Source organism: Pseudophryne corroboree, chromosome 1 (genome assembly GCF_028390025.1).
Source record: "Pseudophryne corroboree isolate aPseCor3 chromosome 1, aPseCor3.hap2, whole genome shotgun sequence".
NCBI lineage: Eukaryota > Metazoa > Chordata > Amphibia > Anura > Myobatrachidae > Pseudophryne > Pseudophryne corroboree.
The window spans coordinates 528,556,538-528,628,626 of NC_086444.1; positions in this window are offsets into that span (position 1 = coordinate 528,556,538).

Consider the following 72,089-nt stretch of genomic DNA (forward strand, 5'->3'; position numbering starts at 1 on the left):
CTTGCAGAGCTAGGTTAACCCATCAGGACTGGTTCAATGCGATTATGTGCAAAATGGTTTAGTTGTCTCCTAAGCCTCTTAAGTAACCTAGGCAGGCACAGGTTCTGGTGAACCGTCATGGGCTACTTTGCACAGACAATATCCAATGTAGCTGAGCCGATAATGCCAGCTCCTATACCAACGATAGGTTATCCGATTAACTAGAGATGTGCGGGTTCGGGTTTTACTCGGTTTTACTCTGATTTACTCGGTTCTCTAAACGGCATCTTATTGGCTATCCAAAACACAAGACATCTTTGAGCCAATAAGATGCCATTTTGAGAACCGAGAAAATCTGAGCAAAACCAAGTAAAACTGAACCCGCTCATCTCTACTATTAACCCTTACATGCAACTTTAATTCTGAGGTTATCCACCTAGGGAATGGCAGCCTCTTAACAAAGGCTGATAGTAAGTAAATCACATAGACATGATACAACATCTTCACAGTCTACACATGTTTAGCTGAGGACTCATTGCACTTTGGAAGGTCTCAGCTCAGTGGACATACCTGAGATAATTAGTGCTATGTAAGCCATCCTATCCTCAGAAGCAGCAGAGCCTGTGTTAGAAACTGTGTTTAAACGTCCCAAAACAGCTGATGGAAATTATGTTGTGTTATGCCCAATAGGAAGTTAAAATTTCAGGAAATGGAATTCCAATTATCCTCATCCAGCTGGGGACTGTTTAAAAAATAAGGGTGGCTCCCAAAGTTGATTCGCGGATCTAGATTGCTGCAAAAATCGACATCATTTTTGTTTTCAACATTAATAAATTATGTCATGGATAGGCGACTCGATGGTTTTCATTAGACCAGCCTTGGCTTCAGCTCAGATAGCAAAAGCTGTGACAGCCTGGGCTGATGTATTGAAAGGGGATCTTTCAATGGCATCTAGAAAACAAGAATTCCATATTGCATATCAAACAGGCAGCGATAAGCGGACTTGGATATGGGTACTATTGCCTCTCAGACAGCAGCTGCAGCAGCAGCTCACAGAGCGGTTTGGCTTTGTATATGGTAAGATGACTCAGAATCCAGGGAGGTTCTGGAGTCTTATCTTAGTTACTGGAAATATTCTTTTTGGTAAAGAATTATCAGTATTTGGAATCAGACTCCAAGAAAGTGAAGTTCTTTTCACATAAAGATTGAAGCCTAATTTCCAGCTTTCCAGTCCTTTTGGAATCAAGGAAAAACAAAAGGAAAGGGTAAAAGGCAAACAGTCCCAATCCAACATGTCTGGTAGGACTAAAAGGTATTGGGCTACCAGGAGATTGGTTTTCAAATCTGAAGATAACCCTTTAGACTAATGGTGAGGGACTCCACCTGGGGTGACTCAGGGTGGGAGGCTGATTTCTTCAGTTTGCACAGAGCTGGCAGAAGTCTACTACAGATGTCTGGGTGCAAAAAGTGGTATCTCACGGTATGATCTACAGTCACACCACACTGGACATGCCCAATCTTATCTGATCTTGGAAGCTAAGCAGTGTTGTTCCTGGTTAGTACTTGGATGGTAAACCACCTGGTTATACCAAATGCTGTAGGTGTTTTCTAGAAACACCCTCATTAAAAATTGTACCAGCCCGTCTTCAGTGGAAACGAAGATTAGGGCTTTGCAAGAGGCAGTTCAGGTGCTTCAGTCAGGAGTGATAATATAGTTCCTCCTGCACAATAAGAACAAGGTTTAATTCCAACCTGTTTCTAGTCCAGAAGCCAAATGGGTCATTCCGGGCCATACTTAATCTCAAAGCACTGAACAAGTACTTTTGGGTGCCTCCGGTTTCATATGGAGACTTTACGTTCCATTATTTTTGCCATAGAGCAGGAGGATTTAGGGTATTCCAGAATATTCAAGATGGCTAGCCACATATTCCTATAGCACTGTTCCATCAGTGCTATGTTAGGTTGCTATCCTCCAGCCTCCATTTCAGGCCCTCCCATTGGGCTGACCCCAGGTCCCAGAGTATTCGTCAAGTGATGACATCTTATCTCTGTTAGCAGGAGATAAGTATTTTATAAAAACCCATACGTCGACGTCTTAATAATCCTGGCACAGTCTCCGGATTTGTTCACTGTCATCTGTAATAGACAACAGCTTGTTACAGAGATATGGTTGGCTCATAAATTGGGCAAAGTCGTCTCTGGGTCCGTCACATTGGATGACTCACTTGGGGGCTGTGTTTGAATTGGGTATTCAGAGAGTAATTAACCTCTGAACAAAGTATCCAAAATTCACTTAAGGATTCAGAAAATGCTACACAGTCAAACGATATCCATCTACGCGGTAATGCGTGTGATGGGTTTGATAGTGTAGACACTGGGCATGATATAGTATACTTAGTTCTATTAGATACATCTGCAATGTCTGATCATTTTCAAGTAGAGAGGTTTTTCATCAGACAATAAAAGCATAGATTATGGTCTGAGGTCAATAGCTTGATGGTTAGTGGACATCCTATCCTTGACAAAGGAAGCTTCTTTAAATACCAAATGGCAACTCTGACAACGGACACCAGCCTGTGGGGCTGGTGTGAAGTGTCAGAAAGGAGTTGCATCCAGGGGCAGTGGACCAAGGAAGAAATGTTGCCTGCCAATAAATATATTGGAACCTCGGGCCATATATATATGATATTTATTCAGGCAAAGAATATACTTCTGATGAATCCAGATCGAATCTGTTTGGACATGCAATGGCAGTGGTGTGCCTCAACCATCAGGGAGGATCTTGCAGCCAAAGCATAATGAAGAAAGTAAGTCGCACTTTAAGGTGGACAGAACATCGTTATCCAGCCTTGTCCGCAGTACTTATTCCGGCAGTCCTAAACTTGGAAGCAGATTTTCTCAGTCAACTCGCCATTCAGGTAAACGTATGGACTTATACCCCAAGGTCTTAAAAACTCTGGTAGATAATGGGGGTTACTGGAGATGCATCTCATTCCCTCCTGTCCGAATAACAAAGGTTTCCCATATGTGTCAAGAACAAATCCCAGAGCAATCTTGTGGATGACTTGTCAACTTTCAACTGGTTCATGTGTTTTCACCAATTGGTTTGTGATACAAGGTGATACAAAAGGTAAGACAAGGTAAGAGTGCCGTGATACTAATAGCTCCAACTTGGCCCAGAAGACATTGGTACACAGATCTGCAGAGGATGTCGATGGATGCTCCATTTGTACTCCTTCAACGGCCAGATCTACCGTCTCAGGGTCTTGGTTATCGCAAACACCTGGATGGACTGTATTTGACGAAGTGACTCTCGAGACTTCCATCCTGAAGGCAAGAGGACTCTCACAACAGGTCATTCTAATTATGCTCAGAGCAAGGAAAATTTCCTCAGCTCGCATTTATCCTTCCACAACTCCGGAATCGTGGGAGATGGCAGCAGTTCTCATGAACAAACACGGCGTCCCTTTTAGAGGTTTCCAGAAGGTGAAAAGTCCCTTAAACGCGTTTTCCGACCCAATGGTCCTTCATCAGAAGGATCCATCATTCCAGACTGGACTAAAACGGTGACCCTAAAGAGGACATTACAGCTTGGTGATATGCTCGTTGTTTTTTTATTCTTGTGAGTGCAATTGTTTATTAAAATTTGTTTTTAAATAAGACAATATTGCACGATATATGTCCTTTTTAAGTTCTAGTTTTGAAGGAGAATCAGTTACTCTGAGGATGACGTACCCTATGAGGGTGATACGCAATCAATAATCAGTACAATTGTGAGTGGGACCAATAAAAACATCTTTGGACCTTAATTCTGCCTCTCTGTATTGCACAATTGTGTGTATTTCTTTGTTTCTTAGAGTCCCCTTGGGGAAATATTTATCATCATGTGTATGTGAAGAAAGTCTAAGAGCTATATTGGTTGGTAGCGCTGTGTGACATCACTTTTTTCATATCTTAAAGGTGTATACCAAACATAGGTTAGCGCTAATAAGCGCATATGTACAATACGACCTATATACTAAATAATAACGTAGTAAAGTGGTAATGACATTATTAAATCACTCAATGGCCAATATAATAGATCAAGAATATCAACTGTTATAGATGTCTCATGTTTAGGAATTGAATGAAGCAAATGTTATGAACAAATCAGTTGAAGACTGAGTAATACCAGTTAATTTTGGAAATTAATCAATATGCACACTGCACTATGGTCTAATACCAAAGATACAACCACACTCCATAGTGAATATATGGTAAATAGAACCAGTGCGATAACCAACATAAGGCCTAATTCAGACCTGATCACTCGCTAGGGTTTTTTTGCACTGCTGCGAGCAGATAGTCCCCGCCCATAGGGGAGTGTATTTTCGCTTTGCAAGTGTGCGATCACATGTGCAGCCTGGTGGTACAAAAAAGTTTTGTGCAGTTTCTAAGTAGCCCAAAACTTACTCAGCCACTGCAATCACTTCAGCCTGTCCGAGGCCAGAATTGACGCCAGACACCCGCCCTGCAAACGCCTGGACACGCCTGCATTTTTCCAGACACTCCCAGAAAATGGTCAGTTGACACCCACAAACGCCTTCTTCCTGTCAATCTCCTTGTGATTGGCTGTGCGAATGGATTCTTCGTACAATCCATTGCTGGGCAACGATCCGCTTTGTACCTGTATGATGCACCTGCGCATTGCGGTTCATACACATACGCAGTTCTGACCTGATTGCAGCGCAGTGAAAAAACCTAGCGTGCGATCAGGTCTGAATGACCCCCATATTACCTTAGCATGATTAATCCAGATAAATAATCAGAGAGTGATATATATGCATATAATTATTGGCTTTGATAGGACAATTTTATTGTTTTCAATAATTCAGGGTGTATTATAATGCAGTGGTGTGCACACTGCCAACACCCAGAGACAATTATTTAAACAAAAGCAATAATAGGGAACATCCTAGCAACAGTAAATTAATAGAAAAACTATAGACAACCCAGTGGATACAATTGTACCTAATTTCTAACTAGAAGAAGTTACTGTAGCAATAGATAAGTCTTACTTAAGTAACATTTGGACACACTACTTTAAGAGGAACAGAGATTAATGAAAATAATGGTTCAGCATTTTTATTCACCTTTAATCACTACAAAAAACTTTTTTCACTTATACTATATTTCGCCTGCTGTTTTAACATAAAGAGATTAAAAGTTAATTTAAAAAAAACCCAACTGTTTGCCATCTACCCAATGGATATATGACTTGAAGTAATTCTATTAGTCTGCGAGCACTTATAACAAGGCATACTTTCCTCGTCTCGAGTTTTACTACGTGTATACCAAACCGACATATAGAAATACGCTATTGGTAGCTTCTAGTCATCACCCGGTTGCTTTAAAGAAGGGACTACCACTGTCTCAGATGATGCGGGCTGCCCGGATTACTAGTATGCCAGAAAAAGTTCCAGGAGAGATAGATAAGATTATAATTACATTTCTATCTAGAGGTTATGACAAAATATTATTGCTTGTCCAGAAGGACAGGGTCCTCAATATGTCTAGAACTGAACTATTGAATCCTAGGAAGAAGAATCAAGATAAGATCTTGCCTTTGAGCTGTGATTATACAGTAGCTTGCCCCATTATTAAAAGAGCAGCCAAGGCTTTGTTTTCTATTGTAGGTTTAGACAAAGATCTACCTATGTTTAAAAATAAAAGACCGGTTGCTGCTTTCAAATGGGGTAGTAATTTGAGAGATAGACTGGTGCATACAGATATTTCTGGCTGTAATCTCCCTAGGATACCTAAAGTATATATTAAGCCCCCAGGTTGCTACTCTTGTAGTGATTTCAATATCTTATCCCGTGTAAAAAGTTCAAACACTCACATGTAAACAAGAAGTATGACATAAGATATGTGCTTACTTGTAACCCTCCTTTGTGGTGTACGTGGTGGTTTGCTCATGTGGATTATACTATGTGGGGCAAACCACACGTAAATTTAAGGAGCATATCGATCAGCAATATGGTTGTCCCTATGTGGTAAGAATATAAAGCAACCAGTTCCTCGTCGCTTCAAAGAATGTTAGCAACCATTGGAATCTATTAGATATTTCATTATAGACCATGTTCCGGAATCTTTGAGGGGAGGAGACAGGGTGAAATCACTTCTAATTAAGAAATCTCTATGGATATTAAGACTAGGGGCCTAATTCAGACCCGATCGCTCGCTAGCAGTTTTTTGCAGCGCTGCAATCAGATAGTCGCCGCCTACAGGGGAGTGTATTTTAGCTGAGCAAGTGTGCGAACGCATGTGCAGCCGAGCAGTACAAAAAGATCTTTTGCAGTTTCTGAGTAGCCCAGGACTTACTCAGCCGCTGCGATCACTTCAACCTGTCCGGTCTCGGAATTGAGGTCAGACACCCGCCCTGCAAACGCTTGGAACGCCTGCATTTATCCAACCACTCCCAGAAAACGGTCAGTTGACACCCACAAATGCCTTCTTTCTGTCAATCTCCTTGCGATTGGCAGTGCAAATGGGTTCTTCATTAAACTCATCGCACAGCAACGATCCGCTTTGTACCTGAGCGGCATGCCTGCGCATTGCGGTGAATACGCATGCGCAGTTCTGACCTGATCGCAGCGCAGCGAAAAAAGCTAGCGTGCGATCAAGTCTGAATTACCCCCAAGGGACCACTAAACCAGGGGGTTTGAATGATAAGATTAATTGGAATTCCATGATCTGAGGGTATCCTTTGAAATAATGTATATATTTTTTTGGCTCTTAAGTGATATGTTGGTGTTTCCTGTATTCTGTGTAACAGTTGCTACTTTTTGCCCACTTAGCACCAGTTTGATGTTATTTTTTGTACCGTGATATACTGATATGTTTCATGGGATGTGGTTCTGGCTGTGTCCGCAATACTGTAACTTAATTGCTATATATATATGTGAATGTTTCTAAACATTTATAACTTAGTATTATATGTGAATGATATGTTTTTAGAATGTATGGTGTCTGTTCACTCCATGCCTTAATGTTGCTGTTCCGGTAGACAGGGCCGCCATCAAGGGGGTGCCCTGTGCACAGTTGTCCCGGGCCCGGTCACTCTGACAGAGTGGAGGGCCCGGGCTGCTCAAACAGCCATCCGTCGATATTCCCGGCGGGTGGGGGGCCCCTGCCTATTTTTTCAGTCCCGGGACCCACAATTTCTGGTTGCAGCCCTGCCGGTAGATGTGTTGGCAGAGAGATACAGAATGATCAGCACAGGTGAAATGCAAAGCGGGACTGCTGGAACGCAAGTTTGCGATTGCCAGGGTGACTGTCACGGCTCCCTCCAGAAGTGCGTCATTGTGAGCTGTTTCTGGCTGGTGGGTCTCGGAGCCCGGCAGGCGTGGTGCATTAACAGACCTCTGCAGGGGGTTTATAAGGTGATCAGTATTTTATGTTTGTCAAATTTTTATTTTGTGTTTCTGAGGACAGGGTGGTGGCCCCGAAAGTAGTGGTAGGTGCCCATGCTTAGAGGTGCATCCAGTCTCCAGAGGGAGTATAGCCAGCCTCCACATTGGTTTGCATAACCATTAGAGAGTGCATGGTCTGGGCCCCTAGATAAATATTTGTATAGTAAATACTGCTAGTGCATGCATGACAATGTACCACATTAATAGCAGCAATGCACTGTAGAAAATACCCCATAGTCCTGTACAGTATAATGTATAATTCAAGTCCACAGTCTGGAACCTGATACCTATAGGAGGAGGTGGGCCCCCAGACAACGGGGCTTACCGGGGGTTTCCCCTGTGCACCTGTGGGCCAGTCCAACTGTGGTTACGCCCCTGGGAAAAGGACCCACATACACTAGACACCATGTATAACAAGGGGATACACATGATATGCACAATGTATGACATAGCGGACACACTAAATTAGTTTTTTTCAACAGTATTTACTAGAGAGGACCCAATTCATAATCTCAATAATGAGAATATCCCACTGATAGGTACTTATTTAAGCGAGGAAATAGTCTGTGACCGATTAAAACATTTAAAGATTAATAAGTCACCAGGTCCCGATGGTATTCACCCAAGGGTTCTAATGGAGCTCCACTCTGAACTTGCAAAACCGCTGTTTTTGATCTTTAAGGATTCAGTAATATCAGGTATGGTTCCCAAAGACTGGCATATAGCGGAAGTAGTGCCTATATTCAAAAAGGGAAGTAAAGCTGAACCAGGTAATTATAGACCAGTTAGTCTTACATCTATAGTGGGGAAAGTATTGGAAGGTATTCTAAGAGATAGTATTCAGAAGTTCCTTGAAGTCAATAAGGTTATTAAAAGGAATCAACATGGGTTTATGACAGATCCTGTCAAACCAATTTACTTGGCTTTTATGAAACAGTAAGCTCAAACCTAGATCAGGGTAAAGAGGTGGATGTAATCTTTTTAGATTTTGCCAAAGCATTCGACACTGTACCGCACATGAGACTTATCTACAAGCTACAAAAATCAGGGCTAGGAAGCACAATATGCACTTGGGTCAAAAACTGGTTAGATAATAGGGAGCAGCGCGTTGTGGTTAATGGATCTTTTTCAACTTGGACTGAAGTGCTAAGTGGTGTGCCGCAAGGCTCAGTATTAGGACCGCTATTGTTCAATATTTTCATTAACGACCTAACAGAAGGTTTAGAGAGCATGGTGTCAATTTTTGCAGATGATACCAAATTGTGTAAAGTTATAAATGCGGAGGGGGATGCTGAGTCGCTTCAGAATGACTTAGTTAAATTAGAAGCTTGGGCAGCGAAATGGAGAATGTGCTTCAATACAGACAAGTGTAAGGTAATGCACTGTGGTAACCAGAACAAAAATAACACCTACCTACTAAATGGGGTAAAATTAGGGGATTCTGTACTGGAAAAGGACTTAGGTGTCCTCATAGATAGCAAACTAAGCAGTAGTACCCAAAGTAGGAATGCAGCAAAGAAGGCTAATAAGATATTAGCATGCATAAAATGGGGGATTGATGCTAGGGACGAGAGTATTATACTCCCATTATATAAATCACTTGTGAGGCCACACCTTGAATACTGTGTACAATTCTGGGCACCTTACTACAAAAAGGATATCCTGGAGCTAGAAAAGGTTCAAAGGCGGGCGACCAAACTAATTAAGGGTATGGAGACGCTGGAATACGAGGAAAGGCTTGCAAGACTAGGCATGTTTACACTGGAAAAGAGGAGATTAAGAGGAGACATGATCAACATTTACAAATATATAAGGGGACATTATACAGATCTTGCGCAGGACCTGTTTTTGGTTAGATCAACACAGAGAACTTGTGGACACTCGCTCAGGTTAGAGGAGAGGAGATTCCGCACAATACGGCGTAAAGGCTTTTTTTACGGTAAGGACGATACGTGTTTGGAATTCCCTGCCTGAGGGAGTTGTAATGGCAGACTAGGTCAACACCTTTAAGAATGGGTTAGATAAATTCCTAATGGATAAGGATATCCAGGGTTACGGGGCATAGTCATGCACTATGGTTATTATAAAAAAGAGGGGTAAAACGTAACGGCAGTCATCAACTTCAGTCAAAATTTTCTACAAAATAATCATGCATAGGAGACCACAAATTGGTTGAACTCGATGGACAATTGTCTTTTTTCAACCTTAGATACTATGTTACTATGACAGAGATTCACACATACAGTAATACACCATGTATGACAGGTGGTTACACACTATACAGTACATCAAATACCATATATCAAGCTGCTAGTGTGCGGCATAGTGTGAGCCCCCCACTCTGAACTTTTGAGTGGTGGGCCAAGGTGCTAAATTATGCTTGGGCCTCCTCTTCTGCTCCATCCCAAGTTCATAATATGCTACAATGCAGTGGGTAACAGGGAGAGGCATCAGCTATAGGGATAGGCAGAGGGTGACAGAGAGATGCAGTGGGTGACAGAGAGAAGCAGAGTGACAGAGAGACAGCGGGTGACAGGGAGAGGTAGAGGGTGACAGGGAAAGGCATAGAGTGACAGAGAGAGATAGTGGGAGAGGTAGAGGGTGACAGCACTGGGCCAATCTTCAGATTGCTCAAAATGGTTCGGCAGCGGTGGGCTCCTTAGGTCCTGGGAGCCTCTGCTGTGCCAATGGTAGTTCCGCCCCTGCCTCCCCACATATACTGTATGTGAGACCATCATGATAATACACAAAAGTTGTCCAGGACCTGGAAGCTGAGTGCTGTATGGCTCTCAAGGCTACAACACAAACACCACCTTGGCAATAAACAAGATGAAGGTATTCTGGTTTGGAGTAATCCTATCAATGTGCAAAAGAATATGTTTGTTGGCTTTAAGAAGAAAAAAAACATACTGTAGTGTAAAACTTTCCCAGATATGGTATTCCACAGTCAAACAATAGCAATAGTGGGACCTGTTCTGAAGTGTATCCTAGAAAGAACTCTGGAAGCGATGACAACTAAGACACAAATTCTAATACCCACATCCAGTTAATTAGAAATAGACTTGTAAGAACATTAATTCCAATCAAACAAACTGAAATGTTATATTCCTCTTATAATTAAGAGTTCTACAAAACCCTCATGAAGTCTAGAAAGAAAGACCAATTAGACCAGTTAGACTACCTTCTTTGTCTCCTAGGTTACCCTAAGGCAAAGTTCCCATACCAACTAGTTGCCAGTCCGCACCATTTAGATTACACAGATTTAGCTATGGCAAACCTATTGACCATTGCTTATATATGCACATTGCCATCCATGTAGGGATGGGTTTGGAGACATAAACAGGTACTTTTAAACTCTTCTGAGTTAAAGAGAACAAGCTCTCATATGAAATAGGAAATATTGTCTATTTTCAATGTGTAATGCATATATTATATTGTGATATATATGTATAGCTTCAGTTTTATCACATAGTTAATGGGCTTTAACAGATTAGGCAACAATTTACACTTGTCACCCCAGGTACTATTGGTTTACTTTAATTATATACAGTATACTGCCAATTGCTGCACAGCACCCCACTTTGCAAAAACACCACAGAGGGTTGAAATTATTTAGAGCAAGTGCTGTGCTTAAAAAATGTTTGTTCCCATCCAGTCAGAAGTCTCAAGCTTGGTACTTGGTCTGTCTAAATGTTTCCCAGACTCAGACACTATGCTTTACTTATTGTCCCTAGGGGACCCTAGCGCTGTCATAGAATCTAGAACGCAGATCTCTGGGAAAATGGCGCCGCACCATTGGCCCGTGTGCACTGCACACACTGCACCCATTATAAATACGCAAGTGACAGTAAGCAATTAATCTGTGATTATTATTTAACTTGACTAAAAATTACCATCTTCAAATATGAACTAGACCAGTGTTATTTAACTCAAGTCCTCAAATACCCCCAATAGGTCATGTTTTGTGGATGTTTGTAATCATGCACTGGTGAGTTAATTTATTTTGCTGGATCAATAATTATCCCACCTGTTCCCACTGGCTGAAATCATCAAAATATGACCTGTTGGGGAAACTTTAGAGGTCGAGCTTAGAACCACTGCACAAACTATTTTCTCCTTCCTCTCTACTCCATGGTCATATTCAGTAATCATGGAGATTTGGGCCCTCATTCCGAGTTGTTCGCTCGCTAGCTGCTTTTAGCAGCCATGCAAACGGTAAGGCTCTGCCCTCTGGGAGTGTATTTTAGCTTAGCAGAAGTGCGAACGAAAGGATCGCACAACGGCTACAAAATAATTTTGTGCAGCTTCAGAGTAGCTCCAGACCTACTCCTAGCTTGCGATCACTGCAGACTATTTAGTTCCTGTTTTGATGTCACGAACACGCCCTGCGTTCGGCCATCCATGCCTACATTTCACCAGCCAACGCCTGTGTTTTTATCTGGCACGCCTGCGTTTTTTTCACTCACTCCCTGAAAACGGTCAGTTGACACCCAGAAACACCCACTTCCTGTCAATCACTCTGCGGTCAGCAGTGCGACTGAAAAGCTTCGCTAGGCCTTGTGTGAAACTACATTGTTCGTTGTAAGAGTACGACGCGCATGCGCATTGCGCCGCATACGCATGTGCAGAACTGCCATTTTTTTGCCTGATCGCTGCGCTGCGAACGAAAGCAGCTAGCGATCAATTCGGAATGACCACCATGGTTGTTTCCTATTTGATGAATATATGGATATACTGTATTCTGGTGGGTAAGATTGCAACCCATAGTGTCCCTATGGAGTAATGGTCATCCAATCCGAATTTTCTGTGCAATCAGCAGACTGAAGCTGTGATTTATCCTCAGTATTTGGTATGACATCACCATTGTCCGTATCTTTTCTTGAACATCTTATTTATTCCTGGTGCCTAAAACCAGGGGTACTGAGAGGGGAGTATGTGATGTACTAATTACCTGGGACTGGGGTTGTTCAAGGCACAAAGCAAGGTCTCAAGCCAGTTTTTGAGGGTGACATATGCTCCCCTTTACAGCGTGTGCATGGTATTTTCCAGTGATTTAGTCAGCGGGGGTGTGAACATGCCTCCTATATATGGCCTTTCCCCTCAGTATCAACTAGGAACGCCATATGTCTCATCAGGCCTGCCTAAGGCTGACATATTTAAAAGGTTCCATTTAGTATACTATCCTCCTGGTGTGTGCAGTTATATGCCAGTGCTTTTCAAGTCAACCTTTCTTTACTTTTAGTTATTTTATAAACACCATGATATTTATTGTGTGTAGACTGAAGCTGCAAGGTATTAGTGTGTGTTACAGAGCATAATCCCTTTTCATACAGGCACTCTTATATAAAACAGTTCAAGTGTCATCACCCAATAAGTAGGAGGTAGTGGTTGTCACTCACTTGAGGATACTGTAGTACACAATAACTGCTACCTTTACCCAGTGCCAGATTAAGGTCCACATGGGCCTGGAGCTGAAATTTACAAAGGGCCTAATTGTGTGCCACCACATGGGGTGTGGCAAGTGACGTGGGGGGCATGATCAGTGGTGTGTGGGTGTGGCCTTCCTTCAGTCACCTTAATTGGCATCCCCACTTTACTTATATCAACAGTGTAATGTGAAAGTTAACTAACAAATGGAAAGCCCCTGTAAATAGCAGTGCCGCTTATACACATAATGATGCCCACAGTAGCAGTGCCTTTATACACATAATAATTCTCCGCAGTAGCAGTGCCTCTTATAGACATAATAAATGTCCACGGTAGCAGTGCCACTTACATACATAATAACGTCCACAGTATTAGTGCCGCTTCTACTCAAAATACCCACAAGGTATCAGTGCCATTTATACACATAATAATGCCCACACAGTATCAGTGTCGCTTATACCCATAATAATGGCCACGGTAGCAGTGCCACTTATTGCCATAATAACGCCCACAGTTTCAGTGCCTCTTACACACTTAATAATGCCCGCGGTATCAGTGCTGCTTATAGACATAATAATGGCCACTGTAGCAGTGCTGTTTATACCCATAATAATGCCCACGGTATCAGTGCCTCTTTTACACATAATAATGCCCACAGTATCAGTGCTTCTTATACACACAATAATGCCCACTGTAACAGTGCCTCTTACACACATAATAATGAACACGGAAGCAGTGCCACTTATATACCTAATGCCCACGGTACCAGTACTGCTTATACCCATAATAATGCCTGCGGTATCAGTGCCACTTATACACATAAGAATGGCCATGGGATCAGTGCCTCTTATACACATAACAATGCCCACTGTAGCAGTGCCGCTTCTACCCATAATAAATGCCCACAGTAGCAGTGCTGCTTATTCCACATACAACTGACAGAAACGCAGTTCCGCTCTGTTCCGACCCACTTTAACCCCTAACAAAAAAAAAAAGGTAATAGGAATACCTAGGGAGCACAATAACAAATGTATTAAAAATGAATATTACATACACATTATGCACACATAATAACAATATATCATTAAAAAAATATTAAATGAACAATTGATCAAGACTCCTTTTATCTTCAAATGATTAAGGTTACCCAATAAGGGTTTATGGACAGAAATCCTTAATCGATAGTACCCAATCCTAAAAAGTGCCATAATACAGTTGTAGTTTCAATAGTTGTATTCCGTTAAAGTTATTTGTGCTTATTTATTCAAGCAATGTCAGTCTCTGGAGGGAGGGCGTCTGACTGTACGGTTCAAAAAGAGCACAGCGCTATGATCCACCTCCTAGATGTTAAAGTTATCCCCACAGCATCGTGGGTAAAGTACTTTGGCAGCATTGTTAGTTTGTGCAGCTGCTAACCTTCCCCATTCCCTATGTTGGTTAACAGCATCTTGGATATATAGTAACTTTGTACAGTAACTACAAATATTAAAGGTGGAGCATAGTGCTGGGACGTTTACATACAGAGCCCCGGCGACCTCCTTTTGTCAGCGTAAAAGTTTTTCCGTTACATCATTGCTGTGAGGATAAGTTTAACATCTGGGAGGTGGAGCATAGCGCCGTGCTCTTTTTTGGGTAAATGTATGACTTGGCAATGTGGGGGAGAAGCGGTATCAGCGCACATTATGTGCGCTATACCACTTCTCCCCCATGTATGATGGCTGTGGTGCGGCTATCTAAAAGATAGCAGGCCGATATGTACGGGCAATGTATGAACGGTCAGCATCGCTTACCATTCTGACACCTGCAGCTGTCAATTTTGACAGTTGCATGGTGGCGATACCCATACACTAAAGCAGGGATAGAGCTGTCCCTGCCTGTGGCGGGTGCCGGCTCCGGTCTGCGCTGGGGTTCTCACGTGAGTAGCGAGATCCTGCACATGCGGTAATGAGGAGAAGCAGGAAGTGTTATAGCGGCACGATGCGTGCGGCTATGATACAATTACCTATTTGAACTGTACAGTCAGACGCCCTCCTTCCAGAGACAGACATTGCTGGAATAAATAAGCACAACTAACTTTATCAGAATACAACTGTGGAAACTAAAATTCTATATGGCACTTTTTAGGATTGGATACCATCGATTAAGGATTTCTGTACATAAACCCTTATTGGGTAACCTTAATGATTTGAAGATAAAAGGAGTCTTGTTCAATTGTTCATTTAATATATTTTTAGTGATCTATTGTGATTATGTGAGCATAATGTGTATGTACAGTAATAGTCATTTTTAATAAATTTGTTATGGCACACCCTAGGTATTCCTATTGCCTTGTTTTGTTGTTACTTATCCTTGGCATCACAGTACTACCAATTTGGGAGCAGCATCACATGAGAATCATACATAGAATAATATAGCGATTGGCCAAACCGTTTTGGTGGCTTGATAAGCGCTAGGGATTCATTTGTTGTTTTACACACACACCACTGCCACATATACACACAAACACTACACACACCACCGCTACATACACACACATAGAGTACACACACCCACTACATTTACACACATACAGTACACACACACCCACAACCATATATACACAAAGACACACACAGTACACACTACACACACACCACCACCACATATAGACACTGTACACACTATACACACACACATACAGTCAACGACGGACTGGGGCCTTGATTCGGCCCTGGCTTCTGTGAACGCGCGCGCGTCACGGGGGGGGGGGGGGGGCGCGCCACATGACGTATGGGGGCGTGCAGCGAGTCATGGGGGTGTGGACTCGCGGCACGCCCCCGTTACAATGGCAATGGTTGCTGGGGGGCGGGGCGCGCCGCAGGTCTGGGAGCTTGGACTCGCGGCACTCCCCCATTTCCATGGAGACCATGGAACCAGAGAGACGGAGGCTGCGCTGCGCGCGGCCTTCCCGGCTCTCTGAGTGACCAACTCGGCCCACCTGCCCATCGGCCCTTCTGGCATGTGCCAGAAGTGCTAGATGGCCAGTCCGGCCATGCATACAGTACACACCCACACCCCCACCCCCACCGCATATACACACTCACATTACACACTACACACACATACAGTACATACACACCACATACACATACACACACAGTACACACTACACACACTTACAGTACACACTACACACACCACGACATATACACACAGGGTACAAACATCACCACATATGCACACGCAACACACACACACACACGCGCGCGCGCGCACACACACACACACACACACACACACACACACACACACACACACACACACAGAGCACACACCCACCCACCCACAACCATATATACACATACACACACATACACCACCACATATAGACACAGTACACACTACACACACACATACAGTACACACACACACCACCGCTGCATATACACATGCACAGCATACACTACATACACACACACGCCACTACATATATATACACAGTACACACACCGCCACATATACACACAGTACACACTACACACAATTACAGTACACACCCACCCACCACCACTACATATACACATGCAAAGTACACACTACATACACATACAGTACATGCACACACCACCACATATACACACAGTACACACTACATACACATACAGTACACACATACACTACACACACAGTACACACTAAATCAGACATACAGTACACACAAACACACATGCAGTACACACCATCACATACACACACAGTACACACACACACCACATGCACACAAACACTACACACACAGTACACGAACCAATCGATGCTGCTCATCTAGAAGCCATTATTCAATTTACAATTACCAGGCTTCATGCAGCAGCAGCTCCTCGTGTAGTCTGGGGGGCAGAGCTTGTGAGTGACAGGCTCAGGAGGACCCCAGAGAAGGAGAGACTGGAGGGGAGGGGCAGCCACCACACTGTCTGCACTGTTCTGTGACTCATCTTGGTGAGAGCGCTGGAGTCGGGGAGACGAGGCATGGGAGAGAGGAGGCCGCTGGCAGTCTGTGACTGGAAAAAGTTTTTTCCCTGTCAATGCTGTCAGTCTCCTGTGGCCTATTTGCAAAGGGGGCCTGGAGCTGCTGCTCCATCCTCCCCATTGTTAATCCGGCCATACCTTTACCATCTCCATCAAAAGAAATGTAATTTGTTTTATTTTGATCATATTGGCCTTCATTTAACACATTTATATACACAGCAACGGCTTAGGCTCCAATTGAATCAATTCAAGTCCTGGATTTGTGCCTCAGGTATCCCAGAAATCCTGGGATTGATCATTTTTCAATCCCGATTCCCGGGATTGAAAAAAAGGTCCGAGATTGGCCTCCCTAATCATGATAAATCAAAGAAAAGACTGTATATGACTATAATAAAAATAAGTAACACAGCGAGTGAAAAAATACTTCTTTTTAAAACAACAGATCACAACCCTTTTATTCTTAACAAATAACAAAAATATTGAACTAATAAAAAGTTCAAAAGGATGGTATTGTGAAGACTTTTTTTTACCAGTCAGCCAATCACAACAGGATTTCTATGTGGTGGCCAATCACTTGGAGCTTGTGATCTACTGAATGGTTATTGGCCATACCATTTGGCTTAGTTAAGAGTCATCGTGCGCTGAAGCTCCTTATGAATAGTCATGGTGGAGTTTAATAAAAATGAGACAGAAAAAAAGTATAGTAAAGGAGAGTAGAGGAGTTGGGGGATGCTTGTTTTTCCTAAACATTAATTATTATAAAAAGGAAAGTTTATCATAATCAACTTCTTCCTTTGGCCGTTTAAAAACCGTTTGGCTGGAAACGACGATAATGATGACTGCTTAATGCATGTGCATGACCGGTATAAACTGAGAAGAATTACAAGATTATCTCTACTCATGGGCACATCTGTGCACTAGATATCTCTATGGTTATGTGCAAATCTAAATCCAGCCAGGGCATTTTGCATGTGTAGCTTTTGTGCAATTTTATTTCCAACTCTAAATAAGGCCCTGTGCTTGTAGTTATAACAAACAGGTGATTACATCTCTGAATAGTTCATCATTAGATGCTCATGACAGATTCTTAGTTTCTCAACGATCAATCACTTGTGCTTTCGTCTAGAAAAATTGTAACTCAATGTATAAAAATATTATTATCTGAATATTGTAGTCAGAAAATATTCATGTTCAGTTATTTGAGGTTGTCTTGTTTCCATTGTACTGATATGGGAGCAGTGATGAGGGGGTGCAGGGCTGGTGTGGAGACTTGGGTGGGAAGTTGGGATTTTGTGGTTTGTTTCACTTTAAAACCAGTAAAACGTTTTTCAGGCATACTAAGAAAGACAAGCAATCTTTGAATGAGGTATAAAACAGATAGCCTTAAGCAGTAATCAGCTTACTAGCTGTGAACGATTATCAGCTTATTCACATCAGGAAAGAAAAACCCCACAGTAAAAGGTAAGTGGAAATCACTGCAAACACTGCATGAAAGATCACATTTAAAGCGTAAGCTGTAGTTGTTATGCAAATTATGCAGCATGAGTCTGTAAAAGCATCAAGAAATGCAAGCGCATATATAATCAGTTCTAAAACAGTAAGGGCAGTTGAGGACGTTAAATATTAGTGTCTATACTAGAGATGAGCGGGTTCGGTTCCTCGGAAACCGAACCCCCCCGAACTTCACCCATTTTACACGGGTCCGAGGCATACTCGGATTCTCCCGTATGGCTCGGTTAACCCGAGCGCGCCCGAACGTCATCATCCCGCTGTCGGATTCTCGCGAGATTCGGATTCTATATAAGGAGCCGCGCGTCACCGCCATTTTTCACTCGTGCATTGGAAATGATAGTGAGAGGACGTGGCTGGCGTCCTCTCACTTTGCTTCAGGGGGCTGCATATCTTTATTCTGGGGACCAGCAGTATTATAGGAGGAGTACAGTGCAGAGTTTTGCTGACCAGTGACCACCAGTATTATACGTTGTCTGCCTGAAAAACGCTCCATATCTGTGCTCAGTGTGCTGCGTGCTCACACTGCTTTATTGTGAGGACTGGGGACCAGCAGTATTATATAGGAGGAGTACAGTGCAGAGTTTTGCTGACCAGTGACCACCAGTATACGTTGTCTGCCTGAAAAACGCTCCATATCTGTGCTCAGTGTGCTGCATATATCTGTGCTCACACTGCTTTATTGTGGGTACTGGGGACCACCAGTATATTATATAGGAGGAGTACAGTGCAGAGTTTTGCTGACCAGTGACCACCAGTATTATACGTTGTCTGCCTGAAAAACGCTCCATATCTGTGCTCAGTGTGCTGCATATATCTGTGCTCACACTGCTTTATTGTGGGTACTGGGGACCACCAGTATATTATATAGGAGGAGTACAGTGCAGAGTTTTGCTGACCAGTGACCACCAGTATACGTTGTCTGCCTGAAAGACGCTCCATATCTGTGCTCAGTGTGCTGCATATATCTGTGCTCACACTGCTTTATTGTGGGTACTGGGGACCACCAGTATATTATATAGGAGGAGTACAGTGCAGAGTTTTGCTGACCAGTGACCACCAGTATTATACGTTCTCTGCCTGAAAAACGCTCCATATCTGTGCTGCATTGTAGTATATAGTAGGAGTACAGTGCATAATTTTGCAAACCACCAGTATATAATAAATAAGAGTACGGTACAGAAGGCCACTGCTCTACCTACCTCTGTGTCGTCAAGTATACTATCCATCCATACCTGTGGTGCATTTCAGGTTTGCACAGTTTGCTGACCACCAGTATATAATATATAGCAGTACGGTACAGTAGGCCACTGCTCTACCTACATCTGTGTCATCAAGTATACTATCCATCCATACCTGTGGTGCATTTAAGTTTTGCACAGTTTGCTGACCACCAGTATATAATATATAGCAGTACGGTACAGTAGGCCACTGCTCTACCTACCTCTGTGTTGTCAAGTATACTATCCATCCATACCTGTGGTGCATTTAAGTTTTGCACAGTTTGCTGACCACCAGTATATAATATATAGCAGTACGGTACAGTAGGCCACTGCTCTACCTACCTCTGTGTTGTCAAGTATACTATCCATCCATACCTGTGGTGCATTTAAGTTTTGCACAGTTTGCTGACCACCAGTATATAATATATAGCAGTACGGTACAGTAGGCCACTGCTCTACCTACCTCTGTGTCGTCAAGTATACTATCCATCCATACCTGTGGTGCATTTCAGTTGTGCGCAGTATATATAGTAGTAGGCCATTGCTATTGATACTGGCATATAATTCCACACATTAAAAAATGGAGAACAAAAATGTGGAGGGTAAAATAGGGAAAGATCAAGATCCACTTCCACCTCGTGCTGAACCTGCTGCCACTAGTCATGGCCGAGACGATGAAATGCCATCAACGTCGTCTGCCAAGTCCGATGCCCAATGTCATAGTAGAGAGCATGTAAAATCCAAAACACAAAAGTTCAGTAAAATGACCCAAAAATCAAAATTAAAATCGTCTGAGGAGAAGCGTAAACTTGCCAATATGCCATTTACGACACGGAGTGGCAAGGAACGGCTGAGGCCCTAGCCTATGTTCATGGCTAGTGGTTCAGCTTCACATGAGGATGTAAGCACTCATCCTCTCGCTAGAAAACTGCAGTGCCACTCCTAGATGGGACAGGTGTTTGTGTCGGCCACTTGTGTCGCTTAGCTTAGCCATCCAGCGACCTCGGTGCAAATTTTAGGACTAAAAATAATATTGTGAGGTGTGAGGTGTTCAGTATAGACTGAAAATGAGTGGAAATTATGGTTATTGAGGTTAATAATACTATGGGATCAAAATGACCCCCAAATTCTATGATTTAAGCTGTTTTTGAGGGGTTTTTGTAAAAAAACACCCGAATCCAAAACACACCCGAATCCGACAAAAAAATTTCAGGGAGGTTTTGCAAGAACGCGTCCGAATCCAAAACACGGCCGCGGAACCGAATCCAAAACCAAAACACAAAACCCGAAAAATTTCCGGTGCACATCACTAGTCTATACCTGAATTATAAGCAACTTATATTAGTGCCATTGAAGCTACAGTACAAAGGTACTGTAAATTGATTACTCTTATTCTTACATTTTTTTCACATAGCGTTACCATATTACTCATGAAACAGACTGTATGCCCAATTTAAGGGGTTTGGGAAAGCATTTTACATGTAAGGCAATCAAATAACAATTGTTGCTCTTGGTTTGGATACAGTAAATAGTCAGGGATGGAGAAACAGCTGATGCTTGGCCGCAGGAAGTTGGCACTGGTTATACATTTCAGTAGCGATAGTACCTTCCTCTTTATATCCCGGGCATACAGTACATCAATCACCATCCGTTTTTAATCAGAACAATGTCTAATTAGCTGAAGAGAACATATGTCACTGGTAATATAACTTATCACCAATAAGGTTTTATATCTACTTTATAACCAACTTTTGCTATTAAGTTTTAAATACCCATTTAATTAAATATTCATGTTGTGTGGAATTTTGTATGCAACAGCCTTTGTGGGTTATTTTGCTGTGTCTGCTATTCTCCTGAAATGCTCATTTGTCCAACTATGGCAGGCAGAACCGGATCATCCACAATCTTACAGTCACGTTTTGATCTAGAACCACAGCCCTCCACCAAGAAAAACAAAAGAACTAAGGCACTCATTCTGAGTTGATCGCTCACTAGCTACTTTTAGCAACCGTGCAAACGCATACCTCCCAACATGACCCTCTCTAGGAGGGACAGAATGCTCTGCTCCTGGATTTTTCTCTTAATTTATGATTGCCATCACCTGTGCTGAATCACCTTTCTTATCCATTAACCTGTTCAACACAGGTGCCCGCCATCATAATTGAAGAGGGAAGTCCAGAAGCAGAGCATTGTGTCCCTCCTGGAGAGGGTCATGTTGGGTGGTATGCAAACGCATTGTCGCCACCCACGGGGTAGTGTATTTTCGCTTTGCAAGTGTGTGATCCCATGTGCAGCCGAGCGGTACAAAAACATTTTGTGCAAAACAAGACCAGCCCTGTAGTTACTTATCCTGTGCGATGATTCCAGCGACTGAGGTCCCAGAATTGAAGTCAGATACCCGCCCTGCAAACGCCTGGTCACGCCTGCGTTTCCCATACCACTACCAGAAAACGGTCAGTTGACACACATGAACGCCCTCTTCCTGTCAATCTCCTTGCGATCGGCTGTGTGAATGGATTCGTCGCTAGAAGCATTGCACAGCAACGATGCTGTTTGTACCTATACGATGAGCATGCGCATTGTGGTGCATACGCATGCGCAGTTTTGCCATTTTTTTACCTAATCACTGCACTGTGAAAATCGGCAGCGTGTGATCAACTCGGAATGACCCCGTAAATCTCCAAACTAACTTAACATACTAGCAACAGCCTCTACCATAACTGGAAACATTTGTTCCAAGGACATACAAATGCCCTAATTTAAGCAATAAATGCTATCCCATCTGTAAAGATGTATGTCTATCAAAAAAGTATCTCACCATTTTACCCCCGCAAAATATCCCAGTGAAGTATTAAACTTTTTTCTAGCTTCATGTAACTGCGAACCACTGCCAAATCCTCTATGGCTCTATATTTGACCAAAAAAACACCACTCTGTCCCTGGTCTCCACCAACCTTCATAGCTAAAACTTTCGAAAGCCCAAGTCAGTCCTCCCAAGATGAAGTACTAAAATTCAGTGAATTCTAAAATTGTTAGTAGTCAAAAATGACTGCAGCCAAATGCACACTAGTAGCCCCAACCAATGACTATGTAATATCCCATGAAAAATAGAAGTATCCATAGCCTGGCAACCCAATAGATAAAAATTGACACAGTATCAAAATGCGGAAGTTCAAAACCAGGAATTTTGGGAATCAAACAGAAGAGATGGTGAGACTAATTTTCACAAAATGTAACACGACAAGGAAGCTTCACGCCACATCTACAGATACATGCAGAGGGGTGGAAAAATGAGCGACCACCACAAAGATAAAAACCAACAAAACCCCATCAACCTCAACAGACTATTTGGTGGGTAATGAAGTCCTTTTGTTTCCCCACATACAGTATATGTGATCTGTGATGAGAAGTAAGTACCCAAGTGTCAATTTAATCAAGGGGTTCCAGTGAGAAGCTTATCTTTCTTGATAGATTTTGGACTTGCAACAACCTAATGCCTTAATGGAAGAAACTGGGAAACTGGCTGCCACAGCTGACATTGCTGTCCAGCTGCAGAAACAGTTGGTACTAAATTTATTTGGATCTAGGCAGGGGCAGTTCCAGGGGGATCAGTGCATTCACCCCGCCCCTACCCCCGTAACAATTCTTACCTGTCCACTACTGCTGGTGACTGTATAGTAGCACAGCAGCAGTATGTACTGGGCTGGGGGGAACCAGCAGCCTCCTATCTTCCCCTGCCCTGATGTTACAGTAGAAAGTGTTGTGGGAACCACTACTGGTTCCAGAGCCAAAACTAGACACACATACAAATTTGAATTTTGTTAAGGGGGTTGAGTGTGCACTAAACACAAATCCCCAGTCAGTGGGCCACATCTGCATAAAATTGGATGTTGATGAAGATGGACAAACTTGACTATTTGAATGTATTTCAGAGTAGCTCAACAATTGCACGTCAACTGATGGAATGCTGACTTTTACAAAGAAACACTGCTGGATGAACCATAATGTTCTGGAAAAACATCCCTCAAAAATTTAGATGGAAACACCAATTCAGTAACACAGAAGGCCCCAAAATAGGCTATGGTGAAATTAGGACTGAATAGACTAACCTTGTATTCACCCAATGCCATTGACCCAGTACAATGAATCAAGGCATTCATCAATGGAATTTTGATTAGTCGACACCTATCTGGTAACACAGGGAAAGTTCTCTGCCTGCCCTTAAGGGCTTTTCCTTTTAGAAAGCCATTGGCATAATTAGATTCCCCATGCAGCTGGGCAAATAAAGAAGTACAGTACTCAGAATCAACCGATCTACAGCTGCATGTGATCTCCCACACAATATACTGGCTATCAGGATGCCGATGTCAGTATCTCGGCATCCAGCACAGCGAGTCCCCTCATGGGCTCGCTGCACTCGCCTCACATCGGGCCTGGTGGTGAGCTTTTCTCACCACAGGTTATAGTCCCAATCAGGTGGTGGCTTGGACCCACCACCCAAGTGGGAATATGGGGCGGCGGTCAGGATTCTGACCGCCAGCATTTAACTGCCTATCGGGTTTCCAGGATCAGGATCCTGAACACCAGGATCCCGACAGGCGGTGTATTAGCTGCATACTCTCCCACATTCATCCCACTGCCAAATAAAAACTACTGTAGCATCTGATATGTAACGTATTATGTACCGTAAATATGATCTATAAATTATCTTTGTGCAGTAAACAGCTTTTGCCCTATGTGTTTGTTGTTATGTTTATAATAAGAAAAAGGATGAATTAATGGTTTGTTAATATATGATAGATAAAAATGTAATGGAGGGCTTCTTGACACAGAGGTCAAAGAGAATGAGTGATTCTTAGGTGGGATAGAACCAGGTCAAACAAAGGTATCATGTTAGTAGCTCCCGCATGCTTCTAGCTGGGACGCATCTTTGTGTAACAACTGGGGCTTCCTTTCTATGGTTGAATATTGGTAAAATGCAAATGTTTCAAATTAGTTCATCAGAAAAAGGCCTCTTCTGAACATCTGAAATGTCACTATTTCCCTTATTGTTTGACGTGTCAGAAATTGCGGTACGTTAGGTATGTTGTATTATAACTTAATAATTAACTATTAGTAACATTGATGGCATTTGTCCAATTGATATGATTAGTAATTAAAAAATGCTAGTACCTTAATTGCCTACTACAATGAGCTTCTTACTTTTTTAATATTATTTTATATTTCTACTGAATTTAACTTTTGGTTAGTACCAATTACACAGTCTTGTTTTATTACAGTTCTATTACTATGTTGTACTTTACTGTAATATATAAGTTAATAATAATAATAATAATAATAATAATAGTAATATGTATCCAATACAGTTTCCACCTTTTCTAAATTTGAAATTCAATACAGAAATAATACTCAAGAACCAGCTAAGAAACAAATTAACTTTGCAAAGATTGATTAGTGTGAGGGCATCTTAGTCCTAACTCATGCGACCTCTAGCAAAATCATGATTGCAGTAAGTGAAAAAGAATGCGCAGTTAACTGCGATGCTGATGGACTGCCTTCTGCCACTATAACTGGTATTGTGGAAAATCCTCTCTCTTATTTAGGCCTCTTTGATGAACTGTCTGGTTTAATATGTCTTATATCATCATTTGTCTGTGGTATTGGATCACATCTCTGCGATGTCTCCTAACTCAGTCTTTTATTAAATCTTTTAACCAACCCATCTACAGTATTTGTGGATTTTTCTAAGTCTCATGAGTCTGTTAAAATTATCAATGACCAATTGTTTTATTATTGCTCTGGAGCCTCATGACTTCTTGTGATTAATCATGGTTAACCAATATGCTCTGGTTTCCTTTTACCATCTTATCCTCAAAATCCATGACAATTCAGTCACAAGGTTTGCTGGTGATGGACAATGCACTTAGTAAAGTCCCTAAAGAAGACTTAATTGAGGTCAACTGGAAATCTGGACAAAAGAACAAAAGCTCTGCACCACTTTGTATGATTCTGGTTTTTAACAACATTTAGGATTTTAAGATGAGTTTTCTCTGCTGCTAAATAAGTATATACTAGATCTACAGTAATATTGTCATTCCATAGGAGTGACGTAGTGAGAATTGATTCATTACTTGATCTTCCTCCTTATCTAAGGTTTTATAGAAATAGAAGAGAGGATAGGTGTTCTTCAATTTCTCTTCATCTGTGAAATCATTTACCACTTAAACTGTCTTATAGGCATTTATAGAGATCACTAACCATATCTCCTGCAACCAGTGGTGTCACTAGGGTCAGTGAAACTAAGTGAGCTTGAAAGCCCCACAGCCCAAAATAGAAGGAGGGGGGGCTCTTAGGAAGCGGTCGATCCAATTTCATTATTCTGAGGGGATGCCCAGCATTCCAGGAGATGGTGGGCTGCCTCTGGAGACCCATCTGACATAATGCCACAGTGCAGCACTTGACTCTGAGGAGCCAGAATTTTGGTGTCAGTCCTTATTGGGTGACACCCAGGTGGAGGTGCCACTAGTGACACCATTGCCTCCAACATTACCTTAGGGAACACTTTACATTAAGAACTATCATATTTCAAAGTTTCCACAGTTTATTCCACTCCAGTGACATCCATTATAGTTTGACATAGTATTTATTTAAAAGATGTTATCAATTGCAAACTTGTATACAGATATGTCCTCATATGGTGCAAGATGCCCAGTTCTACTGAGGTGCTCCGAGACAAGTAGTATACCGTATTTTTCTTTTCTTTTTTGCAACACAGATGCATCAAAAAGACACTAACAGTATACTGTACCAGAGACTCTAGGCTGCAACTTTGTTTTATACATGTATAATATTGCAGATGGAGCACAAGGACCTTTTTATTTACACAGATTCAGACTCACACAGATATACAAATGTCACAGGCTCCAGTGGTCTGTGTATGCTAGCAATGCAGTTTTGTTGCTTCCAGTTGTTTTATTCATATGAATAAGATGGACATTTTGTGACCTAGGACCTGCTGGGGGACACTAGGGGTATGTGGGGCCCCTCTAGCAGCTGTTTTCTCTACTGTGCTCTTGTCCCGGCAGCTGAATCACAACACCATTCTAATGAATGGTGATTGCAATTCATGTAGGCACAGAAAGCTGTACTTTCCGCTTCGCCCCGACTTTGTAATCATCATTTCAGAATGGTGCAGTCAAGCAGCAGAAAGGAGAAAGGCAGAGGAGCAATTATGCATATGCCAGATCTCCTGACCGTCCGCCCCCCGCTGCCCCTGATGACTTCTCACTGGTAAATGTGACCCGATATATACATACTGCCCTTGCCCAGCTGTTTGCCGACTCGCCCCCGCTCCCACTCTACCCTGTGTCCCACTACTGCTAGAGTTCTCGTTTCCTTGTCGCAGGCGCAGAAGACGCCTGGAGGCAGGGGACACACTGTGCATAAAACCCCCAGCCGCGATATGAAGTAAGAAGAGTGGAGAAGCCAGGATCGTGAAACAGCTGGATAACGCATTGCATCAGGGAATAGGTTAGTATTAATGAATTGCATTGAAAATATGAAAAAAACAAACCTGAAATAAGAATGCGATGTTTAGTGAAAAGTTAAACCTAAACATCGCATTCTTACATGAATAGACACCCATATCTGAATCAAAGACCACTACCTGAAAACAAGGCGACATCTATAAAAAAATCACATATTATTGATTCTTAACCATTATTCCATTTTGTGATCCCTAGTGACCACAGTATAAACTATTTTTTATACTAATAAAGCCTCTGCCCATTGTAATATCTAAAAAAAAAAAAAAAAAGTTCTGGATTAATGAACATAATGCGCTTACTGAATCGCCACTTCAGATTTGGCATAACAGTTATCTGCCTCTCTCACTCCTTTTATCCAAAGGTGTAAATTCTCTTATTGTCTCATCTTGTAGAAGAAAGTGAGGAAAACTCCTGGCATAATATCATTATAATGACTAAACTGATAAATTTATATTTAATTACGCTCACTTAAAATAGGATTGGTCCTAACAAGGACCTAAATAAGCTTAAGAATGATTATTTATTCTGGCATTTATTTCAGTGGTGCGTGTTTCTGAGTACCTAGAAAGCCACTAAAACTGACCACAATTGGAGCCCCTCCCCCTCCTTTTGGCTTCTTTCCTTACCATACATTCGCGAATAATGGCATTGTGTCATAAGGGGTTAGGGTAAATAGAGAGAGAGATATATATAGTTATGCAGCATATTAGAAATTGTCCTTAAGACAAACCATTGCATACATTAATTGAAGTGCATGTCTAGTGTGTGCAAATAAAGTATGAGACCTGGAAACATCAGCATTGCACATACCGTGTTTTCCCCTATATTTATATAGTACATTTTCAGAAATAGTCTTGTGTTCCTTTGCACAGTCCCTCCTATTTATAGAAACTGGAATACTTTTTTTTATGTAGTCCTTATCTTTTATAACCATAGTATTTAACCACTTTCATTTTTATTTGTTGAGCTTTGGAGCTGTATGATATATACCTGCAATAACACTTATTTCATACATATAGAAAATTAACTTTACGATATATATTTTATTTCAGAGTCAAAATTTTATTCTCAGCACTTTTATAGGATAATTCATTTTAGTCTTTCTAAAAGGTCACGGATTTAAATTTACAAAGGTCGCTGAGTATATGATACTTATTCATTTATCATTAATTGCATCATTCAATACAACTCTGACATTAGCAGTAGCCAAACTGCATAGATAATGAAATGTGTTGTTGTTGCATGGACAGTAACACAGACAGATATAGTTCATGGTTTTGTCTGTATGAGGTGCCAGCTTCCTGCATACACTGTGTTCTTGTGCAGGAACCTGTCCATCTGTAATGCTTTGCTGCCATATCAATGTGTGAAGTGAAGGTACCAGAGCTTCTCCTTTGTCTTGCCTGCTGCTGTGTCCGGAAGATAGGAGAAAGTATTGCTGGCAAAAGAATCAGCACAAATGTCATACTCAGTCTCCAAATCAAGTATCAGCAGAGAATTGTGAATGTAAGGCAGAACATAACCTGACAAATATAAAGATACTGGAAAAAGGAACTGTACTCTGTCTGTCGTTGGCAATTAGGATAGTTGTTTACTCAGAATATCAATCAGACATTTATCACTACAATCTGAGATACTACTGGTAAAGGTTGTTCCCCAATTCAAATAACTAAATATCAGTGGTGAAGTTGTATTTATAATACACAAGTGACATGAATAGAGATACAATATCCGGCCAGTAGTGCTGTCATTTTTATCACTTAATTTTAAAATGTGTATTGGAAAAAATGTCCCACCTGTACATAGAGATTGCCTTATACAAATAACTTGCTCTGCTTTAAAGTGAAATTCGGGATTTGAATGCAATAATGTGACCTTTAAAAAAAAAAAAAAAAAAAGATAATAGCCATCTTCAAACTTCACATAGTGCAGAAACACAGATATCAATGGGGACGGGCCAATGTGGCAGGTTTATTACATGGCAATACAAGATACAGGAATACAGTAAGAGATCAGTGAGGGTAGAATCAGCTGAAAGGTAAGCAAGGTTAAAACTGAATAACATTCCTGTGCAAGATAATTATAATGCAAATGAACTGTGATGCAGAATTATGAATCACAATAACAATGGATTGGATTATAATTAGTGATATGCACCGGAAATTTTTCGGGTTTTGTGTTTAGGTTTTGGATTCGGATCTGCGGCCGTGTTTTGGATTTGGACGCGTTTTGGCAAAACCTCCCTGAAATTTTTTTGTCGGATTCGGGTGTGTTTTGGATTCGGGTGTTTTTTTTACCAAAAACCCTCAAAAACAGCTTAAATCATAGAATTTGGGGGTCATTTTGATCCCATAGTATTATTAACCTCAATAACCATAATTTACACTCATTTCCAGTCTATTCTGAACACCTCACACCTCACAATATTATTTTTAGTCCTAAAATTTGCACCGAGGTCGCTGGATGACTAAGCTAAGTGACCCAAGTGGCCGACACAAACACCTGGCCCATCTAGGAGTGGCACTGCAGTGTCAGACAGGATGGCACTTCAAAAAATAGTCCCCAAACAGCACATGATGCAAAGAAAAAAAGAGGTGCAAAGAGGTAGCTGTGTGACTAAGCTAAGCGACCCAAGTGGCCAACACAAACACCTGGCCCATCTAGGAGTGGCACTGCAGTGTCAGGCAGGATGGCACTTCAAAAAAATAGTCCCCAAACAGCACATGATGCAAAGAAAAAAAGAGGCGCATTGAGGTAGCTGTGTGACTAAGCTAAGCGACCCAAGTGGCCGACACAAACACCTGGCCCATCTAGTAGTGGCACTGCAGTGTCAGACAGGATGGCACTTCAAAAAATAGTCCCCAAACAGCACATGATGCAAAGAAAAAAAAGAGGTGCACCAAGGTAGCTGGATGGCTAAGCTAAGCGACCCAAGTGGCCGACACAAACACCTGGCCCATCTAGGAGTGTCACTGCAGTGTCAGGCAAGATGGCACTTCAAAAAAATAGTCCCCAAACAGCACATGATGCAAAGAAAAAAAGAGGTGCAATGAGGTAGCTGTGTGACTAAGCTAAGCGACCCAAGTGGCCGACACAAACACCTGGCCCATCTATGAGTGGCACTGCAGTGTCAGGCAGGATGGCACTTCAAAAAAATAGTCCTCAAACAGCACATGATGCAAAGAAAAAAAGAGGCGCAATGAGGTAGCTGTGTGACTAAGCTAAGCGACCCAAGTGGCCGACACAAACACCTGGCCCATCTAGGAGTGGCACTGCATGGTCAGACAGGATGGCACTTCAAAAAATAGTCCCCAAACAGCACATGATGCAAAGAAACGAAAAAAAAAGAGGTGCACCAAGGTCGCTGGATGGCTAAGCTAAGCGACCCAAGTGGCCGACATAAACACCTGGCCCATCTAGAAGTGGCACTGCAGTGTCAGACAGGATGGCAGATTTAAAAAATAGTCCCCAAACAGCGCATGATGCAAAGAAAAAAAGAGGTGCCTGACTTAAACAAACCACCTCACCATCAGAATCCTCCTTGTCAATTTCCTCCCCAGCGCCAGCAACACCCATATCCTCATCCTGGTGTACTTCAACAGTGACATCTTCAATTTGACTATCAGGAACTGGACTACGGGTGCTCCTTCCAGCACTTGCAGGGGGCGTGCAAATGGTGGAAGGCGCAACCTCTTCCCGTCCAGTGTTGGGAAGGTCAGGCATCGCAACCGACACAATTGGACTCTCCTTGGGGATTTGTGATTTAGAAGAACGCACAGTTCTTTGCTGTGCTTTTGCCATCTTAACTCTCTTAAGTTTTCTAGCAGGAGGATGAGTGCTTCCATCCTCATGTGAAGCTGAACCACTAGCCATGAACATAGGCCAGGCCCTCAGCCGTTCCTTGCCACTCCATGTCGTAAATGGCACATTGGCAAGTTTACGCTTCTCCTCAGACGATTTTGATTTAGATTTTTGGGTCATTTTACTGAGCTTTATTTTTTTGGATTTTACATGCTCGCTACTATGACATTGGGCATCGGCCTTGGCAGACGACGTTGATGGCATTTCATCATCTCGGCCATGACTAGTGGCAGCAGCTTCAGCACGAGGTGGAAGTGGATCTTGATCTTTCCCTATTTTACCCTCTACATTTTTGTTCTCCATTTTTTAATGTGTGGAATTATATGCCAGTAATATATCAATAGCAATGGCCTACTACTATATATACTGCGCACAACTGAAATGCACCACAGGTATGGATGGATAGTATACTTGACGACACAGAGGTAGGTAGAGCAGTGGCCTACTGTACCGTACTGCTATATAGTATATACTGGTGGTCAGCAAACTGTGCAAAACTGAAATGCACCACAGGTATGGATGGATAGTATACTTGACGACACAGAGGTAGGTAGAGCAGTGGCCTTCTGTACCGTACTGCTATATAGTATATACTGGTGGTCAGCAAACTGTGCACAACTGAAATGCACCACAGGTATGGATGGATAGTATACTTGATGACACAGAGGTAGATAGAGCAGTGGACTACTGTACCGTACTGCTATATATATATATAGTTATACTGGTGGTCAGCAAACTGTGCAAAACTGAAATGCACCACAGGTATGGATGGATAGTTTACTTGACGACACAGAGGTAGGTAGAGCAGTGGCCTTCTGTACCGTACTGCTATATAGTATATACTGATGGTCAGCAAACTGTGCAAAACTGAAATGCACCACAGGTATGGATGGATAGTATACTTGACGACACAGAGGTAGGTAGAGCAGTGGACTACTGTACCGTACTGCTATATGTATAGTTATACTGGTGGTCAGCAATCTGTGCAAAACTGAAATGCACCACAGGTATGGATGGATAGTATACTTGACGACACAGAGGTAGGTAGAGCAGTGGACTACTGTACCGTACTGCTATATATATAGTTATACTGGTGGTCAGCAAAATTCTGCACTGTCCTCCTACTATATACTACAATGCAGCACAGATATGGAGCGTTTTTCAGGCAGAGAACGTATAATACTGGTGGTCACTGGTCACTGGTCAGCAAAACTCTGCACTGTCCTCCTACTATATAATACAGCTGGTCCCCAGTTCCCACAATAAAGCAATTAGCACACTGAGCACAGATATTTGCAGCACACTGAGCACAGTCAGATATGGAGCGTTTTTCAGGCAGAGAACGTAGATATTTGCACTTTCAGCACACTGAGCACAGATATTTGCAGCACACTGAGCACAGATATTTGCAGCACAATTTGCAGCCCACTGAACATAGAAACTGAGAGGACGCCAGCCACGTCCTCTCACGATCATCTCCAATGCACGAGTGAAAAATGGCGGTGACACGCGGCTCCTTATATAGAATAAGAATGTCGCGAGAATCCGACCGCGGGATGATGACGTTCGGGCGCGCTCGGGTTAACCGAGCAAGGCGGGAGGATCCGAATTGCTCGGACCCGTGCAAAAAAAGGTGAAGTTCGGGCGGGTTCGGATCCCGAGGATCCGAACCCGCTCATCACTAATTATAATATTGCAGTAACAGACTACCTTATGCTATGATGGATGTTAATAAATCCCTGATGGTAAAGTTAATCAATAAAATATAAAATTTCATACATAAACTTCTAACAGGGATTTGCCCAACAACGATGTCACCTTTCTCTTTCATTGATATTCTTAGTGCTCTTGATAACATACAGTCGTTTTTACCACCACTTGCTTCTGGCTAGCAAATATGCAGTGTGTGCACCTCTGCTAGTTTATCGCTGGACCTGACAGATACTGCTCTGTGTGTGGTAGACAGTGAGTGCATGGATCAGCTTTACTCAAAACCTGATTGTTTTTGTGGTAGGTTACCTAACTACGAGGGTGGTTCAATAAGTAAGTTTACAAGACTTCTCACATGTGTAATGTTCTCTATATCATTCTAATATCCCACCAGGCCAGAGCAGGTAGACCACTGCCTCCCCTCACGGCTATTAGCCTGTGCCTCATCAGTCATACTGTCCCAACATCAGCTGTAAGATGGTGTGGCTGGTGGAAACATGGTCATTTCATGAGATGTGTAGCGTGATCAGATTTCTGAGTCTAAAGGGCACATCAGCTGCTGAAATTCATTGCTAGCTTGTAAAGGTGTACGGTGATAACATCACGTCACGGAAACAGGTTTGGGTTTGGTGCACTGCCTTTGATAATGGGAGGACAGACATTCAAGATGAGTAATGACAACAGATTACTCCCCTCAATCATGTTATCTCATTTTCCCTCTTGGCAACCTGGTTTTGCCATGTAAATGATAGCAGCAATAAAAATATGGGCAGACTCACACAAAGTCCTGCACAGCCTACAACATGCAGGCTATTAAATTTCACCCCAAAATTCTACCACTCTAGGCAGCAACTCACTTGGTACATACTCCAGCATCTCTCATTACTCACTTGAGTGCTGGAGCCTTCCACTTCTAACTCAAACTCAATTGGCCCATCTTTGAAGTCAGTTACTGTTGTATGATATTGTTGGCTGAGGACAGCCTGGACCATTTTTACATCAATACGCCAGCTCTGCCTCCATCCCAGTTCCTGTCCCATCAAATGAGAGGAAAATTGTGGTTCCACAGGGATATCACAAGTATAAAGTCTGAGCGCTTCCCAAGAATATAAAACAGGGATATAAATTTGATTCACTCCCATAACCCTTTGCAGCTGATTGTAAGAGCAATGTAGTTCCCCCGACAGCCAATCACTGATAAAGTTCTCAAGCACACCCAGGGGTAGCCTGGGGATATGCATACCTATTAATTGCTGTTACTATACTTACTCAGAGGACAGCTGGTGTTACATACATTTGGTATGGTCACATTCCCATAATATGAGGTCATGTATACTCATTGTTAAAGAAATCTTAATGTAGCACAAAATTAGAAGGGATCATGAAAATTACATCAATGCAGACAAGTGGAATTTGCAACTATTGATAAATACAGAATAACACATAGAAAAATTACATACAAAGCAAGAAAGGTAAAAGTTTATTGCAACTGTAGAAATAAAAATATCAGATTAACAATTTTATTATTATTATTATTATATTTTATTTATAGGGCGCCACAAGTGTTTCGCAGAGCTGTACAAAGGACAGTACAGGGAGACAAAACTTAGCATAACAGTAAATAAATAACAAAAATGGAGTGCAGGTAACAAAGAACACCACAATTCTCAAAACATAATACAGCTTAGATGTAAGTAGAGAGGGAGTAATCATTGTACTACTTGGGGCATGCGGCCATAGATAGAGAGGGGCCATTTACCAGTGGGAGAAAAAGCAGGTAAAGATGGTCGCTGAGTGAAATGTGTCGAGAAGAGGGCTTAGACAAGAGGAAAGAGGGCCCTGCTCTGAAGAGCTAACAATCTAGTGGGGAGGGGCGACAGACAGATGACATGAGGTACAACCAAGCAGATAGAAGCCTGAGCAAAGCAGAGATGTCCAAGGCATGGGTATGGAGGAGCAGCCTAAGGACTAGGTTATGCATTGGAGGGGTACGCTTTGATAAATAGGTGGGTTTTCAGTGCCCGTTTGAAGCTTTGCAAGGTCGGGGAGAGTCTAATGGAGCGGGGGAGCACATTCCACTGAAGGGGTGCAGCACGGGCAAAATCCTGAACTCGTGCATGGGAAGCAGTGACCAAGGCAGAGGAGAGGCGACGGTCGTCAGCCGACCGTAGTGGGCGGGAGGGAGTATGAAGGGAGAGGAGGTTGGAGATGTAGGGAGCAGTGGAATTGGAGATGGCCTTATATGTTACATATAATATTAAAATAACTGTAGTAGGATTACGGTACATTCAGAGAACTATACTTACATACTTATTAACGTGACTACAAAAGACAACATACAGTATGGCAATACAGATAATTTGTAGAATAAATTTGAGAATGAAGATGGCCAAGTGCTGTCAACCATAACCTCTGAGTGACACACGGATAGGCCAATAATCAGAGACCTATATTGGGTGTTTGGTGCACAGGAAGAGCTAATGAATTGTAATTACTGTACTGTAACTTTTTGTTGTATTGTAAAGGACTTCACATACAGGTTGCTGGAATCATTGGATTAATTGGATTATGCAATTATTCACATGCTACATATGTGCCAGCGATTTCCCACAATAATTTAAATATCTGAAATTCTTTATTGCTTTTCAAATGATTCTGTTCAAATAGTATAATGGGTGTCTGTCTGGTTTAAACCTGTGAATATGTAATGTGTTTTAAAAGACTTAGAAGAACTACAGTATAGCTTATAAAGTAAGTCAAGAGGAGGCATTTGATAGAACGAGCACTAGGCCGAGTATAGAGCATCATAGTGACTTTCTATTATAATTATTAGAGAAAACACTTCTTCTTGAACAGCTCTGATGCTAACATGTATTGGCCATGCAGCACCAAACAGTGCTGTCATTCAACAGAAATGTCAGGCTGGTGAGTAGCTAACTATGTTCTGTCATTATGTGGGCCACAGTGCTTATCTTCCAAAGGGGTATGGACATATGAGTGACAGACTGATCATTAGACCTTGACTTATCTGTCACTTCTGCTTCTTCAGAAGTATTGCAGCAGGCATGGCAGTAATAAAGTAATGCTTAAAGAAAATGCCCAAACTTCTTTAATCCTCCACTTTCCATTAAATAAAGTATTGGCTGACTTTATTTCAAACCCAACTGCCTAAATGGCTAGCCCTTCATTACGAAATAAGTCAGGTTTGGTGAATAATATCTCCATTAACTCCTAGCAGGCACCCTATTTAAAAACCATCAACATCCTACAAATTATTGATAACTTTTATTTGTTTGGAGAGAAACGCGTAGTGTTGAGAAAGAAGCTGAATGGTATGGTTAAAGCATGACAAGTCCTTGCTCAATATGTAATGTCTATAACATATAAGTTCTGCTAGGATGTATTCATTCTATATTACTACGGTATATTTGAGCAGAAAGCCTAAGAGGCTGTAAATCAGCCTCTTAGGCTTTCAGCTCAAATATACCGTAGTAATATGGAATATACAGCCAAAACAATTGTCTTACTAACAGTATATATAGTACTGACTGTAACACTATTGAATATTTTTGTTTAGAAAAGTTTAAATTTTAATATTATGATTGGAATTATTGCAATTTTGTATGAAACAAAGCTCCTATTTTTATATTTAAAGTCACAGTATTTATTTACTTTAGTAGTAAAAAGTTATTTAAACTTTGCTGTCAACTTTATTAGCTATCTATGCTCTTTCTTTGTTGTATTGTTTTTTTTAATCAACAGGATGAGCTTAATTATACAAGTGTACCCAAACAGGGTCTGATTCAGCCAGTGCTGATGTTTGTGGAGTTGAGTAATTTCTTGCTACTGCACATGCTGAAATAGATTAGGAAACCCTTACTACGCATGTGTGAAACGTGAGTATGATAGCATATGCAGCTGTGTACAAAATGACTTGAGGTGGCACTTGTGAACCCTGGGTGTTACATGGTGGAGACAGGGCAGTCCTTACAAAAAGAGACGGAGTCATGAGGGTGTTACAGGTTTGTCATGGATGCGTTTTGGAATCACAACCACAGTAACCATTTTTAAAGAAAGTCACATGTTTGCTTGGTGGTGTACTGAGGGGGAGTGACAGGATCCACCAGCACACTTTAGCTGGATGTTTGCTCAATCAGTCGCATGGAAGAGCACAAGGGAAATACTTTAAGTGGCATTTGCATATTTTCACATTTAAGAATCCCAAACTTATTGCAGCTGTGCATGAGTTACGTGTACCTCTGAATCTGGGGTATAGTCTTATTCTCAAGAGAGGACACTATTTGTAAATGTACATATTACCCATTTCATGACTAAATATGAACATTATATATTCTTGATGTTTAAGAGGATATCATGATAATTTGCACTACCTATCTGTGCCTAATTTTATTCATTTGAACTGGAGATGAGCGGGTTCGGTTCTCAGAGAAATGAACCCTCCTGGACTTCACCATTCGAGCCCGAATCCGAGTCAGGCTCAGATTTTTCCACCTGACTCGGAAACCAGAACGAAGCAAAACGTAATCATCCCGCTGTCGGATTCTCGCTGGGTTTAGATTCTATATAAAGAGCCGCCCGTCTCAGCCATTTTCACTCTGGCATTGGAGAGTGTAGAGAGAAGACGCATCTCCGTCCTCAGTGTACTCAGTGGTAGTGTCTTGTGCTGCATCTGTCCAGTCACAGTGGTGGTGTCCTCTGCTGCCTTATGTCTAGTGCTGCTGTTTAAGTTCACTCCAGTGGTGCTGTGTTGTGCTACATCAGTGCAGTGGTGGTGTCTTGTGCTGCATCAGTCCAGTCACAATGGTGGTGTCCTCTGCTGCCATATGTCCAGTGCTGCTGTATAAGTCCAGTCCAGTGGTGCTGTGTTGTGCTGCATCAGTCCAGTGGTGGTGTGTTGTGCTGCATCAGTCGAGTCACAGTGGTGGTGTCCTTTGCTGCCATATGTCCAGTGCTGCTGTATAAGTCCAGTCCATTGCAGTGGTGCTGTGTTGTCCTGCATCAGTCCAGTGGTGGTGTCCATCTGCTGCTGTATATGTTAAGTGATACTGCCATATATGTCCATTGATACTGCCGTATATGTCTAGTGGTACTGCCGTATATGTCCATTGATACTGCCGTATATGTCTAGTGGTACTGCTGTATAAATCCAGTGATCCTGCCATATAATTCCAGTGGTACTGGCGTATAAGTCCAGTGATCCTGCCATATAATTCCAGTGGTACTGGCGTATAAGTCCAGTGATCCTGCCATATAATTCCAGTGGTATTGGCTTATAAATCCAGTCCAGTGATACTGCCGTATACAGTATGTCCAGTGATACTGCTGTACATGTCCATTGACACTGCCGTATATGTCCAGTAATACTGCCGTATAAATCCAGTGATCCTGACGTATAATTCCATATAAATCCATATAATTCCGTATAAATCCAGTCCAGTGGTGCTGCCATATAAGTTCAGTGGTGCTGTCCTGTGATGTATATTTATTTACTCCAAATAAAGAGGTTATTAATATTTAATCCAAATAATTTTCACAGGGTTTGCCCTGTGTGGTGTAGAGGTACGCTTTCCTGTCCCGCATATTGGGGGGTCATTCTGACCCAATCGCACGCTGCAGTTTTTCGCAGCATAGCGATCGGGTCAGAACTGCGCATGCACCGGCGCCACAGTGCGCCGGCACATGGCCGCCAGTCGCTGTGCTACGATCACCTCTGCCTGATTGACAGGCATAGGCAGTTGATGGGTGGGAGGGAGCGAAACGGCGGCGTTAGGCCGCCGTTTTGTGGGCACCGTCCGGCCAACGCAGGTGTGGCCGGACCGTGCGGGGAGTGGCCCGCAGTGGCTGATGTCACACGCAGCCACTGCGGGCCGGGGAGCGAAGAGTAGCTCCTGTCCAGCATGCTAAAACTGTGCTGGCCGGGAGCTACTCTTGAAGTGCAAAGGCATCGCCACTGTGCGATGCCTTTGCACTTCTGCGGGGGGGGGGGGGGGGGGGGGCGGCGGCACTGACATGCGGGGTGTCCCCCCCACATGTCTGAGTTCATGATCGTAGCTGTGCTAAATTTGGCACAGCTACGATCAACTCGGATTGACCCCCATTCTTATATAACTCCAGAAAAATAATGGAGAACAAAAATTTGGAGGATAAAATAGGGAAAGATCAAGAACCACTTCCTCCTAGTGCTGAAGCTGCAGCCACTAGTCATGACATAGACAATGAAATCCCATCAACATCGTCTGCCAAGACCAATGCCCAATGTGATAGTAGAGGGCATGTAAAATCCAAAAAGCCAAAGTTCAGCAAAAAGACCCCAAAAAACAAATTTAAATGGTCTGAGAAGAAACGAAAACTTGCCAATATGCCATTTACGACACGGAGTGACAAGAAACGGCTCAGGCCCTGGCCTATGTTCATGACTAGTGGTTGAGCTTCACATGACGATGGAAGCCCTCATCCTCCCGCTAGAAAAATGATAAGAGTTAAGCTGGAAAAAGCACAGAAAAGAACTGTGTTCTAAGACGGTATCACAAATCCCCAAGGAGAGTCCAAGTGTGTCGGCGGTTGCGATGCCTGACCTTCCCAACACTGGATGGGAAGAGGTGGCTCCTTCCACCATTTGCATGCCCCCTGCAAGTGCTGGAAGGAGCACACACTGTCCAGTTTCTGATATTCAAATTGAAGATGTCACTGTTGAAGTACACCAGGATGAGGATGTGGGTGTTGCTGGCACTGAGGAGGAAGTTGATGATGAGGATTCTGATGATGATGTGGTTTGTTTAAATCAGGCACCGGGGAGACACCTGTTGTCTGTGGGATGAAGAAGCCCATTGTGATGCCTGGACAAAATACCAAAAAAGCCACCTCTTCGGTGTGGAATTACACTGCTCAAAAAAATAAAGGGAACACTAAAATAACACATCCTAGATCTGAATGAATATAATATTCTTATTAAATACTTTGTTCTTTACATAGTTGAATGTGCTGACCACAAAATCACACAAAAATGATCAATGGAAATCAAATTTATTAACCCATGGAGGTCTGGATTTGGAGTCACACTCAAAATTAAAGTGGAAAAACACACTACAGGCTGATCCAGCTTTGATGTAATGTCCTTAAAACAAGTCAAAATGAGGCTCAGTAGTGTGTGTGGCCTCCACGTGCCTGTATGACCTCCCTACAATGCCTGGGCATGCTCCTGATGAGGTGGCGGATGGTCTCCTGAGGGATCTCCTCCCAGACCTGGACTAAAGCATCCGCCAACTCCTGGACAGTCTGTGGTGCAACGTGGCGTTGGTGGATGGAGCGAGACATGATGTCCCAGATGTGCTCAATTGGATTCAGGTCTGGGGAACGGGCGGGCCAGTCCATAGCATCAATGCCTTTGTCTTGCAGGAACTGCTGACACACTCCAGCCACATGAGGTCTAGCATTGTCTTGCATTAGGAGGAACCCAGGGCCAACCGCAGTGTATTTCTCCACAAATCCGGACAACAGGTGTCAAACCGCGTGTTGCCTCTGTCAATCTGTAATAAGTAGGGGTAAGGATGTTAGCCACCTAGGAACATCCTCCCTTATACATCACCTGCTGTGCATTCATCAGAAGTCAGTGTCCAGCTGTGAAACTTTGGGTAAGAGCGTAAGCAGTCCACTGACACCTAAATTCCCTCTTCCTCTTGTACCCAAGCTTCTGCAAGCCACACCACCAACTCCCTCAATGTCAACTTCCTCCTCAGTCAGGAACGTCAGTAGTCCTGTAGGCCATGTCACTGTCAAAAGTGAGGAGTCCTCTCCTAACCGGGATTCCTCTGGAGGATCCATGAGTGGTATGCCTGCTGTTGCTACCGCTGCTGTTGTTGCTGCTGGGAGTCAATCGTCATCCCAGAGGGGAAGTCGGAAGACCACTTGTACTACTTGAACTAAGCAATTGACTGTCCAACAGTCCTTTGTGAGGAAGATGAAATATGACAGCAGTCATCCTTTTGCAAAGCGGATTACTGAGGCCTTGACAGCTATGTTGGTGTTAGACGTGCATCTGGTATCCACTATTAGTTCAGTAGGACTTAGAGAATTGTTTGAGGTACTGTGTTCCCGGTATCAGATTCCATCTAAGTACCACTTCACTAGGCAGGCGATACCGAGAATGTAAAAAGACGTCAGAAAAAGTGTCCTCAGTGTCCTAAAAAATGCAGTTGTACCCACTGTCCACTTAACCACGGACATGTGGATAAGTGGAACAGGCCAGGCTAAGGACTATATGAATGTGACAGCCCACTGGGTAGATGTATGGCTTTCCGCATCTACAACAGCAGCGGCACCAGTTGCAGCATCTTGCAAATGCCAACTCGTTCCTAGGCAGGTTACGCTATGTATCACTGCTTTCCGTAAGAGGCGCACCGCTGACAACCTCTTACAGAAACTGAGGACATCATTGCACAAAGGCTTACACCACTTAGACTCTCCTGGGGATTTGTGGTATCGGACAATGCCACCAATATTGTGCATGCATTACATCTGGGCAAATTCCAGCATGTCCCATGTTTTACACATACAATTAATTTGGTGGTGCAGAATTTTTTGAAAAATGACAGGGGCATGCAGGAGATGCTGTTGGTGGCCCGAAAAATTGCGGCCCACTTTCGGCATTCAGCCACCATGTGCCGAAGACTGAAGCACCAGCAAACACTCCTAAACCTGCCCTGCCAGCACACGAAGCAAGAGGTGGTGACGATGTGGAATTCAATACTCTATATGCTTCAGATGATGGAGGAGCAGCAAAAGGCCATTCAAGCCTATACATTCACCTACCATATAGGCAAAGGAGGGGGAATGCAGCTGACTCAAGTGCAGTGGAGAATGATTTCCATCTTGTGCAAGGTTCTCCAACCCTTCGAACTTGTCACACGTGAAGTCAGTTCAGACACTCCCAGCTTGAGTCAGGTTATTCCCCTCATCAGGCTTTTGAAGAAGCAGATGCAGAAATTGAAGGAGGAGTTAAGACGGAGCAATTCTGAAAAGTATGTGGGACTTGTGGATGGAGCCCTTCATTCATTTTGCCAGGATTCAAGGGTGGTCAATCTGTTGAAATCAGAGCACTACATTTTGGCCACCATGCTCCATCCTAGGTTTAAAGCCTACGTTGTATCTCTCTTTCTAGCAGACACAAGTCTGCGAGGCTCAAAGACCTGCTGGTGAAAGAATTGTCAACTCAAGCAGAATGTGACCCGTCAACAGCTCCTCCTTCATTTTCTCCCGCAAATGGGGCTGCGAAAAAAAGGATAAGATTTCCTAACTCACCCGCTGGCGGTGATGCAAGGCAGTCAGGAGTGAGTGCTGACATCTGGTCCGGACTGAAGGTCCTGCCAACGATTACTGATATGTCTACTGTCACTGCATATGATTCTGTCACCATTGAAAGAATGGTGGAGGATTATATGAGTGACAGCATCCAAGTCGGAATGTCAGATAGTCCATATATATACTGGCAGGAAAAATAGGCAATTTGGATGCCCTTGCACAAACTGGCTTTATTTTACCTAAGTTGCTTGCCCTCCAGTGTGTACTCCAAAAGAGTGTTTAGTGCAGCCGGTAACCTTGTCAGCGATCGGCATAGGATGTTATTTCCACAAAATGTGGAGAAGATGATGTTCATCAAAATTAATTATAAATTCCTCCGGGAAAACCTTGACCAGCAATTACCTCCAGAAAGTACACAGGGACCTGTGATGGTGGATTCCAGTGAGGACAAATGAATACTCTATGAGGAGGAGGATGTACACAGTGAAATGGTAAATGGTTGAGGAATTGGAGGATGAGAATTAGGTCGACATCTTGCCTCTGTAGAGCCAGTTTGTGCAAGGAGAGATTGATTGCTTCTTTTTTGATGGGGGCCCAAACAAACCAGTCATTTCAGCCACAGTCATGTGGCAGACCCTGTTGCTGAAATGATTGGTTTGTTAAAGTGTGCATGTCCTGTTTATACAAATTAAGGGTGGGTGGGAGTGCCCATGGACAATTCCATCTTGCACCTCTTTTTCTTCTTTGCATCATGTGCTGTTTGGGGGCCTAGTTTTTTTAAGTACCATCCTGTCTGCCACTGAAGTGCCACTCCTAGATGGGCCAGGTGTTTGTTCCGCACACTTGTGTCGATTAGCTTAGTCATACAGCTACCTCATTGCACCTCTTTTACTTCTTTGCATGATGTGCTGTTTGGGGCCTAGTTTTTTTAAGTGCCATCCTGTCTGCCATTGCAGTGCCACTCCTAGATGGGCCAGGTGTTTGTGCCACACACTTGTGTCGCTTAGCTTAGTTATACAGCTACCCCATTGCACCTCTTTTACTTCTTTGCCTGATGTGCTGTTTGGGTACTAGTTTTTTTAAGTGCCACCCTGTCTGCCACTGCAGTGCAACTCCAAGATGGGCCAAGTGTTTTTGCTGCACACATGTGTCGCTTACTGTAGCTTAGTCATACAGCCACCTTGGTGTAACCTTTTGGCCTAAAAACAATATTGTGAGGTGTTCAGTATAGACTGGAAATGAGTGGACATGAATGTTATTGAGGTTAATAATACCGTAGGATCAAAATTACCCCCACATTCTGTGATTTTGGCTGTTTTTATCTTTTTTTCAAAAATCATCCAGATCCAAAACCAAAACCAAAACTTGAAAGGGTGGTTTTGGCAAAACTAATCCAAAACCAAAACACGAGCTGGGAATTAGAACCAAAACCAAAACACAAAACACGAAAAGTGCCAGCCGCACATCTCTAAATTTTAAACCAAATAGCAAACAAATGCTCCTCTAAACTGTTACTAAAATCGTACCAGCTTTCAAAAGTTAATATGTCTTCATGCCTGAAAAAAAATAAAAGTATTTGTAAATGGCAAAACACCCACTTAAAGCCTACAATGGAGTTGCACCACAAATAATTAAATACAAAAGGAGGAACAGAATAGACAGACATTAACATGCCGAGAGATGGCAATCAGAAGCATCACATAACTATTACATAACAATAACTTCCTTGTAAGGCCAACCACTCTTTTGAAATGCATCAGTGTATCATTGTTAGCATGTCTTCTGGGGACAGCTACAATGCTGCTTTTTGATTGTGTTGACAGCAAAACTGCAATGTTAATTACAATTAAATTGACAATAAAATGTTTCATCTCCACTACTTCAAAACAATTTTAAAAAAGCACAAAATATGAACTGTTTTATATGAAGTAATGAAGGGGTCAAAATCAGTGCCTTTATACAAGTGAAATTATTTCACATTTTGTTTTAGTTTCCTTTATTTCGACTCTTTTTTTATTAACTCCTACAATATACTTAGAACTGCATACTACCATATTTTCTGCAAGATTTCAAAAAGGCTTCCAAAATACTTATCGTGCAGCTACAGTGAAAGCTAAACTCAATCATCTACGACAAGGCATTCACTTGAGTGTAGGCACTGGATCTGAGATATAGAGTTAAATGAGACTACTAAAAGGTATTAGTATTGCTAGGGTCTTATTGAGGCTATTATGAAGTGGCCTGAAGAGTTCATGTGCATTCCCACAGACTCACCTTATTACGGAATGATATAAGGAAAGATTATATAAGGAAGGATGCAAGGCATTGCACTCCCTAATTATCCTGCTACACCTACATTTTCTACATCTCTGCCTGAAGTTTAAGATACTGTGACCATAAAAATGAGAGAAATATGAGGTCCCATAATGTTTCAAGAAACATTATGGGAAACTGAGAGGTTCATGTATGTCTTTAATGTGCCAGCACTGCTTACTTTCTATATGAATGCCCTCTATGAAGAATAGTGACCAATCCTTTGGGAAACACCAGAGTGACAACTTCTGAAAGGGGGGATTGGGGTCAGTCTCTAGTGTGCACTTTTAATATCAATCAAATTAACACGGTCAAGAGCCTACCCAGGTGTTACATTTCATTGCAGATGAAGATATAAAGCAATTGATATAGTGACATTGGTGGACTCCTGGTATATGGGCAATTATAGAAACAACTGGCTGATACAGAAATATAATAATCCTATCATCAGTAAATACATAGGCATTCCAGTGGAACAAATAGTTGCCTCTCACATTATCTCTGGTGCTGTGAATAATAAAATCATCTCAATGTTTATCAAGACTATCCAGGGACATGTTGAATACCTTGTTCTTGACGCATAGTAGTTCAATCCCGTTTTCCATAATCCATGGGTTGCCATGATTTAGGAGGCAACAGTAATATAATCACTGGTGAAATAAGTAGAGATGAGCGGGTTCGGTTCGTCGAGATCCGAACCCCCCCTGAACTTCACGTGGTTTACACTGGTCCGAGGCAGCCTCGGTTCTTCCCGCCTTACTCGCAAAAACCGAAAGGGGAAAACGTCATCATCCCACTGTCGGATTCTCGCAAGATTCGGATTCCATATTAAGAGTCGCGCATCGCCGCCATTTTCACTTGTGCATTGTAGATTGAGCAGAGAGGACGTGGCTACGTTCTCTGCCTGAATAGCCCAATATCAGCTCAATATCTGTGCTCAGTATCAGTGCTGCATTGTGGTGACCAGTATATAGTAGTACAGTACAGTAGTCCAGTGGTGTTCTCGCTGCCCAGTGTCAGTTCTATTGTCCTGAACAGTGCTCAATATCTGTGCTCATTATTATCATTGCTGCATTGTGGTGACCAGTATATAGTAGTACAGTACAGTAGTCCAGTGCTGTTCTCACTGCTCAGTGTCAGTTTTATTATCCTGAACAGTGCTCAATATCTGTGCTCATTATTATCATTGCTGCATTGTGGTGACCAGTATATAGTAGTACTGTCACGATCCAGGTAATTCCTTATCAGTATTTACCTTCCAAATGCCTCCTGAGATTGTCCCAGTGTTCCAAGCCTGGATTCTATCTGCACTGTCTGCATGCAGCACGCTGCATCTCATTGTCTCAAGTCTTTTCACTGTGATTCTGGCAGCTTCATGGTTAAAACTCACATGCAAGTTACAAACAGTTTTTCCCTCCAAGTTCAAACATGGGCGCAGCCATGTTTGTTTCATCACATGTTACTTTTCAGCCTATCAGCTGCACTCTGTTTTCTGCCTAATTATCCAGCAGCTGCACTCTAGACTCTGATTAATCAGCCAGCCAATCCCTGTTTCCCAGCTGGTATAAATATCCTGTTCCTGGGCTGGAAAGTGGTCAGTGCTTCAGTTGTCATCCTGGTGAAACCAGTCTCTTCCTATTGTGGTCGTTCCTGCCTGCAAACTCTACTAGAGACTCACACCAGTTCCACTCTCCATGGTGCAGCCTGACTCTGCAGTGTCTCATCATTGCATCCTGTGACTGGCAGTTACCCGACACCGGCTTCCAGCTTCCAGCGGAGCTCTGCCCTGCCCTGCCAGTCACCATCGGTGTTCTGCCATCGATCTCCAGTCACCATCGGTGTTCCGCCATCGATCTCCAGTCACCATCGGTGTTCCACCATCGATCTCTAGCTACATTGGTGTTCCGCCATTGATCTCCCATTGCATCCTGCGTCTGGCAGATTACTATAACACCGACTTTCAGCATTCCAGCTTCCAGCGGTGCCCTGTTCCTGTATTCCGGTAATCTGCGCTCACAAGCATCTCCTGTATATGCTCTCAAGCATCTCCTGTATATGCTCTCAAGCATCTCCTGTATATGCTCTGAAGCATCTCCTGTATATGCTCTCAAGCATCTTCTGTATCTGCGCTCACAAGCATCACCAGTATATGCTTCTAAGCATCACCTACATAACTCCTCGCTCTCAAGTTACAGTTTGCATTCCAGCATTATTAACACAGCTCTTCAGTGCATTGGTGTGGTAAAGGACTCACCATCTCCAGGTCCTTTAAGACTGTTCTATGGTACCACACCTAGAGACTTCATATGTGCATCTCTGAAAGCTGTGACTTGTCATCCTGTTACCATACTGCTAACTGTCGCTATCATTTGTGAGCTGAGTTCATTTAATAAACCTGTTGAACATATCCTCTGTTGTCGTGGTCACGCCTTCGGGCTTAAGGTACTGCAGGTTCACACATGTCCGGGAGTCCTATCTGGCCTCTCACATTTAAGTATACCTCAGCCCCTACAACTGAGGCTTCCAGTAGTGAGCACCAGCCCTCAGTTGTGACAAGTACAGGACAGTAGTCCATTGCTGTATTTTGCAACTCCGTGTCAGTTCTATTATCCTGAACAGTGCTCAATATCTGTGCTCATTATTATCATTGCTACATTGTGGTGACCAGTATATAGTAGTACAGTACAGTAGTCCAGTGCTGTTCTCGCTGCCCAGTGTCAGTTCTAGTATCCTGAACAGTGCTCAATATCTGTGCTCAGTATCAGTGCTGCATTGTGGTGACCAGTATATAGTAGTATAGTACAGTAGTCCATTGCTGTATTTTGCTGCTCTGTGTCAGTTCTAGTATCCTGAACAGTGCTCAATATCTGTGCTCATTATTATCATTACTGCATTGTGGTGACCAGTATATAGTAGTACAGTACAGAAGTCCAGTGCTGTTCTCGCTGCCCAGTGTCAGTTCTAGTATCCTGAACAGTGCTCAATATCTGTGCTCAGTATCAGTGCTGCATTGTGGTGACCAATATACAGTAGTACAGTACAGTATTCCAGTGCTGTTCTCGATGCCCAGTGTCAGTTCTATTATCCTGAACAGTGCTCAATATCTGTGCTCATTATTATCATTGCTGCATTGTGGTGACCAGTATATAGTAGTACAGTACAGTAGTCCAGTGCTGTTCTCGCTGCCCAGTGTCAGTTCTAGTATCCTGAACAGTGCTCAATATCTGTGCTCAGTATCAGTGCTGCATTGTGGTGACCAGTATATAGTAGTATAGTACAGTAGTCCATTGCTGTATTTTGCTGCTCTGTGTCAGTTCTAGTATCCTGAACAGTGCTCAATATCTGTGCTCATTATTATCATTGCTGCATTGTGGTGACCAGTATATAGTAGTACAGTACAGTAGTCCATTGCTGTATTTTGCTGCTCCGTGTCAGTTCTAGTATCCTGAACAGTGCTCAATATCTGTGCTCATTATTATTATTGCTGCATTGTGGTGATCAGTATATAGTAGTACAGTACAGTAGTCCATTGCTGTATTTTGCTGCTCCATGTCAGTTCTAGTATCCTGAACAGTGCTCAATATCTGTGCTCATTATTATCATTACTGCATTGTGGTGACCAGTATATAGTAGTACAGTACAGAAGTCCAGTGCTGTTCTCGCTGCCCAGTGTCAGTTCTAGTATCCTGAACAGTGCTCAATATCTGTGCTCAGTATCAGTGCTGCATTGTGGTGACCAATATACAGTAGTACAGTACAGTATTCCAGTGCTGTTCTCGATGCCCAGTGTCAGTTCTATTATCCTGAACAGTGCTCAATATCTGTGCTCATTATTATCATTGCTGCATTGTGGTGACCAGTATATAGTAGTACAGTACAGTAGTCCAGTACTGTACTCGCTGCCCAGTGTCAGTTCTAGTATCCTGAACAGTGCTCAATATCTGTGCTCAGTATCAGTGCTGCATTGTGGTGACTAAAAGTCCAGTGTCTTGTGCTGCATCTTGCTGCTGTAGGGTGCTGTGGTAGTGTCCTGTCACTGTGCATAGGTCATCATCATTCCAGTCACAGTGGTATCTGGTATCTATCTAGTGGTATCTAATTCCAGACATTACTGCCGTCTAATTCCAGATATATTACTGTCATATAATTCCACACATTAAAAAATGGAGAACAAAAATGTGGAGGGTAAAATAGGGAAAGATCAAGATCCACTTCCACCTAGTGCTGAAGCTGCTGCCACTAGTCATGGCAGAGTCGATGAAATGCCATCAACGTCGTCTGTCAAGGACGATGCCCAATGTCATAGTAGAGAGCATGTAAAATCTAAAAAAACAAAAGTTCAGTAAAATGACCCAAAAATCAAAATTAAAAGCATCTGAAGAGAAGCGTAAACTTGCCAATATGCCATTTATGACACAAAGTGGCAAGGAACGGCTAAGGCCCTCTCCTATGTTCCTCATGACTAGTGGGTCAGCTTCACATGCGGATGGAAGCACTCATCTTCCCGCTAGAAAAATGAAAAGAGTTAAGCTGGCAAAAGCACAGCAAAGAGCTGTGCGTTCTTCTAAATCACAAATCCCCCAGGGAAAGTCCAATTGTGTCGGTTGTGATGCCTGACCTTCCCAACACTGGATGGGAAGAGGTGGCGCCTTCCACCATTGGCACGCCCCCTGCAAGTGCTGGAAGGAGCACCCACAGTCCAGTTCCTGATATTAAAATTGAAAATGTCACTGTTGAAGTACACCAGGATGAGGATATGGGTGTTGCTGGTGCTGAGGAGGAAATTTACATGGAGAATTCTGATGGAGAGGTGGTTTGTTTAAGTCAGGCACCCGGGGAGACACCTGTTGTCCGTGGGATGAATAAGGCCATTGACATGCCTGGTCAAATTACAACAAAAATGACCTCTTCGGTGTGAAATTATTTCAACAGAAATGCGGACAACTGGTGTCAAGCCATGTGTTGCCTTTGTCAAGCTGTAATAAGTAAGGGTAAGGACGTTAACCACCTAGGAACATCCTCCCTTATACGTCACCTGGAGCGCATTAATCACAAGTCATTGACAAGTTCAAAAACTTTGGGTGACAGCGGAAGCAGTCCACTGACAACTAAATACCTTCTTCCTCTTGTACCCAAGTTCCTGCAAACCACACCACCAACTCCCTCAATGTCAATTTCCTCCTTTTACAGGAATGCCAATAGTCCTGCAGTCCATTTCACTGGCAAGTCTGATGAGTCTTCTTCTGCCTGTGATTCTTCCGATGGATCCTTCAGTGTAACGCCTACTGCTGCTGGCGCTGCTGTTGTTGCTGCTGGGAGTCGATCGTCATCCCAGAGGGGAAGTCGGAAGACCACTTGTACTACTTCCAGTAAGCAATTGACTGTCCAACAGTCCTTTGCGAGGAAGATGAAATATCACAGCAGTCATCCTGTTGCAAAGCGGATAACTCAGTCTTTGACAACTATGTTGGTGTTAGATGTGCATCCGGTATCCGCCGCTAGTTCACAGGGACTTAGAGAATTGCTTGAGGTAGTGTGTCCCTGGTACCAAATACCATCTAGGTTCCACTTCTCTAGGCATGCGATACTGAGAATGTACACAGACATCAGAAAAAGAGTCACCAGTGTCCTAAAAAATGCAGTTCTAACCAATGTCCACTTAACCACAGACATGTGGACAAGTGGAGCAGGGCACACTAAGGACTATATGACTGTGACAGCCCACTGGGTAGATGTATTGCCTCCCGCAGCAACAACAGCAGCGGTGGAACCAGTAGCAAACACCAACTCGTTCCTAGGCAGGCTGCGCTTTGTATCACTGCTTTCCATAAGAGGCACACAGCTGACAACCTCTTACAGAAACTGAGGAACATCATCGCAGATTGGCTTACCCCAATTGGACTCTCCTGGGGATTTGTGACATCGGACAACGCCACCAATATTGTGCGTGCATTACATGTGGGCAAATTCCAGCACGTCCCATGTTTTGCACATACAATGAATTTGGTGGTGCAGAATTTTTGGAAAAATGACAGGGGCGTGCAAGAGATGCTATCGGTGGCCAGAAGAATTGCGGGCCACTTTTGGCATTCAGCCACCGCGTGCCGAAGACTGGAGCACCAGCAAAAACTCCTGAACATGCCCTGCCATCAGCTGAAGCAAGAGGTGGTAACGAGGTGGAATTCAACCCTCTATATGCTTCAGAGGATGGAGGAGCAGCAAAAGGCCATTCAAGCCTTTACATCTGCCTGCGATATAGGCAAAGGAGGGGGAATGCACCTGACTCAAGCGCAGTGGAGAATGATTTCAACATTGTGCAAGGTTCTGCAACCCTTTGAACTTGCCACACATGAAGTCAGTTCAGACACTGCCAGCCTGAGTCAGGTCATTCCCCTCATCAGGCTTTTGCAATAGCAGCTGGAGAGATTGAAGGAGGAGCTAAAATGGAGCGATTCCGCTAGGCATGTGGGACTTGTGGATGGAGCCCTTCATTCGCTTAACCAGGATTCACGGGTGGTCAATCTGTTGAAATCAGATCCTCGATCCTAGGTTTAAAGCCTACGTTGTATTTCTCTTTCCAGCAGACACAAGTCTGCAGATGTTCAAAGACCTGCTGGTGAAACAATTGTCAAGTCAAGCGGAACGTGACCCACCAACAGCTCCTCCTTCATTTTCTACCACCACTGGAGATGCCTGGAAAAGGATAAAATTTCCAAAACCACCCGCTGGCGGTGAAGCAGGGCAGTCAGGAGCTATAGCTGACATCTGGTCCGGACTGAAGGACCTGCCAACGATTACTGACATGTCGTCTACTGTCACTGCATATGATTCTGTCACCATTGAAAGAATAGTGGAGGATTATATGAGTGACAGCATCCAAGTAGGCATGTCAGCAGTGGCGTAAGTTCATCACAGTTGCCCGGAGGCAAGAGAAATATTGGTCCCCCCCTATTTCCTATATTAAGATAAATATATGTATGAATGTGTGTATGTGTGTGTGTAGAGTGTTCTGAAAAAAATTATATATTGTATTTATACATTTAATTGTCTTTTATTTTAAATCACACATTTCTTAGCAGTCATACCCAGGATTAGAACCCATGACCTGTTACACTAACAGCAGACACTTTACTGATGGAGTTATTTGCTCCTGTAGAGGAAGTTACACTAACAGCAGACACTTTACTGATGGAGTTATTTGCTCCTGTAGAGGAAGCATGAGAATTCTAACTATATGAAGTTAAGTGTAATTGTCAGAGAAGTATCTTCATATAGTTAAAATTCTCATATTTCCTGTACAGGAGCAAACAGCTTCATCAGTAAGGTGTCTGCTTCCAGTGTAATAGGTTGTGGTTTCTAATCCTGGGTGTGATACTTGTAAAATGTGTATATTCAGTATAATAAAGAGGGTGTGATTTGTAAGGTGCAGGGTCCAGTGAGGAAGTCGGCAACTGAAAAGACAGCGACAGCAATCAATTAACTTAATTTACTGGTGTCACAGAATGGGAGGAGGGGTGCCCCCCTTCAGAGCAGGAGCCCGGCGGCAGATGACTCCGTTGCCTCCCAGAGTTCTGCCTCTGCATGTCAGACAGTCCGTACGTATACTGGCAGGAAAAAGAGGCAATTTGGAGGCCCTTGCACAAACTGGCTTTATTTTACCTAAGTTGCCACCCCTCCAGTGTGTACTCCGAAAGAGTGTTTAGTGCAGCCGGTAACCTTGTCAGCGATCGGTGTAGGAGGTTACTTCCAGAAAATGTGGAGAAGATGATGTTCATCAAAATGAATTATAATCAATTCCTCCGTGGAGACATTTACCAGCAATTGCCTCCAGAAAGTACACAGGGACCTGTGATGGTGGATTCCAGTGGGGACGAATTAATACTCTGTGAGGAGGGGGATGTACACAGTGAAAGGGGTGAGGAATTGGACGATGAGGAGTAGGTGGACATCTTGCTTCTGTAGAGCCAGTTTGTGCAAGGAGAGATTGATTGATTGCTTTTTTTTTGGTGGGGGCCCAATCCAACCAGTCATTTCAGCCACAGTCATGTGGCAGACCCTGTCGCTGAAATGATGGGTTTGTTAAAGTGTGCATGTCCTGTTTATACAACATAAGGGTGGGTGGGAGGGCCCAAGGACAATTCCATCTTGCACCTCTTTTTTTTTTAATCTTTGCATCATGGGCTGTTTGGGGACTATATTTTTAATTGCCATCCTGTCTGACACTGCAGTGCCACTCCTAGATGGGCCAGGTGTTTGTGCCGCCCACTTGGGTCGCTTAGCTTAGTCATCCAGCGACCTTGGTGCAAATTTTAGAACTAAAAATAATATTCTGATGTGTGAGGTGTTCAGAATAGACTGGAAATGAGTGGAAATTATGGTTATTGAGGTTAATAATACTATAGAATCAAAATTACCCCCAAATTCTATGATTTAAGCTGTTTTTGAGGTTTAAAAAAAAAACAAAAAAAACACCCGAATCCAAAACACACCCGAATCCGACAAAAATTCTTAAGGTAGGTTTTGCCAAAACGCGTCCGAATCCAAAACACGACAGCGGAACCGAATCCAAAACCAAAACACAAAACCTAAAAAATGCCCAGTGCACATCCCTAGAAATAAGCAATTGTCTTTCATCTCTATAGTTTACATTGTAAGGTGACCGGAAACCCCTCTCCTCTTGGCCAGTGGCTCAAATTATGACAATAGCAATTGTATATAATACGATTACTGAATCTGCCACCACAACATGCAGTTTAAGAGACAGAGCGGAGCTGCTGCACATACCCAGTTATTCTACAGCACTGGCTGTCTAGCAGACAGTTCTAGATTCTGTGTATCCAGAGTATGTGTCCTGCGTGCAACTGGGGTGGGGCCTGGCGTAACCACAGGTACTGCATATGCCAATTTCTAAAGTGTATCCATGTGAAAGTGGAAAGTCTAGTGCTGATACTAGTAGTTAATATTTGTGTTTATGACAGTACAACACTTCAGTGTATATTTAATAATGTTTGATTATCTTTCTGATTGAAGCTTTTAATGCAGCTAAGGTGTGGCAGATATAATAAATGCAGATGTCCCATTTACATAGGAAGCGTAGGTTTTTGTTTAGTGCATGGGAGGTGAGTACTCACAAAATGAAGAGCTTGCTATCTGTTTTATTATAATTAGCACAGATGTTGCTGGTAGGTAAAGGCACTAATTATAAGAGAATAGTGATCATTTTAGCACCTACAGGTTTTGGCTCAAATTCAGAACATGGGCAGGGCCGAAACTAGGGGGGGGCTAGGGGGGCAGGCGACCTGGGCGCCGGATTGGAGGGGGCGCCGAGACCCCCTAACACCCTCTCCCTATTCTTTGTACTTTGAAACCCCCTTCTCCCTCCTCTCGAGTGCCCAGCTCGGGGGGGCGGGGTTTCGCGGAATGACGCGATTGCGTCGTGACGTCACGACGCAAACGCGTCATTCCACTAAACCCCGCCCCCCCCGAGCTAGGCACTCGGGAGGAGGGAGAAGGGGGAGCCGCGCAGACGAGGAGGGAGAGGCGGCTGAAGAGCGGCGAGAACCGCTTCAAATGTAAGTCAGCCCCTCTCCCTCCCTCTCTCTCTCTCTCTCTCTCGCTCTCTCTCCCTCACTCTCCCCACCACCTGCCGGAATGTGTAAAATGGGGACCTGTCTGCCGCAATGTGTAAGATGGGGACACTTTTTCCTGCCGCAATGTGTAAAATGGGGACACTTTTTCCTGCCGCAATGTGTAAAATGGGGACACTTTTTCCTGCCGCAATGTGTAAAATGGGGACACTTTTTCCTGCCGCAATGTGTAAAATGGGGACACTTGCCTGTCGTACTGTGTAAAATGGGGACACGTGCCTGCCGCAATGTGTAAAATGGGGACACTTTTTCCTGCCGCAATGTGTAAAATGGGGACACCTGTCTGCCGCAATGTGTAAAATGGGGTCACCTGTCTGCCGCAATGTGTAAAATGGGGACACTTGCCTGTCGTACTGTGTAAAATGGGGACACGTGTCTGCCGCAATGTGTAAAATGGGGACACTTGCCAGCGTACTGTGTAAAATGGGGACACGTGCCTGCCGCAATGTGTAAAATGGGGACACTTTTTCCTACCGCAATGTGTAAAATGGGGACACCTGTCTGCCGCAATGTGTAAAATGGGGTCACCTGTCTGCCGCAATGTGTAAAATGGGGACACTTGCCTGTCGTACTGTGTAAAATGGGGACACTTTTTCCTGGATATGAGATTTATGTTAGAAAAGGCAATTTTTCAGGTAAAAAAGTTCCGAAAGAGATATATATATATATATATATATATATATATATATGGAGAGAGTTTTTTATAGGTCAGTGCGCTAAGTCTAACGTCCAAATGTTCCTTTGAAGGAAGGGGTCGTCAGAAAGTCCTGCTATTTGGACTTAGTCGGTCGTGGATGCTCCGTCAATAAACACCTCCCAAGCTTCTTTGGTGGCTGCTCAGTTCTTCAAAATATGACTTGGGTATGTTCAGTCATGCAATTCTGTGAAGGCAGGGGAGAAGAACAAGCGCCATATGGTGTAGTATTTCAAATGAATGGGAGAAGTAGATACGTATATAAAATGTAAGTACCGGATAGATTCTTGAGATTAGGCCTGTCTGTCTCACTAGATTCTTTGTAGCTGTTCCCCACCCCGTAGATATTCCGGTAAAGTCTGTCCCCGAAAACCTGTAGGCACTCTCTGCGGCCGGTACCCTCCTCACTCGTAAGCGGCGCTCTGTCTCGGATGCCTCTGTGCCGCAGCTCTGCTCTGCTGTGCTGTGCTGTGCTGTGCCCGGCGATTTTCAAAAATCGTAACTCGTAGCGTCTCGGAACAACCAATGACAGGGTGATTACAAGCTCTCCACGAGTGCCCGACCTCGTGGAGAGCTTGTAATCACCCTGTCATTGGTTGTTCCGAGACGCTACGAGTTACGATTTTTGAAAATCGCCGGGCACAGCACAGCACAGCACAGCAGAGCAGAGCTGCGGCACAGAGGCATCCGAGACAGAGCGCCGCTTACGAGTGAGGAGGGTACCGGCCGCAGAGAGTGCCTACAGGTTTTCGGGGACAGACTTTACCGGAATATCTACGGGGTGGGGAACAGCTACAAAGAATCTAGTGAGACAGACAGGCCTAATCTCAAGAATCTATCCGGTACTTACATTTTATATACGTATCTACTTCTCCCATTCATTTGAAATACTACACCATATGGCGCTTGTTCTTCTCCCCTGCCTTCACATATATATATATATATATATATATATATATATATAAATAACATTTTTATTCATTTATTTTAAAATGTTTATTATTTTATTTTTTTATTTATTTATTGTAAAAAAAAAAAAAAAATCTTTTTTTTTGGGGGGGGTGTCAAATGACTACCTTGCCCTGGGTGACAAAAATCCTAGTTTCGGCCCTGACATGGGACACCCTGGGCTAGCAAGTTTGCTATCCACGTTGACATCTATTGGGAATAGTAACCCAAAGCTTGGTGAGCAAAATGAGCCCATGAGGGTACACATTTTAACATTCTGAACAAGTTTTAAGATGTTCTGAAGCAGTTTAGTTATGCTAACCCAGGTGGTCTCATGTTGTGAACTTGAACATTAGTTTTTCCATCTCGTAGGCTTTTTCTATCATGCCATTTGCACTGTTCCTACGTACCCCACGTATCCTGTGTACATCTCCCTCTCCACATCCTGGATCACTTCCCTTTCCCTATTAATTGCTATGACATATTGCCAATAAACTCCCTTTTACCCCTTTCACATCTCCAAAATAACCTGGCTTTTTACCGGGTTGTTGCCGAGTCGACCCGGGTTAAGATGCAGTGTGAAAGCGCCAAACTGAATATCCCGGGACGTCCGACCCAGTATTTCAACCCAGGTTAAAAGAAGGGATAAACACGTATCGGACCCGCATTATTGTGCACTAAAAAGCTACAGTCCTGGGATATTCGACCTGCCTCTGAAGAAATAGAGCTCATTGGCTGTTTTCAGTCAGCTGAGGTATGTTTACTGTACTGCACTGTGAGCACACGTTTTGAGCAATCAGCACAGTTCTGCACTCCTTTGGACCTTAGTTCTGCACTCCTTTGGACCTCATTAGCCATGGCAAACTGGAGTGATGAGGATGTCAGGGAGTTGCTGTGGATCAGGGGTGAAGAAGAAATACGTAGGCAGATAACAGGTACAGTCAGGGGTGCGATAACATATCGCAACATCAGTAAAATGCTTGCAGCATCAGTATTTATTAGGTCCCAACAGCAGGTGGTCAATAAGTTGAAGGCATTCAAGAAACAATATCACAAGGTTAACTACCACAATAGGAATCACAGTGGTGCTGCCCACATGAATTGGCAGTATTTTGAGCTGTCTGCCTACACATTTGACCATACTACATTAAGCAGCCCTGTGACATTTCATCCAGTCTGCCTGCCGCTGAAACTAGCCAGGCCTGTGCTGCAGGAACCCTTCCTCCTGTAGTGACCCCAGAGGCCTGGTCATCTCCGCCACCGTCACCTGCATTGTTTGTGGATGAGCCTACACCCATAGCGGCTGATCCACTGCTGACGGAATAAGAAGCCGGTGTGTTGCCTACAACACAGGTGACCGATGAGACACAACCTGGACCTAGATTGGCCGCAACAATTCAAACGCAGCTTTACGAGGGTCATGTAAGTTAACTATTATACATTTTGGCAACTAGGTTGTACAGAAGACATTCATAGCATGTGATAAGTCTAGATACTAGATCACAATACTATCTTCTCTTTTTCTACTTCTTCTGTCCTTTCTTTTCTTTTCCTTCTTTTTCTCCTTTTCTTCTTTATATGGCACCACAAGGGGCCCACAACACCTTACAAATCAAAGACACCTTACGTAATCAAAGACAGTATGAACATAACAAGAGAAAGGTGACTTACATTACAAAACATTGCAGAACATAGATAAGGCTTACAAACATTTCAGCAGGTCAAGCAGCAGTTACAGGGAAGAATCCGATTAGCCACAGGACTTACCATGTGGGGTAAAAGCTGCAGGTGTCATGGCCAGAGCTGTTCAATAATACTACATTTTCCTTGCATTGCAAATCCTGGGTTAATGTGAGATAACCCACTGATTCTGTGTAAAATGTGGAATCAATGGATTTTCCGATTTAAACCCCAAAGCGTGCCTTTTATTGCAGACTTTTCTTCGCAGCTCCTGAAGCTGCACGGACAAGACTTCCCCTAGGTCTTAACACATGGGTTAAACCCCTCTGATCAAATATACCGGCATGGTAATAAGAACCCTGTAACTAAATGGATTGGCCTCATAGTACCCAAATAATCAGTAGGGCAATCAAAGGCTTGGTGCTGTTGTTGGCAAATCACTTAGGTTCCGTGACTCATCATCCCCCACCTTTGCTCTTACAGGTATGTCTACCTTCATCTCACTACTATGTCTGTAATTGTCCCCTATACTACTACTAGCCTTTCTGACACATTCATACAAATAGGAGAGACAAGATACAAAAACACAGAGAAATATAACACTAACAAAGTTTACACTCTAAGAGAGACAAGTAAGGCAAGTAGATAGTACCAATAAATGCACACAGACAGAAATGAGCTAGACAAAACAGAGGCACAAGACACAACACTCAGTAATCAATACTAAATGTACAACAATACCCAGATCTATAAACTTTCTATCGGCCGATGTCGGACCGCATGACATCATTACACAATGACCTCATAACTAACTGTGAACTAACTTAACTTATCTAGAAATAACGACACAGAGAAATAACGACACAGACCACTAAAATGCCATTAAAATCGGTCAACCGTTATTTATTTATTATAAACTTTAAACTAAGTATGGTGGCAAATAAGAAAGAACGGCCAGATAAACAGTGACATTACGACTTATTGCCGCTACGCATGTCCACGACATGACTTTATTTATTTTATTGACTACGCCAATAAATGCTGAGTCTCCAACTCTCCCCAATACACCATAATAGGGCCGGCCAGACAGCCAAGCCCAATGACCCCCGATAAGGAGGGCCAGAGTATACAATGTATTGGGCAAAGAGCGCACCCCAAAAACAGCGGCGCAATAGCCACTGTAACTGCCGTTCTTTCCCGCCACACACCGGCCCGAAAGGAGCCGATGCCGCCACCATACTACAACCTAACTAACTATACCCTAACTGACTAAAGCAATACCTTCATCCGTCAAATGGACACCATCAGTTTTCAGTAAGTGGGCATCCTTAACGAAGAAGTGGGTGGGAGACTACTGCGCCACCAAAATCCTAGCCGCGCTACGGGAATGGCCAGGGGCGGAGAGGGGAGGGGAACGACCTGTCCCGAAGTGAAAACCTGCAAAACCTGCCACAGAGGGCGTGAGCCAATAGCACCCCCTGGGTTCTCAGGAGAAAAAGCAGGGCAAAATCCAACGGGACCCCCACCGTTAAAACGGTGACGAGTGGCCAAAAAGGCTACAGGTCGAGTCCAGTCGAGGAAAAACGAAAAGACGGGGAAACAAGCCTGAGCCGAGACACCTCCACAGAGCACCGCCATAAAAACATAGCGACCGGAGTGAAGGCACCTCAACACCAACCCGCCGGCCCGCCCTCCCGTTGCCCCCCGAGTGAACTGAAAAGATAACAAAGCAGAAAAATGTGAGCCAAACCAAAAAGGCCGGCCCGACACAGGAAAATTAAATAAATAAATAAAAAAAAATTGATTACCAACATAGCGTCGGTAGGCATTGGATTTCCAACGACCAAGCGATTAAAAATCTGTGTCGGCAAAAACCCAATGAAGCAGCGAAAGGAATGTGTGCCATACAGTGATGGCGACAATCCCAATGCAAGGATGCAGTGCTTAAATACCCACCGGAATTGGTACACCGTCAAAGGAGACCCATAGTGGAGGACGAGCCACGCTCCGCCACCACGTGGCCGAGACTCAGCAGGCGCGTGTGCAAGGTTACAGGACAGACGCTGGAGTCTGGCCAGGCAGGCAAGGTAAACCAACGCCCATGCCCCAACTAATCCGTCATAGCACGGCACAAGTTGCAGAGTAAAGCATACGCCATTAACACTTATGCCTCAATCAATCGGGGAACCGCTGACCATGCCACGACAATGGGAAACAGTTCCAGCAACAAAGGTTGAGGGTTAATCCCCGCTAGAACCAGGAATCCGGCCAAGGGGCAGCGGACCATGCACCAGCGAGGTACACAGCACATACCCGTCGCCCGCGCCAATTAGTGACTAAAATTTGAACTATGGGAATGACCGTGCATGCAAAATTGGAAAGACCGAGAAAGGACCAGCAGCGGCGACAGGTAACTTTGTCACCTGCCAATGCCCTCTCAATCCCCCCACGCAGTTTGGCAACTTTGTCCAAAAGGCAAACGGCAGCAGCATGCCTGGTATCCATTGCAATGCCTAGGCATTTGTAGATGTAAAAATCTGTCGTCCAGCCGAAATCCCATGAAACGAAACGAATCAGGGTGAAATGGCAAAAGACGAAATACAGATTCCACATAAGCATTACCCAATAACATACGGGGGGCCCGCCGCTCGGAATAATCTAAAGCATAATAAAACGACTGATACGTAACCGAGGACAGCGCCGTGGGGATCGCGTCGCTAGTAATGTAAGAGGATCTGCAACCCCGATCCCGCACCGGCAGGCTTGGGACACTCCTTAGCCGGGTGGGACGCTACGCAGCGCAGGCAGCAATGTCGAAACGACATTTGGACCCGGATCCGCAATTGCCGTTGTTAAAGGCCAAACAACGACCTTTGGACCTACGTCCTGTGTTGGGCCAAAGGGAACCCCTATGGTATGGCCGAACAGTCTCAGCCGGAGAGGCTTCCGTAAGCTCGATGGAACCCTGAGTAACCTCCAGCCACACCTCAACGTCCTTCACGCCGAAGGCCATGATGTGCAGCCCGTGTTGTTTGCGTCTAAACTCTGTGTCCTACCGAAGCCATGCGAGAGGCCTGTTAGAAAGGAAGAGACCATGAATCATGTGCAGATAGCGCACGATGTTCATGACTTATAGGCATTCTCACCAATCCCACTCTTCTTCTTGGCCACCACCAAAGCCTTGCGGGTCTTGGACGTTAATGCAAAGACATCTATGTAAGACCCACTATAGATACAACCCCGTATTCGTGGGCGGTGACCCCGCAAAACCTTGGTGTATGGGCAACGCACCACGTCGCTGGGTCTGCCGTCCTCCGGACTGCTGCAACTGCTCCCGCGCTTATGGCATTGCGAACGCTTACTACGCTTGCGGGAACGCCCATGCCGCCGACGGTTACCCTTGGAAAGCTCCGCATGCCGTTTGCCAGGTGCAGCCTCGACCCCCTCATCCAGCAGCCCGAGTACGCAATCACCATCAGTCTCACCTGACGAGGAGGCTTGGGAGTTCCATCTCGCTGCAGCCGATGCGGAAGACAGGTCGCTGTCGCCAGAATCACTCTCCGCCCTGTCCACCGGATCTGAAACACAAGAGAGAAAAGAAGGTGCCAGCGAAGAGCCTGGCAAGTGGTTATGAGCAGACGCCGGCGCACCGAAGCCATCGGCAACCTGTGGTTGCTGTCCCGCAGCGGAAGCGGGAGAGGTGCATAACGACGCCAGTTGAGTGACAAGCGGGGTGAGTGAAGACCGCAAGTCACTAAACCGCCCGCTCACTAACGTTCGCGCAGTCATAAGAGGCGTCAAAATCCCTATCACGGAGACCAGTAGTGCGGTCGCAGCCGCCTCGTCCCCGGTAACAGGCCCGGGGCCTGCTAATGGTGTAACAGGGAGCGCAACGCGAAGTGCCGAAGGTGCACCACCGGCCAAAGGCTCTGCACCACCATCCGGATGTGCAGGACCGTGAGCCGATCGAACTGTACTACGCCCAGTGACCGGCCGAGGCAGACCGTAATCATCCGGGGGGTTCACGGGCCGATGGGGGGTACCCCCAGCACGGCGACCCGGAGCGGCCGCCGATGCCTGAGAGTCCGCCGCAGGGAACTGAGCAGCGCCGAACGCCGGGGACACCTCTCGTCTGGGCACAACCGCACCATGGGGTCTATTCATGCAGCAGTGAAAAGCCCTGTTTTGCGTTAAACTGGGCTTTTCTCTGCCTACAGCAATTCACAGAGCGGGTTACCGTGGAACTGTGGTGCGGAGACGTCAGGGAAGTTCAATGCTTCCCTGATCGCTGCTCGGCACCTTGCGCTGGCACCGCGCGGGTCCTGCTGCTGGTGTAACAGGGAGCGCAACGCGAAGTGCCGAAGGTGCACCACCGGCCAAAGGCCCTGCACCACCATCCGGATGTGCAGGACCATGAGCCGATCGAACTGTACTACGCCCAGTGACCAGCCGAGGCAGACCGTAATCATCCGGGGGGTTCACGGGCCGATGGGGGGTACCCCCAGCACGGCGACCCGGAGCGGCCGCCGATGCCCGAGAGTCCGCCGCAGGGAACTGAGCGGCGCCGAACGCCGGGGACACCTCTCGTCTGGGCACAACCGCACCATGGGGTCTATTCATGCAGCAGTGAAAAGCCCTGTTTTGCGTTAAACTGGGCTTTTCTCTGCCTACAGCAATTCACAGAGCGGGTTACCGTGGAACTGTGGTGCGGAGACGTCAGGGAAGTTCAATGCTTCCCTGATCGCTGCTCGGCACCTTGCGCTGGCTCCACCCCCCAACCTACCAGCAACCACTGCAGCTTGCCGGGAGGTCAACACCCTGCGCATGCGCGATTAACCTTCTTGCCGCGGATACATGCATAGACGGCGAGAAGGCGGGATCGTGGAGGGAGGAGTTACCGCTTCACCATTCAGCCACTGCAGACATTAATGAATTGCGGAGCAGAAACGAATAATGAGCTGAGATAAGACTGCGATGGGTGGTGATACGGAAAACGAGTTTTAAGCAATCCTACATGAATAGACCCCCATGCCTCCCGACACGCCTAGCCCGGGCCCCGCGGGACCAGAAGGGCGCATGTGCTATTGCCCCCGCAGGTAAACCACTACCCTGAGAGGACCCATCGACGGTGCCTGTATTAGGGACTGAACCCCCGGAGGCGGGAACAGCAGGTCCTCCGGGAGATAGCACCTGCTGTCCCCGTGTGGCACCTATAGCATGTGTGCCCCTACCCCTGGGGGCTGAAGCATCAGCGCCCCCAGTGGCAGAACACCACTGGTTTCGTCCGCAGGACATACCCTGCCCCTCCTTATGGCCCCTCCAACATGTGCGGCCAGACCCCTGGAGGCTGAGGCAGCAGCATCGGCAGGGGTCAAACGCCGCTGAGCCCCTGCAGGGGAAAAAACCCTGCCCCCCCCTTGTGGCCCCTCTAAAATGTGCGGCCAGACCCCTGGAGGCAGACTCAGCTGCATCACCAGGGGTCAAAAAACGCTGCTGCGATCCCCGAGGAGCCAGCCCCCGCCTGCCCTTTGTGACCCCCTAAAGCTGTGCGGCCAGACCCCTGGAGGCTGAAACAGGAGCAGCTCCAGGGGTCAAAATGCCGCTGAGATCCCCCACGCTCTCCCGCCCCGTGTCCGGCCTGCGCACCACGTGCGGCGGCAGGGCCCGAGGCCAATGCGGGAGCAGCGCTGGAGGCAGCCGGGACCCGCCGGAGCTCACCCGATCGCGTCTCGGGTCCCCCGGCGGAAGTAGCCGCCAGACCGCCGGGGGAAGCACCCGCGAGCGCTCGAGCGGCGGCAGGGAAAGCATGAGGGCTGGGGGACTGGCGGCGGCGGCGAGCGGGAGGCTCCACTGAAGCCGCCCCAGCCCCAGCAGTTAGGAAGTGGCCAGGGGGGGTGCGCCCTTCTGCATGGCGAGCAGCCATTTCAGCAGGGAGAAAAGAGGGGAGGACAGAAAAGGAGAATAGGGAGAAAATGAAGAATAGGGGAATAGCAAAGTAAGCAAAGATATGATAGTGGATAGAGAAGAATAAGGAAAGAATATAGTAAAGCATGCACAGAATTGTAAAACAAATAAACAAGTGAAGAATATGTAAAACAGGGGATACTCACAGGCACAACCTTCTCTGGAAAAAATCCTGAGAAAAAGAGACAGAATGAAGCTCCTGTCTCCTAAAATGTCCGCTAGCTCCTCCTAACACTCCCACTATTCTAATTAAATCCAACCCCCCAAGTCTATTAACTGTTTGATAACCTCCTCATTGTGCAAAGCCCATGCAGTCCTAACGGCCTAGAAGTTTACACTCGCTTGCGCTATTTGCACTCGCTCTTCATTTCTCTGCCTGCTCACTCTGCATTAACTCCTGAAACCCCTATTAACAAATAGAAAGCAGTAGGCAGCCTTAAATAGTGCAGGTTGTGGTAAAACGTTTGTGTTAAATGTTTTGTCAGCCAATCATAAAAGTTTTGGTGTGTTTAAATTTTAAAACCATTACAATCTCCACTGATTTAAGTTTTAACCCTGCAAACAATTATATGATAAATATGGAGGGCCAAATCTCCAGTGATGTGCAGCTTTTTCAAATCCACCTAAGAAACTGCACTTAAATTGATCCTCAATCTTGTCTGATCTTACAGTTTCAACTACAGTAAGTAAAGCTGGATACACAATACCTGATAAATGCTGCTGTTCCGATAAACATTCTGATCTGACGGAACTATTATAAGATCAGTGCGCACCTTTGTACACTGAAGAATTTCTTGAAGCACATGCAGATGTCTGCCCGATCTGACTGCAGAACCTGCAAACACACTATCCAATTTGGCCTCATCAGACAATTATTATTTTATTTGCCCGATAATTGGGTAGCAAGTACCCTGCTTTAATCAAGACAGTCCTAATTAGTAGAGATGAGCGGGTTCGGTTCTCTGAAAACCGAACCCTACCGAACTTCACATGTCAAACACGGGTCCGAGCCAGGCTTGGTTGTTCCCGCCTGACTCGGAAAACCCGAACGAGGCAAAACGTCATCATCCCGCTGTCAGATTCCGCGAGATTCGGATTCCATATAAAGAGCCACGCGTCGCTGCCATTTTCACTCGTGTCAGGGTACAGAGAGGACGTGGCTACGTTAGCTCAGTGTCAAATCTCAGTATCAGTGCTCAGTATCAGTGTTTATTGCTGCTCAGTAATACTAGTACAGTGTCTCTCTTGTGCTGCATCTTGCTGCTGTAGGGTGCTCTGGTAGTAGTGTCCTGTGACTGCATCGGTCATCATCATTCCAGTCACAGTGTTATCCGGTGGGTGACAATTCCAGAGTGCTTTTGTGCTGCATCATGCTGCTCAGTGTCAGTTCTCCATAGTATCATCAGTGCTCAGTATCAGCAGTGCTCAGTATCACTGCTCATTGTCTTGTGGTGCTCAATAATACTACATTACTAATACTAGTACAGTGTCTTGTGCTAATCGTGCTGCTCAGTGTCAGTTCTCCGTAGTATCATCAGTGCTCAGTATCAGTGCTCAGTAGTATCATCAGTGCTCAGTATCACTGCTCATTGTCTTGTGGTGCTCAGTAATACTACATTACTAATACTAGTACAGTGTCTTGTGCTAATCGTGCTGCTCAGTGTCAGTTCTCCATAGTATCATCAGTGCTCAGTATCATCAGTGCTCAGTATCACTGCTCATTGTCTTGTGGTGCTCAATAATACTACATTACTAATACTAGTACAGTGTCTTGTGCTAATCGTGCTGCTCAGTGTCAGTTCTCCGTAGTATCATCAGTGCTCAGTATCAGTGCTCAGTAGTATCATCAGTGCTCAGTATCACTGCTCATTGTCTTGTGGTGCTCAGTAATACTACATTACTAATACTAGTACAGTGTCTTGTGCTAATCGTGCTGCTCAGTGTCAGTTCTCCATAGTATCATCAGTGCTCAGTATCACTGCTCATTGTCTTGTGGTGCTCAATAATACTACATTACTAATACTAGTACAGTGTCTTGTGCTAATCATGCTGCTCAGTGTCAGTTCTCCGTAGTATCATCAGTGCTCAGTATCATCAGTGCTCAGTATCATTAGTGCTCAGTATCATCATGTCAGACAGTCCGTACGTATGTATACAGGCAGGAAATAGAGGCAATTTGGAGGCCCTTGCACAAACTGGCTTTATTTTACCTAAGTTGCCCCCCCCTCCAGTGTGTACTCCAAAAGAGTGTTTAGTTCAGCCGGTCACCTTGTCAGCGATCGGTGTAGGAGGTTACTTACAGAAAATGTGGAGAAGATGATGTTCATCAAAATGAATTATAAATTCCTCCGTGGAGACAATTACCAGCAATTGCCTCCAGAAAGTACACAGGGACCGGTGATAGTGGATTCCAGTGGGGATGAATTAATACTCTGTGAGGGGGAGGATGTACACAGTGAAAGCAAATTTTAGGACTAAAAATAATATTGTGAGGTGTGAGGAGTTCAGAATAGACAGGAAATTAGTGGAAATTATGGTTATTGAGGTTAATTATACTATAGGTTTAAAATTACCCCCAAATTCTATGGTTTTAGCTGTTTTTGAGTTTCTTTTTAAAAAAAACACCTGAATCCAAAACACATCCGAATCCAAAACACGTCAAAAATCCGAAAGGGTGGTTTTGCCAAAACGTGTTCGATTCCAAAACACGACCGCGGAACCGAATCCAAAACCAAAACACAAAACTGTACATCTCTACTAATTAGTAAATGGAATATAGATCGCCTTAGAATTTTCCAATATACACATTTTTTTAACCTAAGGACTGTAACATTTGTGCTAATGAATACAGATGTGTCTACTTACACCTAGCCTCCTGACATGTTAGACAGCCCTTCCAGTCATCAGCAGTCTTTTTCCACAGTAATAGGCACTGATTGGCTGGTGTCTATGCAAATGACGGAATAGTTGCACAACTACTACTTATACTGAATTAGGGCCTTTGAGAGGTAGTAGAATGAACTTTGGAGTGGTAGTAGAATAGAATTTGAGTGGTACTGTAGTAACTGGACTTTGGAGTGGTATAAGAATAGATTTTGAAGTGGTAGTAGAATTCACTTTGGAGCGGTAGTAGAATGGTCTTTGAAGTAGTAGTAGAGTGGACATTGGAGTGGTAGGAGAATAGGGTTTGGAGTGATAGTACAATGAACTTTGGACTGGTGGTAGAAAGGTCTTTGGGGTGCTGGTAAAATGGACTTTGGAGTGGTTGTAGAATAGACTTTGAAGTGGTAGTAGAATAGGGTTTGGAGTGGTAGCAGGGACGTGTGGTAAGGTAAATGGCTCAGGACACACTGGCAAATGCCAGAGCCAGATTTGCACACAATTATGAGCCAAAGGGGTCGTGTGGGCATTATACAAAGATGCAGCAGTATATACTGCTGGAAAATTGGTGACTTTTGATCATAGATGTATGGAACTGATAGGCACTGCCTCTCCTGCCATAGACTTTTTACTCCAGAGTTTGACTATAACAATTATTAGAATAATAAAAAGAAGATATTTCAAATATTTTCTTTGTATTCTTGATATACTTTATATAGTCAAAACTCTGCCTTATGCGAAAGTTTGACAGGAAAGGCTCTGCCTCACGTTACTCCACATCACTGGGCCTAATTCAGACCTGATCGTTGTTGTGCGAAATCGCACAGTGGGCGATTATCGAATGACTATGCATGCATATGCACCACAATGCGCAGGCGCAAGCCCAAGCAGCAACAGAATGGTGTGAAAATTTCAATTGCTAGGCGTACGCACAGTGATTGACAGGGTGGTAACTGGACGTTTTCTGGGAGTATCAGGAAAAACGCAGGCATGTCCAAGCATTTTTTGGGTGGGGGTGTGATGTCAGCTCCGACCTCGAACAGCCTGAGTCTGTCACACCGTAGGAGTAAGTCCTGGGCTATGCACAGACTGAAAAATTCTTTTGATGGTGATTGAGTTGCGAATGGATTTGCAGATGTCCGCTACCTGGCGAACTTTTCGCACGGTGTACGCATGCGTTCACACACTTGCACGAGGTGTGTTTTTACTCTCTATGGGCGACTATCTGATCGCATCCCTGTGCAAAAACACAGAAGAGCGATCAGGTTTGAATCAGGCACGCTGAGTGTTAGTAGAATGGACTTTGGAGTGGTAGTAGAATGGACTTTGGAGTGGTGGTAGAATGGACTAAAACTGGAATTTGGGGATGCACCTATGGCACATAATTAGCAATTTCTAAAATTATTTCTAATTACCTATTTTTAGAAACATACTCTTCTTTAATTATAAAACTGGCAGCTTTTGGATATTATATATTATATTATATTTTTTATGCTTTCAAAGTCCAGAGGTTTCTTTTGGTCTTAATATAAGAAATGGCTCTATCAAGACATTTTGCCACACATACTGTAAACTGTAGAAGTTAGTAGTCATTCTTTGTGCCCATAGGCAGACACAGGGGGGTCTCCAGTTGCCTGAAAACCCCCCTTCCCCACAGCCCGGCCAGCAGCCACTACATGTAGAATAAAGGGCAGATTGGAGCTGCTGCACATGCCCAGTGGCAGCTGATTTTTTTACCAAGTCTGCTGTGTGTGTGTCTGTGGATCTGAGTGCTCAATCATCGCACCAAATAGAGAATCTGGTAAGTGGCTTACCGTGATTACTGGGACTACATTTATCTGAAGTACTGTTTTACATAAACTGCACATTGTTTGGGGCAGACTATAGAGTGTTACCTGCTAATTATGCATCCTTCATGGGTTGGCGACAACTGCTCTAAAGTCAAACATGTAGAACCCCTCATCCAGAAATCCTGCGTTTGCCCCTGGTGCCCATTCATCTTTGTTAGTGTACAGCTCTGATTGCAGGAGGACTGTACTGTCTACACTACCTCCACCTCTGAATCAGGCCCTTGGTTAAGAAAGGAGCAACCGGTTTGGTAATTATACGGATATGTCCTCATTCACCTAGTGTTTTTCCACCATATGGTGCCAGAAGCTTGACGCAACTTAGATGTTGTTTTACAGGTAGCAATTTGTACTTTTTTCCTGAACTTTTGATCTTATGTGCATTGTAGCTGTACAGTATATAAAGTCAATTTACAGTGTACCACCTTTATTCAGCATGAGATAGAGAAGGAATACAGTAGAGGAATCAAATACTTTCATTGGAGTGCACCAGGTTACGTAACTGCAAATGATACAAAGTAGAAGTGGCTGAGATCAGATGTCCCATTACTCCAATGCTCTCAATATGAAATGAATCTAACATATTTGCAGTTACAGCCGACTGGGGTCCTCCAGAAAAGCACTTCTGCAGAAGATAGCCGGTGTGGAAATAAATTCTAATCCTATACACATTTATTATTTACCAATATATAAAAGAAAATTCTCCTGGGGAGAGATGCCAGAATGTCTGAGAGTGTCTGCAAATGAGAGATGCATGGAGAATCTCTGGATCTGAAGCTTTCATTTTGCCAATGATCTTGGCAAGATCTTTCATGGTGATCTGGCCTCAGAGAGTCTGGAGGTAAAAGTCTGAATGTGTGCCCACTTCTCTGCTATAGAAAAAGAATAGGAATCTATTAAAAATCATTGAAAGTTATAGATTGGCAAGGAGTCAGTATCGATTTGACGTAATTAATTTAGAAGCCTAGAGTGAGAAATAGGGACACAATTCGCTCTTGCTGATAGAGAAGATTTTCTCAATCTGAGTGGACTACAAGGAAATCATCCAGTTAAATTATGCAGTTTACCTGTTTCTGACGGAGGTTTGTCACCACAGCTTTCATAAACTAGGCTGAACATATCCCTTTAACCTGGGACACTCATGAATTACACAGGTTCTGTGGCTGGCTGACTACAAGCCTGCATTTCACCTGGTTTTAAGCAGCCACAGAGCCTGTGTAATTCATGAGTGTCCCAGGTTAAAGGGATAATATGGTCAGCCTACATAAACTGAGTGAATGTGTAAGGCACACTGGATAACCCAAAACCCATGACTGTCTATTGATAGAGGGACGATGTTCCAGAGGACCTTAGAAGCCTCCTGTGGTTTGGGTGTAACTGAATTTATTGAAAGTCCTTCCTGAGGTTTATCTTGATGCATAAGTTGTTTTGAGCAATAAGTAAAGGGACCTCTGCTAGACCTTCCATTCTAAATGTATAATGGCCCTCATTCCGAGTTGTTCGCTCGTTAATTTTTTACGCATCGCAGCGATTTTCTGCTAACTGCGCATGCGCAATGTTCGCACTGCGGCTGCGCCAAGTAAATTTGCTAAGAAGTTTGGTATTTTACTCACGGCATTACAAGGTTTTTTCTTCGTTCTGGTGATCGGAGTGTGATTGACAGGAAGTAGGTGTTTCTGGGCGGAAACTGTCCGTTTTCTGGGTGTGTGTGAAGAAACGCTGCCGTTTCTGGGAAAAACGCGGGAGTGGCTGGAGAAACAGGGGAGTGTCTGGGCGAACGCTGGGTGTGTTTGTGATGTCAAACCAGGAACGACAAGCACTGAACTGATCGCACTGGAAGAGTAAGTTTCGAGCTACTCAGAAACTGCACAGAAAAATCTTTTCGCAATATTGCGAATCTTTCTTTCGCAAATCGGCTAAGCTAAGATTCACTCCCAGAGGGCGGCGGCTTAGCATGTGCACTGCTGCGAAAAGCGGCTTGCGAGCGAACAACTCGGAATGAGGGCCAATGTTTTATATATTGATTCAGGGATTTGACATTCAAAATGGGGAAGAGGTGACTGATCCAGCATGTCTTGGTGGCATCTGAGATAATGCAAGGATCAAAACTTTGTCCAGCTGTGGACTGGAGTTGTACAGGGAAAACTCTGGTGAGGGAATTTCAGTAGAGGGAGAGACGTCTTTATACAGTATGTATTAAGTAGATACCTGTCTTGTGTAATCTCCTTCCACAACAATATTTTGCATGAGAGAGGCCAAGATGAGCAGGTACCCTTATATGACATATTATGACCTCTGTCTCTCCTGGAGGAGTTCGGGATGGCGGACACAGCACCTCTAGTTACTCATATCTTGGAGAAGCATCTTCATTGTACTTAGTGGCATCTTCCACAAAATGACCCTCCTGGCGAATTTGCTGCTTTGAAATGACATCTAAGGTCTGCAAAGGTCTTGCAGGGTTGTAATGAACCTAAACCTGGTCATTCAATTTTGGCCATATAGGCCGGATTCTACAGGGGTAAAATCTAAAAAGTAGGCTTTAGCTTACAGGTAATTGCATGCGCAAGTGAACATTGTGTCCACATGCGGCATTACATGTGAAAGCATGCCTGTCTGCACATGCGATGTGCATGTGATTTGTACATGTGATGCATGCACATGTGCCAACCACAAGAATCATTCCAGTCCACTCCCCCAGAGTAGAGTTGCCAGATCATCCCTTTAATAATATGACTTACACAGATTATATGGCTGATTAACTTCAAGTCTACATTTCACCTCGTTTTAATCAGCCAAAGTACCTATGTAATGCATATATGTTCCTTATTAAATGGATGATCTGGTAACCCTAGTCCCGAGGCTTACATACTTACCCTGAAGCTGTTGCTAGGTGGCAAGACTCCTGATGAACAAAATCAGAGATCAATAAGAAAACAAGGTCATGCTATGATTTTAAACATGAAAATGGTGGAATCCAAACTTTCATCTTGAAAATTCTTGCTGTCAGCAAAATTGCAGTCCTGTGTTTCTCTGACGTCCTAGTGGATGCTGGGAACTCCGTAAGGACCATGGGGAATAGCGGCTCCGCAGGAGACTGGGCACAACTAAAGAAAGCTTTAGGACTACCTGGTGTGCACTGGCTCCTCCCACTATGACCCTCCTCCAGACCTCAGTTGGAATCTTGTGCCCGGCTGAGCTGGATGCACACTAGGGGCTCTCCTGAGCTCCTAGAAAGAAAGTATATTTTAGGTTTTTTATTTTACAGTGAGATCTGCTGGCAACAGACTCACTGCAACGAGGGACTAAGGGGAGAAGAAGCGAACCTACCTGACTGGAGATAGTTTGGGCTTCTTAGGCTACTGGACACCATTAGCTCCAGAGGGATCGAACACAGGACCCGACCTCGATCGTTCGGTCCCGGAGCCGCGCCGCCGTCCCCCTTACAGAGCCAGAAGCAAGAAGTGGTCCGGAAAATCGGCGGCAGAAGACCTCGGTCTTCAACAAGGTAGCGCACAGCACTGCAGCTGTGCGCCATTGCTCCTCATGCACACCTCACACTCCGGTCACTGATGGCTGCAGGGCGCTGGGGGGGCGCCCTGAGGGCAATATAAACACCTTGGCTGGCAAATCATCACAATATATAGTCCCAGGGCTATATATGTGATAAATTACCCCTGCCAGAATTCCTAAAAAAAGCGGGAGAAAAGTCAGCCGAAAAAGGGGCGGGGCTAACTCCCTCAGCACACTGGCGCCATTTTTTCTTCATAGTGCAGCTGGAAGACAGCTTCCCAGGCTCTCCCCTGTAGTTTTCAGGCTCAAAGGGTTAAAAAGAGAGGGGGGGCACCAAATTTAGGTGCAATATTGTATATACAAGCAGCTATTGGGGGACAAATCACTCAGTTATAGTGTTAATCCCTGCATTATATAGCGCTCTGGTGTGTGCTGGCATACTCTCTCTCTGTCTCCCCAAAGGACTTTGTGGGATCCTGTCCTCAGTCAGAGCATTCCCTGTGTGTGTGTGGTGTGTCGGTACGGCTGTGTCGACATGTTTGAGGATACGTGGAGGCGGAGCAGATGCCGATA